This window comes from Choloepus didactylus, chromosome 6 (assembly GCF_015220235.1).
Source record: "Choloepus didactylus isolate mChoDid1 chromosome 6, mChoDid1.pri, whole genome shotgun sequence".
NCBI classification, from domain to species: Eukaryota; Metazoa; Chordata; class Mammalia; order Pilosa; family Megalonychidae; genus Choloepus; species Choloepus didactylus.
Window position 1 is genome coordinate 129,853,352 of NC_051312.1, and position 60,948 is coordinate 129,914,299.

At 37.2% G+C, this 60,948-nt stretch overlaps 2 protein-coding genes across 2 annotated transcripts; one reads left to right on the top strand and one right to left on the bottom strand.

Moving 5' to 3' along the window:
- Positions 1-13,672: 13,672 nt before the first annotated feature.
- On the bottom strand, positions 13,673-55,846 carry ZW10 (zw10 kinetochore protein). The gene is made up of 16 exons (XM_037841492.1): positions 55,650-55,846; positions 53,734-53,868; positions 49,115-49,216; positions 48,841-48,918; positions 48,529-48,688; positions 47,155-47,307; positions 46,545-46,736; positions 29,942-30,105; positions 29,269-29,451; positions 26,970-27,208; positions 24,847-24,918; positions 21,015-21,184; positions 20,037-20,167; positions 19,397-19,528; positions 18,431-18,633; positions 13,673-14,281 (listed from the first exon to the last, which is right to left on the bottom strand). The coding sequence occupies exons 1-16, from the start codon at positions 55,752-55,754 to the stop codon at positions 14,161-14,163; spliced, it is 2,340 nt and encodes a 779-aa protein (XP_037697420.1). The 5' UTR covers positions 55,755-55,846; the 3' UTR covers positions 13,673-14,160.
- Positions 55,847-59,729: 3,883 nt separating this feature from the next.
- On the top strand, positions 59,730-60,416 carry CLDN25 (claudin 25). Its single transcript, XM_037841976.1, has one exon. The coding sequence runs from the start codon at positions 59,730-59,732 to the stop codon at positions 60,414-60,416; it is 687 nt and encodes a 228-aa protein (XP_037697904.1).
- Positions 60,417-60,948: the final 532 nt, after the last annotated feature.

Below are 60,948 nucleotides of genomic sequence, written 5' to 3' on the forward strand. Positions count from 1 at the left end.
AGCTCCTCGCTGGCTGTCGTCTGTTTCCCTCAGGTCCTTGCCACATGGGCCTCTTGCTAGGGCAGTTCACAACATGGCAACTGGCTTCCCTCAGCCAACAAGCGAGAGGACAGTGACAGAATGCAAGCAAGACCAAAGTCACAGCCTTTCATAATCTGATCTCAGAAGTGACATCCCATCACTTTTGCCATATTTTATTGATTAGAATTGAGTCACTAGTTCTGGCCTATGCTCAAGAAGAGGGGATTACACAGGCACATGGATACTAGGAGCTGGGGATCATTGGGAGCCAATTTAGAAGTTTCTACCACATTTAACCTCTGTGAGTTTCTGTTTCCCCACCTATTAAAGGGAAATGATAAAACCTTTCTTTCAGGGTTATGAGAATTAAATGAAATAGGTATTAAAGTACCAGGTACATAGTAGATACTCAATAAATTATATCTGCAATTATTATTAAAAACTCCTCTCCCCTATTTTCCCAGTAACAATATTAAGAGGATGTTCTTCAAGGGCAGAGTATTGTTGGGATGCTCTGGACTTACATTTATGAACCATAGTGATTTCATAGCAATTGCTTTGTCCTAGAAAAGAAGTTCCCTATGGGGTAATGCATACTATACTCTTTGAGGAGACATAAGCACACAGTTAAATGGAAACAATGTTTGTTGCATTAAGGAAATAAAGAAGTGCTCAACAGAAGGCAGTATGGAATGTAAGAAAGAGTTATGTCTGGCGGACTTCATTTGTTGCCTTAATAGTGTCACCAGACTAATAGATTACAGGATTGCCATAGGCATAACAAAGCTGGATTCTGAAAGAGCATGTGCAAACCTCTGAAATTATTTTTGAGAATAAAATGGAGAAACGTGGTTGGATGATTATACTTTTAGATAGAATAACAGTTCAATGTCAACTCATAGGGAAACTTCTAGTAACTAGCCACAACATTTTCAGACTGTCCTCTTCAACATCTTGATAAATGTGAATTAAGAGCAACTCCTCTAATTTGCAAAGAAAACAAAATGTGGAAGAATAATTAGAACTTCTGAGTCTCAACTTCAAAGAAGAACACAAAAACTAAAAGTATGTGCTGAAATTAACAAGATGAAAGGCCACATAGATGCATGTATAGTAATGGATTTGGGTTTTTAAAAATTAAGATCTCTGACATGACAATGATTCATGTAAAAATAAAAAGCCTGGGTGTTTTAGTCAACTGCATGCAGACATAAAGAAAAACATCCGCAAATTAGGGAGGTCATGCCCCCATGATGCCCTGGTTCTCAAAGCTGCAACCAAAATTCAATTCTGGATGATGTCTTTAAGGGGGACTTGACAAGTGAAGGAGCTAAAGAGGATGAATGAAACCTCCTAGGACATCATCATAAGTGCTCAACAGTGATGATTTGAAGGTGTTGAATGATTGTAACCAGGAGGAAAAAAAAAAACACAAACACAAAGAAACTGAGGATGTTTAGCCTGGAAAAGAGGAGACTTGAAGGAGCAATCTAATAGCTATCTTCAAATATCCAAAGGGCTATTACTGGGAAGAAGGAACAGAAGGACATTTGTAGACATCCCAGAAGTCAGAACTAGGATAAATGAGTAGAAGTTACAGAGGAATACATTTTTGTCTTAAAGAGGACTCTTTCACAATTTGATGGTCACAGACCATACGTCTTAGAAATGAAGAGTTCACTGCCTCACAAGACTGCCTATTTGATGGTTGGACTACTCTATCCGAAATGTTGTGGAGGGAAAGCTTACCTTGGGTGAGAAGATACTTTCCAATTCTACAAGGCTATGAATCTCTTCAAGAAATCCCTAAGTCTTGTAGAGCACTGTTTTCAAACTGCATGTTACCAGTCACTATGGTTTATGAAATCAATTTAGTGATTCACAACCAGCATTAAAAACAAAAACAAACAAACAAACAAAAAACCCAAACCAGAAATAGAATGAAAAATATTTGAGTGTATTGCATTAGTAGGGTTAGTATGGTATCACAAAACTTTTGTTTGGGGTATGGATATATACAAACATTATTATGTTTTTTTTTTCATGAGTGTGTGTGTCTATGTGTATGAACTAATTTGTGATGGAAAATGCATTTCTTAAGGGTCTCATAAAAAGCATTTGAAAACCACTGTACTAGACATTGCCTTTCTACTCCCAAGATAATAGCTGCCCTACTGGACTACTCTGTTCAGAGCACTCTGCTGCCAGGATCTCTGTCACCAAGTACTACCCATGGGTCCTCTTCTCTGATTTATCTACTCTTACTCCTTTGGTGATCTCATCCAGTCTCATAGCTTTAAATACCATATCTTGACAACTCCCAAATTGAAATCTTCAGCCCATACTCTGTCCTGAATATCAGACTCATATCCACTTGCTGACTCAACATCCCCTCCTTGGATATCCAATGGACAACCCAAAGTTAACATATCAAAAATTCCTAAGCTATGGCTCTTTTCCTCCAGTTTTGCTCTCCCTACTGACTTCCCCCATTTAATTTGCTACCAAATCCACCTTTTCAGATTAAAATTCTTGGACTCATCCTTGACACCTTTGTCTTTCATATCCCAGAGCCAATTCATCAGGAAATCCTGAGGTAGACTAGCTAGATGTTCACCAAATCTTTTCTCCTTCGTAGGCATACAGTGAGTCATTTCCCAGCCTCCTTTATAGTCAGGTGTGATTATGTGACTGAGTCTAGCAATGGAATATGGTCGCTTTGCCTATTAAAAACCTCCCTTACATGATCCTCCATTCTTTCCCAGTCTGCCTGGTGAATGGATAGGATTCCAAGTCCCAAAAGGAGGGTGGAAACACAAGGTGAAAGGAACTTGGGTCCCCCAGAACCAGTCACCAATTGACTTATGACATGAACAAAAAGTGAACTTTTACTTGCTGAGGCCATCATGAATTCAGGGTTTATCTGATCCAGCAGTTATTGTTACCCTAACTAATAGAAATCCTGTTTAAAGCTAGGCTCTAGCTTTAAAATATATCCAAAATCCAACCACTGCTTACAACTCCACTGCCACCACCCTGATCTAAGCCATCATCTTTCACCTGTAATGTTGCTGAAAATCTCCTAACTATTCTCCCTTCTTCTAAATATGTTCCACTGTTTTCAACAAAGAGTAAGTCAAATTTGGTCTATCACTTCTCTGCTTAAAACCTACCAGTGATTATGTTATGTTAAAAAAGGGAAAGGGCATGCTTATCCTTTAGAGATATATACTTAGGTATTTATGGATTGAATGATGTTCTCTGGCATCTATTTCAAAAATCCAGTGTGTGTCTGGTGGTGGTAGTGGTGGGGAGTGTTGGGTAGGGGATAAAGATGAAGATGAAATAAGACTGGATCACAGGAGATCAATATGCTATTCTACTTTTATATGCTTTTTTTTTTTTTTTTTTTTTAAGCTACTAGTTCCCATTTGACTCAGTAAAAAAACCAAAATCCTCACAACGGCCTATAAGGTTCTACACAATCTTGATTCCTCCTCTCCATTACTTCTCTGGCCTCCTTTCCTACTACTCTCCCCCTTGCTCTTTGTTATTTCTTGAGTTCACCAGGTATTCTCCTCCCACTTTAAGGCTTTGCAATGCCTAGTCTCTCTGCTTAGAGCTGTCTCCAAGATATCCACATAGCTTACCTAGTTTCTCAATGAGGTATACTGTGATTATTTTACTTAGAATTGCAGCTCGACCCTCTTTCCTCTGCTGCTCTGGAGCTCCCAATTGTCATCACTCTGTATTAATTTTTTCCATATATTTATCTTCAAATATACCATATAATTTACTCATTTCATATCTTATTATTTATCTTTCTTTTATCACTAGAATTTACATTACCAGGACAGGGAATTTTTGTTTGGAGTTTATTTTTGTTCAGTAACCAGAACAATGCCTGGCCTCCAGTAAGTGCCCAATAAATGTAAGTGGGATGAATGTACAAAGTTTTAGAACTACTTTTAAGCCTGACACAAGGGAGGGAAGAGGTGTCCTTAGCCTTGGTACTAGTCTTTTCTTAAATAGCTGAAGTAGCTAATACCCATCTACTCCTACCCTACTCTCTTGCACTAAACAAGAAATCTAGGGCACCCAATTTCTGAGGAGGAGTGAAGAACTTATATATAAGCTCATCAGAATTACTGCCCTCCTCCCCAACCTCCAGATTTCATAATTTGGTTTTGGGATATCTGAGGCTATCTCTAGTTATGCCATGTGATAACACAAAATTCTTAACCAAACTCCTCATGACAAAGTAAAAAATTTGTTTAAACAATATGGTAATTGAAAAAAATTCTCAAAATTGGGGCTTTGTCATCCAAGCGTTTTAGGAAACTTTAGGCCTTGGCAAAATACATATTTTTAGGAAGATGTTATCACAAAACAAATGTTCAAGATCACTTCTATGATTAGAAATAATGTGGGCATCAAAACACAATCTAGGACTGGAAGAGAAAGGAGAAGACAGTGCCATGTATTGTGAGGAAGAAATGCAAGCTAAGGTATCCCAATAATTGCTAGCAGCCAGCAACAGAAGGCTATACCACGTAAAGTCTTTGAGGCAAGCCTTCTAGCCTCAAAACCTGAGTTCATCAAGATAGTGGAAGAAGATGCTTCAAGCCTCCATCCCCACACAGAAGCTCTGAACAACCAGCAAGAACCGGCAGGCACATCTTTCTCAAAACTCCAGAAAACAGGTAAAGGACTGCAGTAACAGGGTGAACACCAAGGCAAGAAAAAAAGCCTACTTGTCACATCCTGGCTGGCCCCTCCTCTACCCTCACCGGCTGTGTGTGGAGTCGGCCTGTACTCCGAGTGCAGATCCCTGGTCACAGTTCCAGGGGGAGCAGAGTAACCCTCCTGCACATACCAGGAGCATGTATGTCTGGCCCAATCTGTCTGGTGGTGGCCTGAGGGACTCAGCGACCCAGAAATTGCCTTGCATGTAAAAGGCAACTCAGAGTGCTTTTCTACAGAATGCTCTGTTAGAGCAGTCAAGTGGCTGCCTGGGGCAAGGGATTTCTGGCTGCAGGACATACACTGCAGTGCCGAGGACCATGAGGAAACTGTTTCCAAGGGAAGAGAGGACATTACGAACCATGTAAAGGAGGAATTCCTAGGGTCACATGTGCATGCCTAAGACAAGAGGCATGTAGAGAGGATCAGGGAGGCCCCCATGCCTTGGCCTGGAGCTATTCTCTAAACTTACTGTATAGATAAGCCCTACAGGAGAGCACTTACAAGTGTCAGAAGGTATTTTCTTTTTTCCCTCTTCCTTTTTTTTCCTTATTAGCTCCTGGCATTCAAGGAAAGCTCTGTCATCATATTAGCTGGAGACAAGCTTAGGGAACAGATGCCCCAGAGTCTCAATTCCAGTGATAACATACTAAAATAACAAAATGTCTGGGCCTCAATAAAAGATTACAAAACATACAAAGAAACAGTAAGTGATGACCCAAGCAAAGGAGAATATCACCAGAGATGGAAATTATGAAAAGGAATCAAACAGAGCCGAAGACCAGAGTAATAAAAATTAAAAATTCCCTAGAGGGGTTCAACAGCAGGTTGTAGCTGGCAGAAGAATCAATGAACTTAAAAAGAAGACAACTGAAATCATCCAGTCTGAGTAGCAAAAATAAGAAAGAATGAAGAAAAGTGAACAGAGCCTGAGGAACCTGTGGGATACCAACAGGCATGCCAATATAAACACTCTGGGAGTCCCAGAAGGAGAAGCAAGAGAGAAAGCATCAGAGAAAATATTTGGAGAAATACTGGTTGAAGATTTCCTAAATTTAACCAAGGACATGAAAATTCACATCTGGGATGCTCAGGGAGCTCCAGACAGGATGGACCCAGGTAGACCACCTCACACCAATGTGTGATTGAACTGCTGAATGTCAAAGATGAAGACAGAATTCTGGCGGCTGTGGGAGAGGCGAAAGCATCACATATAGAGGAACGTCAATAAAATTGAGTGATTTCTCATTGGAAACTGTGAAGGCAGGACGGCAGTGGGAAGACATATTTAAAGTGCTGAGGGCAGAAAACTGCCAACTAAGAATTCTATAGCTGGCAAAACTGTCTTTCAAAAATGAGGGAGGGATTACCACATTCCCAGATAAACAAAAGCTGAGGGAGTTCTTCACCACTAAACTGGCCCTATAAGAGATGCCAATGAGCTTGAAAGCAAAGGACAATAGACAATAGATTGAAGCCACATAAAGAAATAAAGATCACAGGTGAGGATACAACATGGGTAGATATAAACTCCAGTACTATTGTATTTTTGTTTGTACCTCCACTTTTTACTTCCTACAGGATCTAAAATGCAAATGCATAAAATGTGATGATAAATCGGTGGTTTTGGACTCAAAAAGTATAAAATGTAATTTGTGACAAGAACTACATAACACTGGGAGGACAGAGTGTAACAGTGACTTTTAAAATAAAATCTTAAAAAACTGTAAACAAGCAGGAAATTGTAAAGTAACCTTAAAATGTAACCTCTAAAACTAAAATCAGGCTATATGGTAGCTCTTACTCTGACAAAGGAGCAGTTTGTAAATGTAAAGTCTGTAAACATATGTAAATGTAAAGTTTGCACCTTTTACAGGTGTCACCAAACTCCTGAAGAAATCAGGAAAACAGGAGATAACAAATTACTGAAGTTCTCCAAACCTGTTACAGGTTAACTAAAATAATTCACGCCCTTTGTCTCTAATGGGTGTAGCCAATTAAAGAATTACTGGGAGATTGCCCCAAACCTCCCAAATAGATGGGCCTTTTGTCTATCAATCTTGTTGCATGTTAATTCAATGATTATTTCTCTTTGTATCTGAAACTGGGTATAAAATAGAATTGGAAAAACACTTCTTCGGGGAGGCAGATTTTGGAAAACTTCCCCTGCTTTCCGCTGGTATAAAATAAACCCTTTTCCTCTTCAGCTGGGTTCAGTGTAACTTCTATTAGCCGTGCTGAGCAACAAACCCCTATCTGGTAAGTGGACTCAAAATTTATAAAATGGAATTTGTGACAAGAACTACATAGCACTGAGAGGACAGAGGGGTATAGGAGCATAGTTTGTGCATTCTTCTGAAGTGAAGTTGGTATCAAAGCAAACAAGATTGTTATAGATTTTTTATTTTTTTTAATTTTTTCTTTTTTTCTTTTGAAATAAATTCAAAGTTACAGGAACAGTTGCAAAAACAATACTAACCCCATACAAAGAATTCCATCATACCCTGACACCCCTTCTGATAGCTCAATCCACCAACTTTAACATACTGTCACATCGCTATTTCTTTCCCTCTCTCCCTCCTTCCCTCCCTCCCTATCATCCATCATCTATTGCTCTGTCTTCTGAACATATGAGAGCTAACTGCACACATCCTTGAACATACACTATAATCCACGTATACACTTCCCATGAACAAGAACATTCTTTTATGCAATCCCATTAAGAGCTGCTACGAAGTATGAGAGATTCAACAATGATACAAAGCTTACAGTCTATATTTCCTTTACCTTATGTCTCAACTGTGTCCCTTTGAGCCACCTGTCCTCTATCCTCCAATCCCATCCAAGTTCATCCTTGGCATTCAATCGTCATTTATTTAGACTTTTTTTTTTTTTCTTCAGTTGTGGAAACATATATACAGCCTAAATCTTCCCATTCCACCCCTTCCCTAGCCTTCCATTAGTGGGATTAATCAAATTTAGAATGTTGTAATGCTCTTTCCCACCATCCATTACTAGAAATTTCCCTTCACCTCAAACAGCAACTCCACACTCATTTCTTAACTCCCCATTGCCCCTTCCCCCATTTCTCTTAACCCAAACTCTACATTTCATCTCTATGGTTATATTCTCTGACAATTTGTTTGCTGTGGGGGTTAAAATTAACCTCTTAAATCCATATCAATCTTGTTTTTTTTTGATACCACCTTCACTTCAATAGGACACATAAACTATGTTCCTATACTCCTCCATTCCCCCACCTTTATATAGTTGTCTAAAATTACATATTTTACACTGAGTTCAAAACCACTGATTTGTCATTAGAGTTCATGTAATTTATATCATGTAGGAAGTAAATAGTGGAGTTACAGTTCAAAAATTATTGACTTCTATTTGTATTCCATTGTGGTTGGAGAATGTGCTTTTGAGTATATTCAAAAATTTTTTTTTTTTTTTTAATTTCTTGAGGCTTGTTTTATGTCCCAGCTTATGGTCCCTTCTGGAGAAAGATCTGTGATAACTAGAGAAAAATGAGTGTCCTGGTGATTTGGGATGTAAGGTACTATATATGTCTGTTAAAATTCTCTATCTCTCTTTCTCCTTTCTTTGTTTCTCTGTTGGTAAGGCTCCCTTTAGAATCTGAAGTAGGGCAGGTCTTTTATTGGCAAAGTCTCTCAGCATTTGTTTGTCTGTGAAAAATTTAAGCTCTCCCTCGAATTTGAAGGAGAGTTTTGCTGGATAAAGTATTCTTGGTTGGAAGTTTTTCTCTCTCAGAATTTTAAATATGTCATGCCACTGCCTTCTTGCCTCCATGGTGGCTGCTGAGTAGTCACTACTTAGTCTTATGTTGTTTCCTTTGTATGTGGTGAATTGCTTTTCTCTTGCTGCTTTCAGAACTTGCTCCTTCTCTTCAGTACTTGAGAGTCTGATCAGAATATATCTTGGAGTGGGTTTATTTGGATTTATTCTATTTGGAGATCACTGGGCATTTATGCTTTGTGTATTTATATTGTGTAGAAGGTTTGGGAAGTTTTCCCCAACAATTTCTTTGAATACTCTTTCTAGATCTTTACCCTTCTCTTCCCGTTCTGGGACACCAATGAGTCTTAAGTTTGGACGTTTTATTTTATCTATCGCATCCCTGAGATCCATTTCGATTTTTTCAATTTTTTTCTCCATTCTTTCTTTTGTTCTTTCATTTTCTGTTCTGTGGACTTCTAGGACACTGAGATGTTGTTCAACTTCCTCTAATCTTGTATTGTGAATATCCAGAGTCTTTTTAAATTGGCCAACAGTTTCTTTTATTTCCATGAGATCTTCTATTTTTTTATTTACTCTTGCAGTGTCTTCTTTATGCTCTTCTAGGGTCTTCTTTATGTCGCTTATATCCTGGGCCATGGTCTTCTTGATGTCCTTTAAATCCTTTGCCATGTTTTCACTCCTCGATTGTAGTTCTTTGATTAATTTTGCTAAGTACTGTGCTTCTTCCGATATTTTGATTTGGGAGTTTGGAGTTGGATTCTCCATATCATCTGGTTTTATCATATGCATTAAGATTTTCTATTGTTTTTGGCCTCTTGGCATTTGCTTTGCTTGATAGGGTTCTTTCAAGTTGTAAAAAAAAAGATACCAATCTAATTTTTCAGAAACACAGTTTCTTGGCATAGTTTCTCTAACTAACCAGCAGATGGCATCTGCAAGTCACCTATATCCCTCAAGTCAGTTCTCCCCAACTCTGTCTCTGTGGTGTGTGGGGAAATGATTCTTGTGGGGTTCAGTTGGAGAACTCAGTTTGGGTGTGTTGCTGGAGCCATCCGCCCTGAATGTGGGGCGCGTGTATGGGTGGCCAGAGAGGAAGGGCAGCTTTAATATTCAAATCCCCTAGGTTCCTGGAGATTCAAGGCTGCCACAAGAGTCCAAGCCTTCATTTCAGTTTTGCCCCAGATTTTCTGTCACTGACCCACATACCACTGGCATTGACATAGCATCCCTGTGTTTTCCAAGCGGGCCTCCCTTCTCAGCTGTAATCTTCCAGGACCTCTGCTGAGGGAAGGCTGTGCACGTTGTCCCTTAAGCTAAGCCCCGGGCTGCCAGGCCGTGCAGGGAGGCTGTCTGCCTGATGCAAAGATTAGCCTATAATTCTTGACTGGTGTAAGTTCTGAATGAAAGGCAGGCAGTAAAGCTGGGCCCCACCCCTTTCCTCTTAGAGAAGATGGATGCCTTAGGGAGAGATGATTAGCATTTCAATGGTCTCTCTCTGCCTGTGCCACACCCTTGTCTGGGTCACAGAACTGGGAACTCAAAATGGCCGAGGCTTTCTCCACTGAGTTGAAAAAGGAACAGAGTTAGTCCGAGGAGAGCCTCCGGCTTTCCAAGGTTAGTCGTCACCCAAAGACTCTGTCTACTTGTTGGAGATTTGCACCTCTTAGTGAGCAGTTCACACTCGCTAATTAAAACCCCAGCTGGAGCTCAGCTGAGCTATATTCACTCGCTGGGAGAAAGCTTCTCTCTGGCACCACGAGGCTTTGTAGCTCGGGCTGTGGGGGAGGGGCCTCCCAATTTGGATCCGCAGTTCTTACTTAGAGATTTTGTGCTGTGATCTCGGGCATTCCTCCCAAATCAGGTTGGTGTATGATGATTGGACATTCACGTCTGTCCTCCTGCAGTTATTCTGGATTGGATACTAGTTGTTTCTGTTTTTTTTTTTAAGTTGTTCCAGGGGGACTACTTAGCTTCCACTCCTCTCTATGCCGCCATCTTAGATCTCCGATTGTTATAGATTTAGGATGTTAAATTTAAGCCCTATGGTAACTACAAAGAAAATATGAGAGAATATGCAAGCTCATATAAACAGATTAAAGTACAGGTTTCCAGGGGTGAAGGTGGGACAGGAAGAAAGGAAAGTTAACTCATAATAGATGTAGGGTTTCTGTTTGGGGAAATGGGAAAGTTTTAGTAATGGTAAGTGTTAAGGGTACTGCTTGGGAGTGATTGAGATGGGAAAGTTTATATTTTATAAATGTTACCACAATTAAAAAAACAAAAACAAAACAAAACAAAAAAAGAAAAAGTAAGAGCAACTAAAGAGACAATGAACAAATACAATACGTGATCCTGGATGAGATCTAGCAAGGGAAGAGAAAAGGCTCAAAGGGACAAAACTGGGACATACGAAAAGACTGGAATATAGACTAAGCTTTATATCAATGTAAATTTCTTGAACTTGGTAACTGCACTTAAGGTGGTTACATAAGTGAATGTCCTTATTCTGAGGAAATGTACATGACAGTATTAATAGTTCAAGGAGCATGATGTATACAACCTACACTCAAGTGTTCAAAAAATTAATTGATAGATTGGCAGAGAGAGAGAGGGAGAGAATGATATAGCAAATGTGGCAAAATGTTAAATTGTTTGGATCTGGGTAACTGAAGGGGGGCATAAGGGGATGTTGGAGTTCTCTGTTATTTTTCTAACTGTCCTATAAGTTTGAAACTATTTCAAAATAAAACTTTTTTTAAAAATCCAATTTAGAAAGACTTTGTGCCATCTTTTTGTCCATGAGATAATTTCCAATAAACTATCCTTTCCTGAATTTACAGCTATCTCCCTTTGCTAAGAAGTTACTCCCATATATATTTTCAATTATCCATGGCACAAACTACATATGGACCTTAGACAAACTCTTTCTTTGGGCCAGTTTTCTTATTTTCACAAAAACACTATAGGGTGTGTGTATATATAAATAGACCCCTCAGTACTTTCGGAGGAGAGACAAAATCCTAGGAAATCAGCTAAACAATAGAATGTAAATGAAATGAAACCCAACAAAAGGTGGGGAATTGTTGTCTGAAGCAATAGCAGAAGTATTTGTAAGCATGGGAATGGGGTTATCCACATCTTTAACAATATTATTAATCAGAAAATACTGTTCAATATACACACAAATGATTGTTCAGTGACATGCTGTGGCTTACAGTACATGTAGGTGCTGTTCAGCATCTGGATTTCCTGGGCTGACCAAAATGAGAATGTAAGCCCAGAGTAAAACGCAGAGGTTACTTGCCTTCCATTCCCACAGACCATGCCTACATGGCTTGCAACGCTTCTAGGCCTGAGTAAAGAGTGCCATCTGGAGGATCTCTATTTCAGAGACAAATCCTCTTGCAAAACTGTGACGACAGGTCACCAACTACTCGGGATCCACATTAAAATAGTAGCCACTATCAAGTCACCTCTAGGATTTAAATTGTTTGCAGACTTGCTTTTTTTTTAACAAAAACTTTTACTTCCTTTTTACTACAATCCTGGGAAATCTATCTTGAATTTCCTTTCTCATTTGTATAGTTCTGGTTGCTATGTGGGAAGAGTTCTCTTCTAGTCGGTCCATAGATCCACTGAATGAGCCAAGCCTCTTAAAGTTCCCTTCCTTCCATAATCTACACACTCTTTTTAAATGAGGGAGGTTTTACTCCATCCTAACTAGGTTGTCAATCAGAACAAGTACCCTCAAGGTCCTCGTTCCAGTTGCCAGACCCAACTCCCACATGGTCAATCAGATGATCCATCCCTAACCAGAATGAGCATCCACTTAATCATTGGCTATCAATTGCCCTGGCCAGGGAAGAAGACAGTCTGCCTGCTCTGTGTGCCATGGTATACAAACTACTCATCAGAGGGAAATAGTCTCAAGGGACTGAGTCTACACAGCATTAGAACAGTAATGCAGTTTTGTTACTAGGGGGAGGGAAGAAGTGGGGATTGTGCTTTTCAGTACAAGAGCTCCCTCCCCCAAACTGCTGTACCTGTCAAACAACAGGCATAGCTTCTATGAACAAAAGAAATCTGCCGTTCTATGTAATAGCCCTGTGATACATTTATTTCAGTTCTGCCCTTAGTTTCCCATTCTGCCAAGAGCTGAGAAAAGAATGTTCCTGAAATTGTGTGAATTTTCAAACAGATTTTCTTCACTTATGAAAATGGCCCCTTCCTCCTCTCTTAAGAAAACTTCTTTGTTCTCAAACCATCAAAGTTGGTTTAGAAAATTATTTTTTCTGAGTTCTCATAGTAAGAAATGGTAAGTACAAATACCTTGTCAGCTGAGTTCTGCTATAAAGGGAAAACCAGTCTTCTTGCTTATTCTTCTATGACCCCTAAACAGCAAAAGAAAAATCGAGCAACGGAATGACTTGATTAAAGGGGCTAAGCCAGAACTAAGACGAGGGTAAAGGCACAAGAACATCTGAAGGCAGCAGGAAAAATAATTTGTTCAATGTGTAAAAGGGTTTGGAAGGTTGAGGACTAAGAAAGCATGTCCACTTTACTTAAAACTTTCTCTGGAGAGCACCTGCCTCAAAAGCACATAAAGATCATACCACTTACCCCTTTTCTTGAGAGGAAACCATGTATTTTAGTATAAAGAGATATAATCCAGAGTTCTAAAGGGGTAGAGGATAACTTTAACATAATATATATCTCCAATGGTTGCAAAGAGTAAAAAAACACAAAAAAGTTAAGCTGAAGGAAGACCTGCATCCGCCAAATAAAGGATCAGGCTATAGAGCTCAGAGTTAGCATCTTATGGCACATACGTTCTAATGGATCATCGGCAATTTACAGCCTTTGCCATTGGACAAGGTACAGAAAGAGTGGAGCTTGAGAAGAGGGAAAAATCCAACCAAGAAAATAGATTTTAGTTGAAATAGTAAAAAGGGTCAAAATGTATACTTAAAGAAATGCATAGGAGTCTTTGAAATTGAGAAATTATCAGGTAGTGTTATGAAGAAGGTAGAAGACAACACGTCAGTGAGTACTCTCTGAGGGTTATATAAGTAAAAACAATGGTATAGCAGATAAGAAAACTACTCTCCTTTTTCAAAGCTTTCAATGTTATTAAAGACACTCATCCTTAAATTTGAAAAGCAGTATTTATTGGGAAGAAATATTACAGGAAGTCTTCTTGATTCCGGCAAGGCCAAATATGGTGCCCCTACTCCCCACGCCCCAAATATCTCCCATTTGCTCACCAATTTTTCACCCTGACTCTTGGAATCTCCTGCATTACTTGGTCTGAGGCCAGGGCCTACCTTTACAAGGTATATAATTCCCAGAGGACTCTGCAAGCAGCATGAAATAATGCTGCCCTACAGTTTGTCTTACTGAGAGAGGGTGGCCAGAAAGTCAACAATTTGAGGTTCTTTGCTCTACATCTTAACATCCAGTTCTTCAACAAAGCATGATACAGACCAGGAGATAAGCTGTTCTTATATCAAGTCAAACTTCCATGATATATTGATTCACCAAAACCAATGGTGATTCCAAGAAGTCTTTAAGGCAGTGACTGTGCCAAGACAGGAATCCACATTGTCAAGACATGGCTTTCTCATTAAGATAGAGTTACTTAATCTTAGCAAGGGCAGCTGCTCTTCTTTCTGTATTCTGGAACAAGGCACGAATTAAAGCTTTCACTTCACTGGACGAGAATGCAGCTGCCAGAGGTCCTTTTCCATCTGCCCACCTGCAATATAAAAGAAACACTTCTATTTCCTATTGTCTCCATAGTATAAGCAACATTTAAAAATTGTTTTTTTTTTTTTTGGTTCCAAATGCTTATTTGTTTTAATTGAAAATATGACATTCTGGATATCTTTCCAAGAGAAAGCTCTTGGACCTATCCCTTAGTATCTTTCATCTCTTCTGCTTATTGAATGCATTAAGTATCAGCAAAAATGGATGAGGCGACCAAGTTAGAAAGATAAGACTACCTTCCCTTATGCTATACTCACCAAACCCTGTATGACCATTATAATCAAACGGTCATGCTTTGGCACTAGAACTACTTTAAAAAGTGACCCACAGGCTTCATCAAAACTTTTGTGATGTTCAACACTTTTGTGATGTTCTAAAATTGACACTGTGAACTACTGGTTATATACTTTGGATGGATTACAGGGTGTGTGAATATATCGCAATCAAATTGCATTTAAAAACAAAAACAAACAAACAAAAACAAATGTACCACACCAATACTAGGGGTCAACAATAGGGCAGGTAAGGAGTATGAGATGTGAGATGTTTGGGGGATTTTTTGTTTTTTGTAGTAATGAAAATGCTCTAAAATTGACTGTGATGATGAATACACAACTATGTGATGATACTGTGAGCCACTGATTATATTCTTTGGATGGATTTTATGGTATGTGAATATACCTCAATAAAATTGTAATTAAAAAAAATTAAATACTTTTGTGAATCAAAGGACAGTATCAAGAAAGTTAAATGAGAACCTACAGAATGGAGGAGAATAATTGTAAACGATATATCTCATAAGAGTTTAAGAGTCAGAATATATAAAGAACTGCTACAACTTAACAACAAAAAAGACAAAGAACCCAATTTAAAAATGGGCAAAAAACTTGAACAAAAAAAGATATACAAATGGCTGATAAAGATATGAAAAGATGCTCAACATCACTGGTCATTAGAGAAATGCATACCAAAACCACAAAATACCATATCACACCCACTAGGATGGTTATTATTTAAAAAAAATAAATAAATAACAAGTGTTGGTGAGGATGTGAAGAAATTGGAACACTTGTACAATGTTGATGGGAATGTAAAATTGAAAAGCCTCACTGGAAAACACTTTGGCTGTTCCTCAAAAACTTAAACACAGAATTACCATATGACCTAGCAATTTCACTCCTAGGTATACACCCAGAAGAAATGAAAGTAGGAACTCAGACAGATATTTGTACACCAATGCAAAACAGTTATTCACAATAGTCAAAAGGTGGCAAAAACCCAAGTATCCACATATGGATAAACAAAATGTGCTATATACACATAATGGAATGTTGTTCAGCTGTAAAAAGGAACGAAGTTCTGATATATGCCATAACATGAATGAAACTTGAATAAATGCAAGTGAAATAAGCCAGACATAAAAGGACAAATATTGTATGACCTCACTTATAAGAAATAACTAGAAATACTTCATCAAATAAAAAAACAATTCCAAACAAAACAAAGCAAAGCAATGGGAAAAATAAATATTCTGAAATAACTTCATCCCTTCCAATATACTCCTGCTGTACCAAAAGAAAATTAGAAAGAAAGAAAGAAAGAAAGAAAGAAAGAAAGAAAGAAAGAAAAAGAACGAACGAACTAGAATATGCAAATTCATAGAGACAGAAAGAAGAATACAAGTTACCAAAGATGAGGGTGGGGGTAGGGAATGGAAGTTAATGCTGAACAGTTACAGAGTTTCTGTTTGGGGTCATGGAAAAGTTTTGGTAATGGATGGTGGTGACAGAAGCACAGCACTGTGAATGTAATTAATACCACTGAATAGTATACTTGAATTAATACCACTGAATAGTATACTTTTGAAAGTGATTAAAACAGGAAATTTTATGCTTTATATATTACTACAAAAACAAAAAAATCATAGAAACATACAACATAAAGAGTGAACCCTAATGTAAACTATGGACTTTTAATACTGGTTCATTAATTTTAACAAATGTACCACACTAATGAAAAATGCTAATAATAAGGGCAACTGTGCAGGGGTAGGGTGGGGGAGAGGATAATGGAATGCTTTAGTTTCTACATAATTTTTCTGTAAACCTACATCTGCTCTAAAAAATAATGTCTATTTAAACAACACAATGAATTGTACACTAAAATGGTTAAAATGAGAATTTTTGCGTTACATATGTGAACGACAGGCAACACACATAACTGACAAAGGATTAGTAAAAAAAATACACAAAGAACTCTCATGAGTCAATAATGAAATCACAAATAAACCAGCAGAATAGCTGCCAAAAAACATGAACACACATTTTACAAAAGAAACATGACCAATGAAAAGATGCTCAACCTTCCTAGAATCTAGGGAAATGCAAATTAAAATGACAATGAACTACCATTTCACACAAACTAGATTAGAAAAAAATTAAAGTCTGATAATACCAAATACTGGTGAGAATGTAAAACAACAAGAAAAATAAACTGTGAAATATCTGTACAATGGAATATGATACAGCAGTGAAAATGAACTGCAGCTACACATATCACCATGAGTGAATTTTAAAAACATAATATTGAACAAAAGAATCAAGTTATAGACGAGTCCATGTGTAGAAAATTAACAAACAGGCAAGTCTAAATTTTATATTGTTTAGGAATACATGTAAATATGGTAAAACTATAAAGAAAGGCAAGGAAATTACACAAAATTCAAGACAGTGGTTACCTCTGGTGGGGTGCATTTTGGAGGGGCACACAAGGGCTTCACAAACACTGGTAATATTTTTCTTAAGCTGAGTAGTAGACACATGGACATTTATTTGATTCTTTTTTCTTTTAACTGTGAATATGTTATATATATCGTATTCTTTCATATGTAGATTTCACAGTTTTAAAATGTTTAAACTACACATGGCCAGAGGTAGTTTTTTTTGGTAGAAAGTTTTCTCAAATAGATATTAGATTGATTATATGTAGTGAAATCTCAGAGGGGAAAAAAATTTTCCTAGGAAGGAAAAAGGAGCTGAGGACATATCATTATTACAGTTTTTTTCCCAACAAGGAATAAATGACCATTCTTGGGCTACCAAGAAGGCCCTTTAACAGCAGAAAGAAAAATTCTTACCTGTTGCCTTCTGTAGTTATTACCTAAAGATATTCTTTCTTATCTACTAAGGACTTGTAAATAACAAATGAATAAAGCAAAATGTTGTCCTAAAAGTAGTTAGAAATTTTGATTTTTTTTTTTTTTTTCCAAGTAGAAATCACATTTGCATACATTTGCATTGTTTTTGAACGGACAATATTTGCTGAGAACAACTCAGACACATCTAGACTGACTGGTCTAATATAATTGAACATCTGCAATAAACCAAATGAAAGCAGTTAGACAAATAACTACAGACCCTAAGGCCCATTCAAAACAAAGTTGACTTTTCTCTAAATATACACTAAATATAATCTACCAGGACAATAATAAAAGCATCTATGGATGTATAACTAACCCACATCTATTTGAGTTTATATTCTGTTGTGTGCAGTACCAAAAGCCTGCTGATACTAATTATAATAAGATACAGCATTTACTGGGCACAGCAACATAAACTGATGATGCTGAGATAAAACATCATCCACTGTGTTTAAGAAAAAATGAGTCCTTTCTAGGTGTATGGTGCTTAATCCCTAAAGCTACTGCTCTCCCCCTGCAGAAGAGTTGCTGGTCAAACAATGGTTTTCATACCGATGAAACACACTTCTCTGTTAACATATGAAAGCCATTCTTAAAAGGCATCCACTGTTGGCTATAATGGGCAACAACTGCCATCCTGGTGTCAGAGGCAGTACTTCTTACAAATTCCAGATCATATGTAAAACATACAAAAAAAAAAAAAAACTGGTCAAGACAAGAATAACATGAAACGAGAAGTCTTTATGTTATCAAATATAAGAAAGTGGTAATGAAATCCACATGATGATAGGCCTTGCAAAAGCCCCTACTGCTATTTTTAAGAAATGCTTTCCTGAGTAACAATAAGAAACAAAAAAAAAACACTGCTTCCAGTGGCACTATTAGTATTCTTTTGCAGCTGTGGAGAGATATACCCCTCTATATAAGGGTCATACGCACCGATCCCCAATTTCTTGTAGACTGGCTTGTAGCATCATCATCAGTTCTTTGAAAGGCATCCATTTTGGCACAAAGACTGGAACCTCTTCTTGATATTTCTTGTTCTTGCTTTCTTCAGATAGAGGTGCAAATATTTGGGGTCCTTCATCCATCACTGTTTTGCATAAGGAATACAATCTATCACCATCTTCAGTAGAGATGTCCTGGTTTTATACATAAGGAACACAACAAGAGAAATGAGCCAGCTTAATGATAGAGAAAGGGCAGATCTTTGGTGGAAGCTGTCCAGGTAGGTCAGCTAAAGCAATGTTTTCGAACCAATTTAGCACACCTTACTAGAAACTAAATTTCATTAGCCCTCAGACAATACTCCTAAAGCTACAATGACACAAAATATATTTAACAAATTGCCAGTAATTTAGTTTGCCTGCATGAAAGAGCCCATTTCTCCAGAAGAATGTGGCACAGCTTGCTGCAAAGCAGGGGATATTATTACAAATATGGGTTTAGGCAATCTATGCTTTAGAGGCACCGGCTGGCAGAGTCCAGGTAATTTTCCTATAGGATTATACAAATAAAAAAAAGTGGTACCTGCACAAGGCTGCATTCACTTTACTAAATTAAATTATTGAGTTCACTTGTAAATTAAATGACTTCATACATTACATTTCAGGACTACTGTCCAATTTCCAAACTCCTCATTCATAATTTACAAAGATGCTAGGCTGAGAAGAAGTACAATCAATCCTACTTTCTTACACAGGTATAAAAGATAGAGATTACCAAGTCTCCACCAACATTAAAATAAAATGGAAAAAAACAACAACATACTGAGTTAGACCTGAAACATGCACAACTTCTACTGTCCATGTAAATTAAAAATGAGATTTGAATCTAAAGTTGTGAAAACACAATCTGGGCCAAGAATAGCATGTGAAGTCAGGTGAGGTATCTAATGACTCTTACCTCTAGTGCCGTGATTCTGTCAATGATTTCAGAAATTGCTGTACTGAGTAAAGTCCCCATAGCTTTGCAATATATATTTACCGGCAGGACATCCTGCCACACAATTCCAAGCCTCTTAAGTTGGTGCAGTACCTGTCAGAAGAATACAGCTATTTACATGGCTTATGAATTACATGCAATTCTTATTTTCCAGATTTAAATTTATTATCTGTGTGTGTATGGGGGAAGAGGCATTATGCAGAGGTAAGATTAAATAGTCAAGAATATATGTTCCTTCAATATTTAACCTTAGTGATATCTCTGCTAGATGAAAGGCAGACTCATCCTTAGGATGGGAAAACTGCTGTAAAAAAGATAATTCACATAAGAGAGAGGGGCACTAAGATGAACTCATGAACTTGCTATGACAGATCTACTATATAACTAGTCACGATGCTGGGTACATGGAAACATAGCTTCCCATTGGCCTGGTGGGACAAGGGATAGGAAAGATCTTAAAAATGACTGTAAAAGGAATCTAGATTTGCCAATGGAGGTGTAGGGAATCAACCTTTAACATATTCTTTGCTGCTTAAAAAAAGGGGGTGGGGAGCATCTAAGGATAGAGTATAAATTCCAGAGCTGGCAAATAGCCTCCCACCTGATGGACTGCTTTGCTTGCTGCAGAATAGTTTTCTTCATCATCCATGTTTGAAAAGTCCCTTGCACTTGATAATCTTTCCAGAAGTTCTCCTTTCTGCGCCCGCATCTGGGCTAAAAAACACTCTGTCCCTATGATGGGAAAACAGTTAAAGAATTCTAAAAGCTTTTCAATTACACGTTGCAAAACCAGGGTGGAAAAGGAGACAAGCATAAAGCATATATCTGTTCTGCCTATTTGGAAACAATTGCTAGATAACATCATAAAGCTGCCCTAAGGTTACTAGAAACAATAATTTCTAACACATTTAGCCAGTCCCTCTGACCCTACCCTCAGGATAATAAATAAGTCTTTCCTAATAGTTTGCCCAGAGTTAGAGTCAGCTAAGAAAATTTACTTATACAGAAGCAGCAGCTACTTTTATTCTGATATATCTATACCACCTAAGGGAAAAGTCAGGGACTTTTGAAAACCTAAGTGAACCATACAGATCCTCTGTTTTTCTTAGGCTATCATTGTAGTAAACATATTTATTTGCCCCACATTTCATTTCTTTTTATTTTTAATAATCCCAAGTAAAGGCAAGGGGTGGCAGGGTGTCAGTCTTGGGTTTTGGCATAAGAACAAGCAGTGACATTAGTGAGTTCCTACCAACAATGCTAACAGAATTATCACAATACAAATCTTATTATGTGTCATTCCACTGACATAATTCTGAATTTACTGCACATCAGCAATGTAGTTTGGAGCTCTAATATTCCATGAAATCATGTCATGAAAAAGTAATGGTTCCATAAGGACTGCATTTGCTTTATAAAATTAAGTAACTGGAATCACTTGCAAATTAAATGCTCTCCCACATTGCAATACAGCTCAGGACCACCACTTAATTTCTAACCTCCTCATTCATAAATTACAAAAACAGAAGGCTGAGAAGCTACATAATCAATGTTTTCCTAAATTAGAAGTATCAGTTACCAAGTCTCCGGAAGCCAGGAACAAGATCTACAAAAGTAGTAGTGCCATCACATAGAATGGGGGCAAGACGTGACTTGAACTGATGCCCAAGGGTCAGCAAATGATGAGCAATATACATACAGTTGTTGTGGTGAATGGCTGCCAACTGGGGCAGTTTTTGAAGGTTCTCCCTAAGCCAGGAGGAGGGTAGGAAAGGAAAAGAAACCACCTGTTATTGAACTTGAGGTTGATGAAAAGTTACTACTCCTCTAATGCATTTCTAGGCTTTAATAATTATATATACTAAATAAATGCTAAATACTAAATAAACACTGGTAAGTATATGGAAATACGGGTTTCTTCTCCTTTCTCAAAATTCGTATTTCATTTATACAGTGAATCATTTACCTATTTTCTAATTCACTAGTTTTCAAAGCTGGTTTCAGATTAGAATCACCTGGAGAACTTTGGAATATACAGATGTTTAGACTTTACCCCAGACAAATTAAATCACAACCTCTGGGAGTGACGCCAGGGTATTAATAGTTTTTAAACTCTTCCCAGATGATTTTAATTTTCATCAAGGAACAAAAATCACTGCTCTAATTCTTTCACACATTAGTCTGCATACCTATCTTGGGAAGAGATTCTGACTTACATTTCTGCTATATATACACTAGCAGATCTTCACTTAACACTTTCTAGTGTGCTGATTCAATGTCAGACTAGGATATATGAAGTGAAAAATGAACAACCTAAGACAGTTGTCCTCATTCCGGTCTACAAATCAGAATCATTTATGAGGCTTTTTAAAAACGCAGATGCCTGGATCTTGCACCAGGCACATAAAGCAAAATCTCTAGGGGTAGGGTCTAGGCAAATATACATATTTTTAAAGTTTCGTAAGTGATTCTAATATACTGCCTGTGCTGGTTTGGACATAATTACGTCCCCCAAAATGCTATATTCTTTAATGCAGTCTTGTGGGGGCAGACGTATTAGTGTTGATTAGGTTGGAATCTTTAAACTGAGTGTTCCTATGGAGATGTTACTCAATCAACTGTGGGCTAGACCTTTGATTAAATTATTTCCATGGAGATATGGACCCCAACCATTCAGAGTGGCTTTTGATTAAATCACTAGAGTCCTGTAATAGAGAGACATTTTGGAGAAGGTCATTGAAAGCTGATGCTTGAACATGCAGACAGAAGGACGTTTGGAGATGCTAAGCTAAGAGATGCTAGCCCAGAGTTTGCTCCAGAGAAACTAAGAGACGACTCCCAGACAGTTAGATGCATAGGAACTGAAGAGGCTAAGAGAGACAGGCCCAGGGACATTTTGGAGAAAGCCATTTTGAAACGCAACCCGGGAACAGCAGATGCCAGTCATGTGCCTTCCCAGATGAGAGGTGTTTCAGATGCCATTGGCCATTCTTCAGTGAAGGTATCTTCTTGTTGATGCCTTAGTTTGGACACTTTTATGGCCTTAGAGCTGTAAATCTGTAACCAAATATAACCCCTTTATAAAAGCCAATCCCTTTCTGGTATTTTGTATAACAGCAGCATTAGCAAACCGGAACACTGCCAAAGCTGAGAACCATAATCCAGGACAGTAGTTCTCAAAGTATGGTCTCCTGACAAGCAATAACAGCATCACCCAGAAGTTTGTTATAAACACAAGCCTCATTCCAGACCTACTGAATCAGAAATTTTAGGCACCAGCCTAAAATTTTAATAAGGCTTCCCAGTGATTAATAAGGATTCCCAGTGATTATGATGCACAGTAATGTTTGTGAACCTTTGGTCCAGAACAAAGTCCCAAGATCACATAAAGAAGAAAGAGAGGCAAATCCAACTCCAACTCCAACTCCACATCAGTGTGAAAAATGTTTCTAAGCCAAGGGAACTCCTAAGCCAATTGCCTCTGAATCACCAAGGGCATGGCTATCAGCTTACCCAAATATGTTTTTCTCTTTTCCTTTATTTTCCTTTACTTAATAGAAAATGAAATTATAATTTTAAACCACAGCAAATTTTAAACCACAGCAAAGAGAAAACAAATAAATATAAACAAATAAATATAAATATAATAAGGTTCACAATAAATAAGCTTTTCTGTAACAAAATTAGCAGGTGGGCCTAGTTAAAATCATCTCAATTGTTCAAAATTCTAAACCAAAAAATACTTCAAATAATAAATTGATTGTTCTTTGTAAGCGGAGTCCCTGGCTAGGAGACAGCTTCCTTGGCATGTCATTAAAACATTTATAAAAAGCACCCAAAGCACTTAGTTAGGATAACAGAGAGAGGATCCAGAGACCTCTCTCTCTGAGAGTTTGCAAAACTTTTCAGAATTATATTAAAAGAAACTTTTAAAATCCAAGACGTCAGGTAAATACAGCCTAAGACAGCTAGGAAGTATAGCCGACCATGCTTGACAGTTAAATAGTAATTTCTTGTGGTATTAAGTCTGCAGAGATATGAATGCCAAGAGAAAACTAGATACAATATGGAATGATGGCCTTTTTGTTTTTTAGCAAAGTAAAGTGAGACAGTTCTGAAAATACCTAGCATCAAAAACGGTAAAAACTTGGCAAATAAATTCATTAACCTCCTTCCTATGTGGGACACGACTCCCAGGCAATGTGGAACATGACTCCCAGAAATGAGCCAGGCCCTAGCAGCAAGGGATTGAAAATGCCTCCTTAACCAAAAGGGGGGAAAAGAAAGGTAACAAAATAAGGTTACAGTGGCTAAGAGATCTCAAATAGAGTCGACAGACTATACTGGAGGTTTTTCTTAATGCAAGCTCCATCCAGCTAGACATCTCAAATGGCCACACGTGTCATGCCCTTACCAACAGCAGTCCCGAAATACCTGGGTCCCTATCTGAAATTCTATAAAAGATTCACTCACTAAGTTTTATCTCTCAGAAACTTAAATCCACCAGAATGTTCCTATGCCAGACAAGTCCTAAAACCCAGATGCAACGCCTCTTTATGAGCAACAATCAGATGCAGCCCCCTCTCACATAATGTCGACACTCCCTTTCAACATGAACAAGTTAGGGTGCTCACTGCCTAGACACCCCTGAAGATCGAGAAAGTGATTAAATGAGAGGAAGGGGTAGCAACGGACAAGATAGGATTTAACAAAGGATTATGAATACTGAAACTATATAAATACATATACACTTTTTTAGATGCTAGGGTAACAGCTAGAAGGAAATGACTGAAATGGTGAAACTGTAAGCTTTAACATTTTTTGAAATTTGCTCTACGGCTATTCATTGAATTGTGCTTTTTAAGTTTTCACCTTTCTGTACATATGCTGTATTTCACAATAAGGAAAGAACTGAAACTGTGGAACTGTAACCCATAACATTTTTTGAAATTACCTATATAACTGCTTGTTGAGCTGTACTTTCAAAGTTAACACCTATCTGTGCATATGTAATATTTTACAATAATGAAAATAATTGAAATTCTGGAACTGTAACCTATAACATTCTTTGAAATTTGCTCTCTAACTACTCATTAAATCGTCCTTTCAAAGTTATCACTATTACGTATATTTGTTGAAGTTCACAATTTTAAAAATGCATATAAAAAACCAGGGTAAAGTTCTTTTGAGTTTTTTAATTTGCTTCACCTATTACATTGTAAGACTACAGCATCCTAATAAATGACCAAAGTCCTTTAAATATGTGCTTTAAAACAGTTTACTGCATTTTATTGTGAATTTTTAATAACCAAAATATTTTTGGTGGGAATATAAAATTACTGATGTTAACCTGACTTACAAACATTTCAGATATATAATTATTATACAAAATGAGATACAGTGGCACTTACCTGTGATATGTTGGTACAACATCATGGAACAAATGGAAGATATTTCTCACTGAGTAGAAAAGTTGCACAGCACTAAAAGAAAAACACAGATTTAACACGGATGCATAAGGATATATTGAAAATGAGAAAAAATTTCAAACTAAGTGCACCTTAAGCAAGAGTCACAAAAAACTACAGTTGCAGAGAACATCTGTCTTGGTCACTGCTGGAAAACACTATTAATCTAGACGGAAATATAGTCGTAACCAGTATTTACTAACTAGACTGCAGTTCTAAAACCTGGATCCATTAACAATTTTAAGAACAGCAGCATTCAACCCAAAGCCTCTTTTCCATTTATCATTTTGTGTTCTGCCAGTACCCAGAGCATCCCTTTAGTAACAAATGGAGCTAAGCCTCAGGCAAATGTCACCTGCTCACTGATGCACTCTGCAAAGGGCAAGGTATCAATAAAGGCACTCATTCAGTTCTTTTGGAATCAGTCTGACTTTCAGCTTTCACCTTTTCTCCTTCTTACCCTGATGCAAGAAGATGAATCAACATTTCTAAGATAGAATCTACCCTTCCAGTTTCCATGCCCTTTAAATCTGGCCTTAGAATACCTAAAGATTATTATTAAAATGCACTTAAAAAGAGTAAATATGAGGTTTGTGTAGCTTACCTCTATATAAGAATATCGAACCATATACCTTGAGTAACTCACAAGAATTCCACAAATACTTAGAAAAAGAAGTCACAGTTACTATGCCCCCAAAACATTGCTACTACTTGATTACTATGATGCCTGATTATATTACTTCATTTTATTTTTGCTATTTATGTTGCTGTTTGAGATCTGATAATGGGGAAGGGTGTTGTACTATACCAGTGTTTCTGTTTTTGTTTGTTCTGTTAATAACTATTTCTTTTAGTGGAAAGAACGCTCATAAGCAACACTGGTGTTCGACGTTCTCAAAAACTTCAAGAAATTATTGCCCTGCATTCCTTAACTTCTCAATCAGAATGGTCTGGCACGTCTCAGGAGGAGGCATAGTGTGGAAAGTCACTTCCATATTAATTTTGCCAAAGAAGTACAGACTTCCTTTTACATGTATTTTCCTTCCTCCTGATAATTAAAACCAGATGGATTTATAAATGTAATGATTCCTTAAAGCCACATAAATATCTTGGTAGAAATGTGTTTTTGAGATCAGAATAAAATTAAGGGGTTTGTTTTCATGTGGAGATAAAAACTAAAATTCTAGAAGCTCACCTGGAAATGCAGTTTGATTAAGTCAAGCCTTAACTGAAATGGTTTTCTACTATGAAGATGAGAAGTGAAAAGGTGCTACACATAGATGCAAACTAAAAGAGGCTTCTGTAAACCTGCTCTACTGTCAACTTGGGTCACAATCTGCCATTTTCTTCTCAATTTAGTCTAGGAGTATGGAAGAAGCTTATTAAACAAAATGAGATTCAGTAAGAGATCTGGAATAGAGTGTGGGGTACCCCAAATACAATCTAGAAAACATCATCTTTAAAGTATAAAGCCAGAACTTTGGTGTGTTCCATTCTTTTCCCTCTACCTTTGGATGCCTAACAAATTGTTACTGCTTTAAAAATAAACATTTGGAATGTAAATTAATTAGAGCCTGGATTTCAAAAAGTTAAAAAGAATATTAGGCTAAAGAGCAAAAGCAGGTTGAAGCAGCAGGTAAGACTATTATCACCACCAACAACAACAATAATAATAAACATTTCAGCATTAATCATTTTTCAGGTAGTATTCCAAGTACCTTACGTGTGCTTTCTCATATAATAGCATTCAATTCAAATAAAAGTAAAAATTAAACAAAAAGTTTTCTGTTAAAAAGTAATTAACAGTTTTAATGTTAAAGAAACCCGTTTGTCCATCCATCCATAGGCTTCTAATTTTTATACCTTGCTCTAACATCTATATTGTTACAAATAAATGTTGGAGATCAAAAAATATTTCTTTGCTGCACTGTGTTTTTCTAGAAAAAAAGATGAACTAATTGGATAAGAATACCCAAAGAATTCCAGCTAATTTTTTTAAACAAATGTCTAGTTCAATATGCATTTAATCAAGTTATTGCCATTTTCAGATGGTTTAGAATGCATACCACTGATCACTACTGGTCGTTGCTTCTAGTAAAGTCTGATAGGCGAGTTCCATTAATCTCTTCACAGATTCACTGATGTGGCATGTCGGCAAAGAAAAGGAATGCTGGTCCAGTGTATTTTCAGGCTCTAGATTCACCACTTCATTGTACTCAGTTTTGGATATTTTTTGTCCTTCTAGCTTCTCATCCTCATCAGGACCAGGTAAGTCTGGCACACTTATCTTAGAATCAGGAGTAATCTGAGGTTCAAACATAGAAAGCACTGTCTTCAGACATATAGTAAGGAATATGTATGTTTCTATGATGATAAAGCCATGGCTCTATAGAACAATTTAAAGACTTGAGTAAATATGGCAGTATTTTAATGATTGCTCAATCTTGGATGACAGCCTGCCGTAAGAAATAAGCAATCCCCTTTACCGTGCACTTCTCCTAAGCACTTTTAATCTTGTTTGAAATAGCAAAGTTATGAAATTGGCCCAAGATTCCAGGTAAATGAAAGGACCCTCAAACCTCAGACTAAACTATTAGATTATTGTAGACCAGCAAAATTTTTGCTTTATAGTCCAGATCATTAAAACAATTATTTCTCAACAAGCACATATGTTGGCTTAGTCTAAGAACTAACTCATTCAGACCAGTAAATTCCTGCCTTAAAAAAAAAAAAGAAACCTTAAATTTAAACAGAAAAAACATTCTCAGACTTAGGAGTAAATATAAGAACACTAGACTGCAAATCTGAACACATCAGTGATGTTTTTTTACCCTAAAAAACTTGTAAGTCATATTCTCTCTGGACCTCTATTTTCTCATTATAGAAGGAAGAACCTGGACTACAATGGTTTCCAAACCTTGCTTCTCAAAGATGCCACAGGGGCCACAAAAAGAAAGATTAAATAAGTGAGACAGCAGGTCCCCCACTCCCACTGCAAGAGGAAGCACATCTGCTCTGTATGTATTGGACCTCTATGGAAAATTTTTGAAAGAAAAAGTTCCAATAAAATGTAATAAAAATGTTTAAGTCACCAGACATGGCTTCCTAATCTGTAAAATGGTATAATACCTAGTTCAGATGACTGATACCAAGATTAAATGAGAATATAAATGCCAGGCATTTGGCAGTCAAAAAGTATAGCTAAGACTATAATGCTGATGAAGAAATATAATTACAGAAATGATTGGAAAAATGCTAATATTTTTCTGAAAAATAACATGCCCTGAATACATACAACTCAAAAAAGTGACTTTGTGAGGAGAGCGAAGGAACCTAAGATCAAAAATGTTATCTGTCAGGTCAAAACGTAAAACAAAACAGAAAAACAACAAAACCACAACTTAGATCTTCCGGGAAAATGTAGGGAGCTGTTTTAGAGAGGACTGAGATGAAGACCATGAAAGGCAATCAAGGTGAAAATGGTTTTCAGAAAAAGAGCTTGTACAATTTAGATCTAAACTGATGAGAGAAAGAACCAAGTTGGAATCTAGAGAAGTGGTTCTTACCCAGGGACAATTTTGCCCTCCAGGGAACATTTGGCAAGGTCAAATATATACATACATAAATTACATAAACATATAATGGAAGTTTAATAACTCACCACAATGAATGCTTCAACTGTCATGTTCTCTTCCACTCTACCATATGTGTTTAAAAATGAGCTACTTCCTAAATACAATGTAATATACAATGTAATACAATGCTATAACTCTGTGTGTCGGTTTGCATATATTATGTCCCCCAGAAAAAAAGTCATATTCTTTAATCCAATCTTGTGGGATACTTGGATTAGGTTGTTTCCATGGAGATATGACTCACCTAACTGTAGGTGATAATTCTGATTAGATTATTTCCATGGAGGTGTGGCCCCACCCATTCAGCATGGGTCTTGATTAGTTTACTAGAGCCTCACAGGAGCTCAGACAGAAGGAGCTCAGTGCTGCAGCTGAGAGAGACATTTTGGAGAGGGCTGTCGAAGGCAGACTTTTGCTAGCCCAGAGTTTGCCTGGGAAAAACTAAGAGAACACCCTCAGATGCTTAGAGAGAAAAGTCCTGGGAGAAAGCCATTTTGAAACCAGAACCCCAGAGCAGACGCCAGTCACGTGCCTTTCCAGCTGATAGAGGTTTTCCAGATGCCATCGGCCATTATTCAGTGAATGTACCCTACTGTTGATGCCTTAGTTTGGACACTTTTATGGCCTCAGGACTGTAACTTTGTAACCAAACAAACCCCCTTATTAAAAGCCAACCCATTTCTGGTATTTTGCATAACAGCAGCATTAGCAAACCAGAGCACCCTGGTACCTTCACAGTGTTGTGAATTTCAGAGGTCATTAAGTTTCTGGCTGCCACAATCACATCCTGGCACTTCTTGTTAGCAAAATGAGAATTGATGTTACGGGCATATTTCAGCAAATCAGTTGTATTTCCTTTTAAAAATCTCATCTCCTTTAAGGCATTTTCAAATTCTTCAGTAGACTGTATGATCTGAGAAAGAAAAGACAATTATTAATGATACACACATATTCTATTTCAATATAAAAATTTCAAATCCAACAAATAGACAAAAAAACAAGGACCAACTGGACATTTTAATTTTCAGAACAGGCCATCAATTACTAGGTATAAAAATATTATACATTTTTCCAGCCTTAAATTTATTAGGAAGAACATCTTCAATAGACATTTCTGACTATACTTGGTAAAGGTGCAAAGATCTTTATAGTTGGTTACAAGTATAAAAGAAAAATTGTTTTTCAAAAGTATGTTACTCATGAAAATATACTTAATCAGAAAACACACCTCCCCAGTCAGAGATAGGAAGCCAGGAAAGAAACGTAGTTATAGGGAATTTGCCTCCACTCCTTAATAATTTTCTTAAAAATGTAACTAATAAATAAAATATCTCCAAGGGAAAACAAAAGACATTAATAATAATCTAGTCTTTTAAAAACTTCTGTGATATCTCTGCTCTTACCTCCTCATACTGCTGTAACTTGCTGCTATTTGTTGGAATAGAATAAACCAAACAGTTTTTAATGAGGCACTCAGACAAGTCCTCCCATATCATGTCACCAAACATCTCGGTCAATGTGATCTTAGATGTTTTTTCATTTTCTAGGTCAGTGACAAGAGGCAAATCTGAATTAAAAAAAAAAAAAGTTTTAAATGAGAATCCATTCACAGTCCTGATATATATTAGCAATCCCCTAGTTTTCTAGAATCCTTTACTTTTAAGATGATGGGAAAGAAAATGGCACAGATAATTCTACAGCCATCTCAACTGACTGCAGGGGACAAAGGAGGGCACACAATTATTTTATTTTCACTGTACATATGATTCATCTGCACTGCATTACTGTGTACAGCAATAAGGTATAAAGCCATCTACATTCGCATCATCTACTGTTAAGCTACTGGTCTGATTATATCACAAGCACTCAGAAGTTCTGCGTTCCAAGTTGAAACTAGTTTAGGATAAAATCCCAGTTCTTTAGTAATGAATAAACATATTTTTTCATCTCTGCATAGGTTCTGATTGTTTATTCTAAGTAACAATAAACCTCTTACAAAAAACTGTTTATCTAGTCTACCAAACAGAATACTTCCATATGTCTTCTACAGTGTATCTTATGGTATTTTATCCAACATATTTGGGGGGGTTATACTTAAAATATACTATTAATCAATTAAATGATAGCTAAGAACTAGCAGCCAATGTAGAGGGAAGAGGAATCATAAAAGAGCCCAGATATTTTGAACCTAGTTCTGATTCACCAGGAAGGATCTTAGGGAACAAGAACCTTAGAAGAAAATAACCATATTAATTCAGAGCCTTGAGATAGCTTACAGGTGTAAAGTCTAGGCCTGTGTTGTCCAGTACAGTAGTCACCAGCCACATGTAGTTACTGAGTACTTGAAGTGTGACTGAGGAACTTAGATTTTTAAATGTTTAATTAATTTACATTTCAGTATATAAGTGGAAGCAGGAGGGGGAATGTGGCTACAAGGAGTAGCACAAGGGAGCCTTGAGGTGATAGAACCATTCTGTATCTTGATTGTGGTAGTGGTTACATGAACCTACACATGTGATAAAACTGCACAGAACTATACATACACATACACACAAATGGGCACACATAAATCTGATGAAATCTGAATAAGCTCTGTGACTTGTACCAATGTTAATTCCCTGGTTTTGATACTGTACTATAGTTATGTAGGATGTTATCATTGGGGAAAACTGGGTGAAGGGTACACAGGACTTCTTGGACATTTTTTTGCAAGTTCAAGTGAATCTATAATTATTTTGAAATAGAAATTTTAAAATCAAAACAGGAAAAAGGAAGCAGTGTAAAATGTTTTCCTTTAAACACAACTTTACTCTTTTGACAGGGCTACATTTCACTTTAACCAATGCACTGCATAAGATATTACTGTTAAAGTGTGCATATCAAACATGTATGCAATTTCTAGTTCACATAAATACACCTCTGATCTAGTTCTATAAACAACTGATTCCATTTAAATGATTTTTTTTTCTATGTACCAATGCAAACCTGTAATATATTTATTTGAAAACTTTACACACACAGTATGAGTTATGGTGATACCTATATAAATGATAGTTGGTAGTTAAGTTGAAATTACTCTTATCTTAATTTTGGAGTAATTAAATTATTTCACTAGTTTAAGAAAATAACTATGGACATATTTTTATATTTAAAACAAACGCATACTACTGATGCAGAATCAAGTAAAAATGCAGAAGCAAACAGTACTACTGGAACTTAAAGAAATGAAGTATGTCACAAAATTTCAAAGGAATGGCAACTGCAATTTGCTGCAACAGAGCAAAACAAAAAAGCTGCTTTTTTTTTTTTAAAGATAATAAAGTAGACATTAAGGGGCAATTTCAGTGACTACACTGTGAATTTGTTAAGTTTCCTCTCAAAAAAATTGACAAATTTTGTCACATGAAATCAATTAAATGTCCAACAAAAAAATGTGATTTTTGAACAGGATCTGACCTTATAACTGGCCAGCTATAAAATCTGAATTCTCACATGAAAAAGAAAACCATTTTTAGATAAAGAGATGGTAAAAGAAATTTCAGCTGTAGAAATTTTATCAGAAAATTATGAGGAAAAGATAAAAAAAAATCTTTTACAATATGTAAAAGATCTTCAGTTAAGCCACCAAAAAACTGTCCACAGAATATAAGATCTTTCTAAGAATACCAAAGCCTCAACTGGTTCAAATCTGAAAAATTGCAAGTGCTTTTCTTTAGCTTTAGATGATACTTCGGGTACATTTGTCTAAAATGACTTCCAAATTTACAAAGAAATATTGTCAATTCATAGACTATAAGATCAAACCTGTTGAAAGATTTTTTATTAGAGGAGTTCATAGGTATTTTTTAAGCTTTTACATTTATCAAAGAATTTCAGCTAGGTATGAAAAAATTGGTTCCTATTACAATAGACGTAGTGCTTCATCTATATTAGGTCAAAACTCCAGATTTAATGGAATTTTAAAACAAGAAACTAATGATTCCCTTATTGCTTCCCTCCATTACATGGTACATATTTACATTGTTTTCTGAAGCAGATGCTATGAAAAGTGACATAGACACAGTTGTTAAAATTGTTCAATATATGAACATGCAAATAAATGAACAATGGTTCCTGGAACTGTTGAAAGAAATAGAAGACAATGAATGTAATGATCTCATGTTCTTTGATGATGCTCATTTGTTAAGGCTGAAAGACTTTTACAAAGGTTGACTTCACTGTTAAGTTCAAGATTTTCTTGAAACAAAATGAGTGCTTGCCAAATATTCAATAATCAAAGATAAAAAATAGCAATACAATTATGTTTTCTTACTAACACTACATTGCATATGAACAAACTAATTGTGAAACTCCAAGAAAAAGAAAAGTTTGAGACCTAGCTAAACAAGTAAGAGAATTTATATTGAAATTAAACCTATTCATAATACAAATTAATAATAATAATTTTACCCATTTTTCTAGCAAGACTCAAATATGCAGAGGCTATTTGTTGTAAACAGCAATGTAAACTACCTGCAAAAAATACCATTTGAAAAATGTTTTGTGATCGTGATAAATTTAGAGCTCTCTTTCAATGTATGCAATACCACCTTGAATTTGATGTTAATAGGGTTAATTTGATACATGAGTTAGTGAATATACTTAATTTAGTCATAGTTTTGAAACTGATATACTTCTGCTTCAAAGTCAAATCAATTCTTCTAAAAGAAATTTGTAAATGTGGATGTAAAAATGATCTTTTGATACTCAATTCAGTTATTGGAAAAGTTTTAAGTATGTTTTGAACATTTGGGTATGAAATCAACTTTCTCAACTATAAATTTTATGAAATGTAAATACAAATCAAAAATTTCTGAGGGAAATTTGTATCCGAATTGAGATGAGCTATAAATGTAAAATACATACCAAATTTCAAAGTGTTTATATTAAAAAAATATATAAAATATCATTAATAATTTTTACGTTGATTAAATATTTAAATAATACATTTATATATCAAGTTAAATAAAATACATTATTAAAAATAATCTCACCTCTTTCATTTTACTTTTTTTTAATGTGGCTACTAGAAAACTTCAAATTACATTATATGACTGGCATTACATATAAATGTACATAAAAGTGTACAATTTCCATTGGACGGTGCTGATCTACACCGTGATACCTAAATGCAGGTAGCACTGCAGCCAAACAGTATGAGCAGCTCGTACAGTACCCTGCTCAACAAAGGTCTGTGAATGGATATATGCACACATACTAGAGAAGGAAAAGCTAGGTGTAGTACATAGGTATAATCACACCACATAAATCAATTTGTATACTTTTTTTTCCCTTAAGTTCTTATCATAAACATTTCACCATACTAGGAAAAATTATTCTTGGGGAGTTACTGCTTAATGGATGCAGTTTCCATTTGGAGTGATGAAAAAGTTTCGGTAATGGATGGTGGTAATAGTACAGCACAGTGAATGTAATTCATATCACTAAATTGTACACCTGAAAGTCATTAAAAAGGGAAATTTGTGTATATGTTACCATAATAAAGAGTTTTAAAAAATTATTCTATTCCCATTTAACTTAGTTTTTTATTAGGAAAGAGTGACGAATTTTGTCAAACATTGATAGCTTTCTTATGTTGAATCATCTTTGCACTCCTAGAATAAAACCTGAACATGATGCATCCTTTAAAAGGTACCATGGGATTTAATTTACTATTATTTTGTTTAAAATGTCTGCATTTATGAGACATGAGTAAAATTATAATGTTTTATGTGTATAAATGCTATCATTATTACGCTTTGGTATTGTTTATGCTAATTAAAAAAATAATTAGGACATTTTTCATATTTTTCTATGGACCAAAAGAGGCTGATTAACAAAGGGATTTTCTGTAATTTAAAGAATAGATAGAATTTAGTCAAAAGCCTTCTGTGCCTGGTGGCGGTCTCTTCAGTGGTAAGTCTTCAACAATCTTTCAAATTTCTTCTACAACTATGTATGTTCAGAGCTTCTGTTTCTTGGTAAATTTTAGGGATTTATACCTTCTAAAAAATCACCCAATGCAAATAGCAAATCATGCTTGTGAAAAGCCCAACACCACTAAGGTGAAGAAAATGTCAATTTTTCCCTTTCCATATCCACAAACACATCTCTCCCCTTGCTGAGGTGATGACTGTTTTGTATTCTTCTTCCCTTACATTCATATAATATATATACACATATATACTCATACAAGTGGTTTCTTTTTTTTTTTTTTCATTTTTATAAAATTAGGCTCGGAGGCGGGGCAAGATGGCAGACTGGTGAGCTGTATGTTTTAGTTACTCCTCCAGGAAAGTAGGTAAAAAGCCAGGAACTGCGTGGACTGGACACCACAGAGCAATCTGTCTTTGGGCATACTTCAAACAACACTCATGAAAACGTGGAACTGCTGAGATCAGCGAAATCTGTAAGTTTTTGCGGCCAGGGGACCCGCGCCCCTCCCTGCCAGGCTCAGTCCCGGGGGAGGAGGGGCTGTCAGCTCCAGGAAGGAGAAGGGAGAATTGCAGTGGCTGCTCTCATCGGAAACTCATTCTACTGATTCAAACTCCAACCATAGATAGACTGAGGCCAGACACTAGAGACTCTGAGAGCAGCCAGCCCAGCAGAGAGGAGACGGGCATAGAAGGAAAACAACACGAGAAGCTCCAAAGTAAAAGCAGAGGATTTTTGGAGTTCTGGTGAACACAGAAAGGGGAAGGGCGGAGATCAGGCCTTGAGGCGCATATGCAAATCCCGAACCAAGGCTGATCTCTCTGCCCAGGGCACCTTTCCTTAATGGCCCTGGTTGCTTTGTCTATTAGCATTTCAATAACCCATTAGATCTCTGAGGAGGGCCGTTTTTTTTTTTTTTTTTTTTTTAAATCCTTTTTGCTTTTTCTAAAACAATTACTCTAAGAAGCTCAATACAGAAAGCTTCAAAGAATTGAAATTTGGGCACGTCAAGTCAAGAGCAGAAATAAGAGAGCTCTGAGACAAAAGGCAATAATCCAGTGGCTGAGAAAATTCACTAAACAACACAACTTCCCAAGAAAAGGGGGGTGTCCGCTCACAGCCACCATCCTGGTGGACAGGAAACACTCCTGCCCATCGCCAGCCCCATAGCCCAAAGCTGCCCCAGACAACCCAGTGTGACGGAAGTGCTTCAAATAACAGGCACACACCACAAAACTGGGCGTGGACATTAGCCTTCCCTGCAACCTCAGCTGAATGTCCCAGAGCTGGGAAGGGGGAGCAGTGTGAATTAACAAAGCCCCATTCAGCCATCATTTGAGCAGACTGGGAGCCTCCCAACACAGCCCAGCAGCCCAGAACTGCCCTGGGGGGACGGCACTCACCTGTGACATAGCACAGTCATCCCTCAACAGAGGACCCGGGGTGCACAGCCTGGAAGAGGGGCCCACTTGCAAGTCTCAGGAGCCATACGCCAATACCAAAGACTTGTGGGTCAGTGGCAGAGACAAACTGTGGCAGGACTGAACTGAAGGATTAGACTATTGCAGTAGCTTTAAAACTCTAGGATCATCAGGGAGATTTGATTGTTAGGGCCACCCCCCCTCCCCGACTGCCCAGAAACACGCCCCACATACAGGGCAGGCAACACCAACTACACACGCAAGCTTGGGACACCAATTGGGCCCCACAAGACTCACTCCCCCACTCACCAAAAAGGCTAAGCAGGGGAGATCTGGCTTGTGGAGAACAGGTGGCTCGTGGACGCCACCTGCTGGTTAGTTAGAGAAAGTGTACTCCACGAAGCTGTAGATCTGATAAATTAGAGATAAGGACTTCAACTGGTCTACAAACCCTAAAAGAACCCTATCAAGGACAGCAAATGCCACGAGGCCAAAAACAACAGAAAATTATAAAGCATATGAAAAAACCAGACGATATGGATAACCCAAGCCCAAGCACCCAAATCAAAAGACCAGAAGAGACACACCTAGAGCAGCTACTCAAAGAACTAAAGATGAACAATGAGACCCTAGTACGGGATATGAAGGAAATCAAGAAGACCCTAGAAGAGCATAAAGAAGACATTGCAAGACTAAATAAAAAAATGGATGATCTTATGGAAATTAAAGAAACTGTTGACCAAATTAAAAAGATTCTGGACACTCATAGTACAAGACTAGAGGAAGTTGAACAACGAATCAGTGACCTGGAAGATGACAGAATGGAAAATGAAAGCATAAAAGAAAGAATGGGGAAAAAAATTGAAAAACTCGAAATGGACCTCAGGGATATGATAGATAATATGAAGCGTCCGAATATAAGACTCATTGGTGTCCCAGAAGGGGAAGAAAAGGGTAAAGGTCTAGGAAGAGTATTCAAAGAAATTGTTGGGGAAAACTTCCCAAATCTTCTAAACAACATAAATACACAAATCATAAATGCTCAGCGAACTCCAAATAGAATAAATCCAAAAAAACCCACTCCGAGACATATACTGATCACACTGTCAAACATAGAAGAGAAGGAGCAAGTTCTGAAAGCAGCAAGAGAAAAGCAATTCACCACATACAAAGGAAACAGCATAAGACTAAGTAGTGACTACTCAGCAGCCACCATGGAGGCGAGAAGGCAATGGCACGATATATTTAAAATTCTGAGAGAGAGGAATTTCCAGCCAAGAATACTTTATCCAGCAAAGCTCTCCTTCAAATTTGAGGGAGAGCTTAAATTTTTCACAGACAAAGAAATGCTGAGAGAATTTGCTAACAAGAGACCTGCCCTACTGGAGATACTAAAGGGAGCCCTACAGACAGAGAAACAAAGACAGGACAGAGAGACTTGGAGAAAGGTTCAGTACTAAAGAGATTCGGTATGGGTACAATAAAGGATATTAATAGAGAGAGGGAAAAATATGGCAAACATAATCCAAAGGATAAGATGGCCGATTCAAGAAATGCCTTCACGGTTTTAACGTTGAATGTAAATGGATTAAACTCCCCAATTAAAAGATATAGATTCGCAGAATGGATCAAAAAAATGAACCATCAATATGTTGCATACAAGAGACTCATCTTAGACACAGGGACACAAAGAAATTGAAAGTGAAAGGATGGAAAAAAATATTTCATGCAAGCTACAGCCAAAAGAAAGCAGGTGTAGCAATATTAATCTCAGATAAAATAGACTTCAAATGCAGGGATGTTTTGAGAGACAAAGAAGGCCACTACATACTAATAAAAGGGGCAATTCAGCAAGAAGAAATAACAATCGTAAATGTCTATGCACCCAATCAAGGTGCCACAAAATACATGAGAGAAACATTGGCAAAACTAAAGGAAGCAATTGATGTTTCCACAATAATTGTGGGAGACTTCAACACATCACTCTCTCCTATAGATAGATCAACCAGACAGAAGACCAATAAGGAAATTGAAAACCTAAACAATCTGATAAATGAATTAGATTTAACAGACATCTACAGGACATTACATCCCAAATCACCAGGATACACATACTTTTCTAGTGCTCACGGAACTTTCTCCAGAATAGATCATATGCTGGGACATAAAACAAGCCTCAATAAATTTAAAAAGATTGAAATTATTCAAAGCACATTCTCTGACCACAATGGAATACAATTAGAAGTCAATAACCATCAGAGACTTAGAAAATTCACAAATACCTGGAGGTTAAACAACACACTCCTAAACAATCAGTGGGTTAAAGAAGAAATAGCAAGAGAAATTGCTAAATATATAGAGACGAATGAAAATGAGAACACAACATACCAAAACCTATGGGATGCAGCAAAAGCAGTGCTAAGGGGGAAATTTATAGCACTAAACGCATATATTAAAAAGGAAGAAAGAGCCAAAATCAAAGAACTAATGGATCAACTGAAGAAGCTAGAAAATGAACAGCAAACCAATCCTAAACCAAGTAGAAGAAAAGAAATAACAAGGATTAAAGCAGAAATAAATGACATAGAGAACAAAAAAACAATAGAAAGGATAAATATCACCAAAAGTTGGTTCTTTGAGAAGATCAACAAGATTGACAAGCCCCTAGCTAGACTGACAAAATCAAAAAGAGAGAAGACCCATATAAACAAAATAATGAATGAAAAAGGTGACATAACTGCAGATCCTGAAGAAATTAAAAAAATTATAAGGGGATATTATGAACAACTGTATGGCAACAAACTGGATAATCTAGAAGAAATGGACAATTTCCTGGAAACATATGAACAACCTAGACTGACCAGAGAAGAAATAGAAGACCTCAACCAACCCATCACAAGCAAAGAGATCCAATCAGTCATCAAAAATCTTCCCACAAATAAATGCCCAGGGCCAGATGGCTTCACAGGGGAATTCTACCAAACTTTCCAGAAAGAACTGACACCAATCTTACTCAAACTCTTTCAAAACATTGAAAAAAATGGAACACTACCTAACTCATTTTATGAAGCTAACATCAATCTAATACCAAAACCAGGCAAAGATGCTACAAAAAAGGAAAACTACCGGCCAATCTCCCTAATGAATATAGATGCAAAAATCCTCAACAAAATACTTGCAAATCGAATCCAAAGACACATTAAAAAAATCATACACCATGACCAAGTGGGGTTCATTCCAGGCATGCAAGGATGGTTCAACATCAGAAAAACAATCAATGTATTACAACACATTAAAAACTCGAAAGGGAAAAATCAATTGATCATCTCAATAGATGCTGAAAAAGCATTTGACAAAATCCAACATCCCTTTTTGATAAAAACACTTCAAAAGGTAGGAATTGAAGGAAACTTCCTCAACATGATAAAGAGCATATATGAAAAACCCACAGCCAGCATAGTACTCAATGGTGAGAGACTGAAAGCCTTCCCTCTAAGATCAGGAACAAGACAAGGATGCCCGCTGTCACCACTGTTATTCAACATTGTGCTGGAAGTGCTAGCCAGGGCAATCCGGCAAGACAAAGAAATAAAAGGCATCCAAATTGGAAAAGAAGAAGTAAAACTGTCATTGTTTGCAGATGATATGATCTTATATCTAGAAAACCCTGAGAAATCAACGATACACCTACTAGAGCTAATAAACAAATTTAGCAAAGTAGCGGGATACAAGATTAATGCACATAAGTCAGTAATGTTTCTATATGCTAGAAATGAACAAACTGAAGAGACACTCAAGAAAAAGATACCATTTTCAATAGCAACTAAAAAAATCAAGTACCTAGGAATCAACTTAACCAAAGATGTAAAAGACCTATACAAAGAAAACTACATAACTCTACTAAAAGAAATAGAAGGGGACCTTAAAAGATGGAAAAATATTCCATGTTCATGGATAGGAAGGCTAAATGTCATTAAGATGTCAATTCTACCCAAACTCATCTACAGATTCAATGCAATCCCAATCAAAATTCCAACAACCTACTTTGCAGACTTGGAAAAGCTAGTTATCAAATTTATTTGGAAAGGGAAGATGCCTCGAATTGCTAAAGACACTCTAAAAAAGAAAAACGAAGTGGGAGGACTTACACTCCCTGACTTTGAAGCTTATTATAAAGCCACAGTTGCCAAGACAGCATGGTACTGGCACAAAGATAGACATATAGATCAATGGAATCGAATTGAGAATTCAGAGATAGACCCTCAGATCTATGGCCGACTGATCTTTGATAAGGCCCCCAAAGTCACCGAACTGAGCCATAATGGTCTTTTCAACAAATGGGGCTGGGAGAGTTGGATATCCATATCCAAAAGAATGAAAGAGGACCCCTACCTCACCCCCTACACAAAAATTAACTCAAAATGGACCAAAGATCTCAATATAAAAGAAAGTACCATAAAACTCCTAGAAGATAATGTAGGAAAACATCTTCAAGACCTTGTATTAGGAGGCCACTTCCTAGACTTTACACCCAAAGCACAAGCAACAAAAGAGAAAATAGATAAATGGGAACTCCTCAAGCTTAGAAGTTTCTGCACCTCAAAGGAATTTCTCAAAAAGGTAAAGAGGCAGCCAACTCAATGGGAAAAAATTTTTGGAAACCATGTATCTGACAAAAGACTGATATCTTGCATATACAAAGAAATCCTACAACTCAATGACAATAGTACAGACAGCCCAATTATAAAATGGGCAAAAGATATGAAAAGACAGTTCTCTGAAGAGGAAATACAAATGACCAAGAAACACATGAAAAAATGTTCAGCTTCACTAGCTATTAGAGAGATGCAAATTAAGACCACAATGAGATACCATCTAACACCGGTTAGAATGGCTGCCATTAAACAAACAGGAAACTACAAATGCTGGAGGGGATGTGGAGAAATTGGAACTCTTATTCATTGTTGGTGGGACTGTATAATGGTTCAGCCACTCTGGAAGTCAGTCTGGCAGTTCCTTAGAAAACTAGATATAGAGCTACCATTCGATCCAGCGATTGCACTCCTCGGTATATACCCGGAAGATCGGAAAGCAGTGACACGAACAGATATCTGCACGCCAATGTTCATAGCAGCATTATTCACAATTGCCAAGAGATGGAAACAACCCAAATGTCCTTCAACAGATGAGTGGATAAATAAAATGTGGTATATACACACGATGGAATACTACGCGGCAGTAAGAAGGAACGATCTGGTGAAACATATGACAACATGGATGAACCTTGAAGACATAATGCTGAGCGAAATAAGCCAGGCACAAAAAGAGAAATATTATATGCTACCACTAATGTGAACTTTGAAAAATGTAAAACAAATGGTTTATAATGTAGAATGTAGGGGAACTAGCAGTAGAGAGCAATTAAGGAAGGGGGAACAATAATCCAGGAAGAACAGATAAGCTATTTAACGTTCTGGGGATGCCCAGAAATGACTATGGTCTGTTAATTTCTGATGGTTGTAGTAGGAACAAGTTCACTGAAATGTTGCTATATTATGTAACTTTCTTGGGGTAAAGTAGGAACATGTTGGAATTTAAGCAGTTATCTTAGGTTAGTTGTCTTTTTCTTACTCCCTTGCTATGGTCTCTTTGAAATGCTCTTTTATTGTATGTTTGTTTTCTTTTTAACTTTTTTTTTCATACAGGTGATTTGAGAAAAGAAGGGAAAGTTAAAAAAAAAAAAAAAAAAAAAGATGTAGTGCCCCTTTGAGGAGCCTGTGGAGAATGCAGGGGTGTTCGCCTACCCCACCTCCATGGTTGCTAACATGACCACAGACATAGGGGACTGGTGGTTTGATGGGTTGAGCCCTCTACCATAAGTTTTACCCTTGGGAAGACAGTTGCTGCAAAGGAGAGGCTAGGCCTCCCTGTATTTGTGCCTAAGAATCTCCTCCTGAATGCCTCTTTGTTGCTCAGATGTGGCCCTCTCTCTCTGGCTAAGCCAACTTGAAAGGTGAAATCACTGCCCTCCCCCCTACATGGGATCAGACACCCAGGGAAGTGAATCTCCCTGGCAACGTGGAATATGACTCCCAGGGAGGAATGTAGACCTGGCACCGTGGGACGGAGAACATCTACTTGACCAAAAGGGGGATGTGAAAGGAAATGAAATAAGCTTCAGTGGCAGAGAGATTCCAAAAGGAGCCGAGAGGTCACTCTGGTGGGCACTCTTATGCACACTTTAGACAACCCTTTTTAGGTTCTAAAGAATTGGGGTAGCTGGTGGTGGATACCTGAAACTATCAAACTACAACCCAGAACCCATGAATCTCGAAGACAGTTGTATAAAAATGTAGCTTATGAGGGGTGACAATGGGATTGGGAAAGCCATAAGGACCAAACACCACTTTGTCTAGTTTATGGATGGATGTGTAGAAAAGTAGGGGAAGGAAACAAACAGACAAAGGTACCCAGTGTTCTTTTTTACTTCAATTGCTCTTTTTCACTCTAATTATTATTCTTGTTATTTTTGTGTGTGTGCTAATGAAGGTGTCAGGGATTGATTTAGGTGATGAATGTACAACTATGTAATGGTACTGTAAACAATCGAAAGTACAATTTGTTTTGTATGACTGCGTGGTATGTGAATATATCTCAATAAAATGATGATTAAAAAAAAAAAAAAAAAAAAAAAAAAATTAGGCTCATGCCATAGATTTTACTCTTATCTTTTTAATCACTTAAACAGATCATGGTCCTCTCTTAGATCAAAATATCTAGCTCTAACTCCATTTTTTTTAAATAGCTGCTTAATATTTCATAGTATGGCTGAATTATAAGTTATCCAACTGTTCCTTAAATGACACATATTCAGGTTGTTTACAGTGTGTATGTATATACATTACTGACACATACAAATATATATATATAGTTGTTATTACTTATGTAAGGAATTAAAAAGCAGGATAAGTAGGTCAAAGTGATGCGTATTTTTTATTTTACCTTTACATTACTTTCTTAAAAAAAAAATCAAAACAAACCTATCTTCTCCAGTAAAATGAAATGTGATGTGACTTTTATCAAATACTAAGTTCTCACTTCTACTTGGCTCTATTCTGGACTCTTTTTCATTCCACTGGTTTTCTTGTGCCAAGAAAAATTATAAAAATTATAAAATCTCCCCACTAGTGTTTTTCAAGTCTTTCTTATCAATCCTTACTAGTGTATTTTTATGCATGCTTTAAATCATTTCAAACCTACCTATATATACATATATAATTTGATTGAAATGTATTAAATTTATACATTATTTTGGAACAAACTGACAATTTTATGAGACTCTCTTTAATCCAGGACAGCCTCCATTTTATTAAGGTCTTACTTTATGCCCTCAATAAGTTTTGTGGTTTTCTTCACATACTCTCCTTTTTGTTAAATTTGTCTTTTAGTATTTTAAAGATTCTGTTATCTTTAAAAATAAGATATTTAAAAAATTTTAATTTATAACTGATTATTGCTGGTTTAGAGAGAAGCTACCAATTTTGAAATTCATGCTCAATTCCATTTTTTTAGTGAGACTGTGGACAAGATTACTGGTTGGAACAACTAAAACTGCTTCCACTGTATTTTCAGGACCTAAGAGCAGAGAGAGCTATTTCCCTCAGTGAGTGTGGACTGGATCTGACTGGCTGGCTGCGCAACCAGCCAGCAGTTACATATGTGTGTTTTCTAGACAACTTAGTAAATTATCTTACTAATTATAAAAGTCTTAGTAGAGTCTTTGGTTTTCTAGGTACACAATTATATTTGCCTTAAAAAGATAATTCCTTTTCTTTATTTTAATATCCATACTTATTTTTTCTTATTGCACCAGCCGTAACCCCCAAAACAATGTCAAATACTAGTAATTACAGTGGGCATTCCTGACTTATAACTGATTTTAATGAAATAAGGTTTTTCATCTTTTAATATAATGTTTGTTGCTGGTTTTTTAGTAGTCTTAATCATTAGCTTAAAAGAAAATTCAGTGATGTATAACTCATTATTATGCAAAGTGGCCCATCATAAAGATATATAATTTACTTAATCATTTCACTATTCTTCAAGTTTTCATTTCTTTCCAGTATTTCAATATTATAACATTATGGCAAACATCCTTATACTTAAGGGCTTTATATATTTAAGAATATTTCTTTGCTGCAGACTCCTAAAAGTTGAAATTTTGGTTTAAATAATAGAAACATGTTAAAGCTTTTTATATATTTTGACAATTCTTTCCAAAAGAATTTTCTTTCTCCTCTTTGAAAAGCTCCTTTGTTGTGGTATGAAGAAAACTCGGAAGAAAAAAATTACTTATTCAAAAGATGAAAAAAAATTGTGTATCCAAAGACAAACAAAAGAGGTGCAAAAGCCTTTATGAAGTTTTAGGAAAACTAAAATCAAAAGCAAGTTGAGGCTTCCAAAGAGAACTAAGGGCTTAAAATATGATTTTCAGATTATATTTAGATCAAGAAGATGAAGGATGTTGATTCATGGATTTCAAAGAGAATGCAGAATTCCTAAACTTTTGTTCTGCTTTCCTCTTTTTTGCCAAAGATCTCTGAACTTTTTTGCCAAAGATCTCTGAACTTTTTTTGCCAAAGATCTCTGAACTTTTTTGCCAAAGATCTCTGAACCAAAGGGGGAAAAATAAATGGTATAAGAGGAACTAAATGCATAAAGAAATTATAGGAGCACCTAGCTACACTAAATGAGCTGTATTCTGAAGATATTATATCCTGGGTACTAAGAAAACTTACAAATACAACAGGTTGAGTACTGATTAACAGGACCAATGACGAACTGGAAAGAGGTTTCTACTGGAGTGCCCCAGAGCACCCTCCGTCTATGGCCTTATCCCAGGAAACAGACTGACTTAATTAAACTATAAGAAGACATGGTTATCAATTACGCATACAACATGAAATAGAAAGGATAGTATATCCACAGCAAAATTTTACCTAATAAAATTTAACAGATTAATGTGAGTTCTAAAATAATCAAGTACAAGATAGGAGAGCAGCAGACTGCACTGAGTATGACATAAGATTTTCATTTACATTAAACTCAATGAGTTAACTGTGTAATAATAGCTTTAGACTATACTAAATGTTCAGGCTATACCTAGACTACTTTGTTCTATTTTGAACACCATACTTCAAGAATAATATAGAAGAAACAGAATATATTCACAAGAGAGCAATGAGAATAAAGGGAACTGAAGACAATGTCATACAAAAAAACCTAAGGATAGTTACATGGGTGACAGGATGTGGGGAAATAATAATAGCTACCATAAAGAATTTGAAAGTCCATCATGTTTAAAAGGAATTAGACTTGTTCTATATGGCTCCACAAATACTAACATCAATAAGCAGTCATTAAAGGGGCAATATACTTTGAACAAACATTTCAAGCATGGTTATTCTGGTAGTAGCTTGTAATATAGATAGCAGAAACAATTTTTAAAAAGTAAACAAAAAAAGTTTCTTAGTACTCAGAGTTGACAAAGGTAGGATGGAGTGTCTCAAGAGGAAATGAGTTCTCTCTCAAGGGCACTCAAATTGGCTATATAACCAACTGATAGGAATGTCCTAGAGGAGATGCAAGCATTTGAGAAATATATGAATCGAATCACCTTTCTGGTTCCTTCCAGTCCTTATATACTTTGTTTACATTTTGATGTAAACAAATACAATTTTATTTATATCTAATAAAAATAAAAGTATATTTCTCCCTTAAGTGGAAGATCTAGCAACAAGAAAAACTACCATGGATTTCTACAGTTTATGCAAGTCTGAACTTTCTTCACTGCTCCTGTCAAAACTATAAAAATAATTCCTCGTATTTACATATAAATTATTAATATATAAATAAACTGTATATGACTGCCAGGAAGGCACACAAACACAGCAGTGTCTCTTTTTTATTTTCTCCATTGCAAGATGCTTGGTTTGACTATTCAATAAGATAACTGAGAAAAACAAAAAGAAGGTAAGACAGGTTGACCAGTCTTAAACAACAGTATTAAAATGAAACACCAGAAGAAACTTTACTTTTAAAAGTTTGACAAACAGAAAAATGATTCATGTAACACAGAAACTAGCTAATGTGAATACATAAAGATCTAACTAGTAAGTTGAATTGGAATATAATTTATTTACTATGTGAAACCTAGTTTGTTTATCTCAGGTTATTGGGTATTTCCCCACTGAAAAATTTACAAAGCACTTGGTTCACTTCTGCTTCATTTCCATTTCTCCTGTAATTAAAGCAAGAGTCCCAAAATGAGATGCTACTAGAAGTCCAATAAGAGAAGTGTATCCTAGAATTTAACTAAAATATTACAAATACAGACTCTGAGGTACTACTGATGACCTCATTTGTCAATATAGAGCAGAGGAGGAATGAAAGTAGAGGAAGAAATAAGAAGATGACTGTTTTGCCCCATGACATAATTTACTCACCTCCTAACCCTCCATTCCATACTCAGATTGTGTACTTTAAAACAAAACTTTTAAAAATAATATTGACTTTTCCAAAATATAAAAGCACTGGCCTTAGGGATACATACCTAGAAGTTGTTTCTGGAGCACTTCCAGTACCAATCTGATCTTTGTAAACACTTCAGATGGTGATGGATAGTCCAAGTCAGTCATCACAGATTCAAAATGAAAGGAGACTGTGCTAGGCTGGCTTTCTATCACAGCATGCAGGGATGGGCAAGAGGCCAAAGGCCTAAGGATATACTTCAGTAGCATCTGTCCTGAAAATCATATGAACACTTGTCAAAAATTACTAGAAGAAACTTCTAAAAAGGAAGCATGTAAAAAAAAAATTTGCATCTTAGTGGCCTACTCACAAAAATACATATACCACGACATTATACACCAACCTATTATGTACTGCAGGTTTTCTCACTGAAATTTCCCTATTGCCCACAGATTCTTACTTAAATTATCTAAAAAGCAAATAATATAAATAACAGAACATAGTTTAAAAAGGGGGGGGGGTGAAGCACTTAATAAAAAAGGTAGTATTGATGACAATTCTATCTGATGAAGCCAAACACTACAATCCTCTGTTAATACCTTCCAGAGAATATTTAGTTATCTCTTTTGTCATCCCTTTAACATTGGGCTTTCTGAAATTGCATATAAACGAAACAAAGAAATATGCCTTACCAAATGATTTAAGTTTGGTGTGTAGCTCCCCAAGAACAGAAAATGCCAAGAGAACAGAACTAATGGGTGGCACAGGGCTCTTCTCTTCTTTCTGAGATTGTTCAGTGCATATATGAAGTTCTGTTTGTAGGCAAGATTCCAAGCTACTGGTATCTAAGAAAAAGGAAAAAAAAATCAGCTGTCTCATCTCAGCAATAAAAGATGTTTCCAATTCTATTCCTCAGAACCTATTCTCCTGAGACTCCTGAATATGTGGTTTTATTACAATATAGCTCTAATGCAACCAAATATTCATTATGACACATGTCCTCGGTGTCACTTTAAAATAGGTAATGACTTTTTTGGTCATGTTCAAGGAATCAAACTAAGAGCAAAGGCAAGATGATGTGCCCAGAATAAATGCATGTTAAATATTACTGCATGAAAGCAAGGAATGAAAAGTGAGGCCCAGTTTCACTTAAGACTTCCTCTTCTATGTTCTTTAATTCCAAGTAATGAGAACAGACTGCCAAACAAGTTTAACAGGTAGGGTGTATTACAACAAAGAACTGAACACACCTGCCACGTTTTCTCTTCCTATTTTCCCCCACCTTCTCTTAATCTTACAGTCTTCTTAGGAACAGAAACTAAAATTTTCTAGATTACTTCCTTCAAAATAGGAAGCCAAATGAATATAGAAAAGTAGGGGTGGGAAAGAATGTGAGGTTTCCCCGTAATAGGCTGAATTTCAACAATGCTGAAAAATAAACCAGGCTTAATGGTATGTGCTTTACATATACCCTCTAAGATTTCACTCAATGCAGGCAAGACATCAAAGGGGGCTCACACCCAGAGGCAGGCAGAAGCGCTAAGGGTCAGGTAGCATAAATCAAATCAAGGCCCAGAGTAATCCTATCTTTTCACCTTGCAAAACAACCCCTCTCCCAAGATTTCATCACCATTTCATTTCCAAGTACTGAAAAGAATTGAGCCAAATCCCTCCACTTCCCAGAGGCCCAATGACCCCATCTTCTTCCCTCAGCAGGAAAGAGAAAGACCAAACAGTATTTCAAACTTTATAGCCAAGATAAATTGTTGGCATTAGGGCTCTCGAGAACGAGTACAACCTACAGTGTGGTGGAAAATAAGTGTGGTTTTAAACTGCTACCAATGACTCTACCACACCCTCTCCATATAAACTACATTGGAACATAAAGGAAGTAAGATGAGGGCACTTTGGAGACCCAGATGAGTTGGTCCTAACAGAAAAATATAAACGTGGAGATTAATAAATGAAACCTTCTCATTTACGAACATAAAATATTTGGAATATATTCAGAAGTCAAACTGGTTCAGGCAGATTAAGCAAAACAGTCCACCTGAGGTCAGCAGCACCTTTTGATGGTGGAAACTTCCATACAATCAGTTTCTGCCACTCTTCTCCAAGGTGATAAAGTATGTTCTGTTTCTGTATTGTGAGCTCCATGCTGAGAGATTTCAACATTTTTAAATCAAAGCATTTTCTGGCTTTTAATAATTTCAAGCATTTCTGTGCCTGGTAATGAAATGAAGTCACTGTTAAACATTCCATCTGGACTCAGGGCAATTACAATATATTTGTGTAATGATAAGGAATACAGGGACACAAAATTTACTAAAAGGAAGAACAGTGCTAATTGCTCATGCTTTAGGGAAAGCGTTTAGTACCTCTTCCAGACACTGAGCAGCAGTGACATACTTCTTCTCTGCTAATGCACAATTATACTCTTCAATAGAAGTAGAAAACTAAAAAGATAAGTATAAGTTATTAGGTATTTTATTTTATACATCCTATTGTTCCAAGTCTTTCTGTGTAGTTCTTTTTAAATGATGAAAAAACAGCATATAGTAATGAAGTACCCACTGAATAACGAAACCAGTTGGAAAAAAGTAGTAACTTCCTCACCACCAAAACACTAAAGTTTGAGTTGAGTTTACTAACCTCTTGTAGCTGTTTAAGCAAACTCAGGACTACTGAGTCTCTTTCTAACTGTTGCTTCAATTCTGTAAATTCAGCAGTTGATACATGAAGATCCCGGCGAACCTAATTCACACATCAAAGACAAATATTTTTAAACTATACCATACCTAAGAAATAAAACATTTACATTTAGTAAACAAGCTATAATTAGGTCAATAGGATTCACATTGAAATTTAAAAGCTGGTTAAAACTGGAATAAGAATCACAGAATGTAGGAAGAGGTCCACCTAAACCAAACCCTTATTCCTATGCAGGAATACCCATTACCCATCAACATACTGTTCTTGTGTCACCATCTATTCTAACTTAAGCATCTATCTTTCATCAGAGAGCTCATCCTCTTGGAATACTAGAAGGGTATCCCCAATGCCAAGTGATAACTCAGCTCTAACTATTAGGAAGTTATTTTTAATGTTGAGTCAGAATCCACTTCCTATACTCTGTCCCACCTTTTCAAGGACTTTGCACCATCAGTTATTTTCTCTCTCCTATATCTTTAACTTCTCCCCAGTTCATTCATTCATAAAATAAATACTGATTAAACACCTGCTAGTGCATGGCTTCTCCCATCAATATTTATATACATTAAAATTTCTCCCACCTTTAAAAAAGCTTGTTCCACTTCAGCAACCACCTTATTTCTCAGCACTTCCCTATCTCCCTCCTGCCCCTCACCAAAAAAAAAAAAACAACCCACACTCACTGTCTTCACTATCTCATCTCTCACTCACTCTAGAACTCACCTGTGACCTGTTTTCTAGCCCCAACATTCCACCAAAACTATTCTTGCCAAAAACACCAATCAACTCTTTGTTGCTAAATCCAAAGATTATATTATCAATATTTAATTGTAACAGTAAAGTGTACTGCTTGCCTTTCCTTCCTTCTTTTCCTTAGTTCTATGACACCATTCTCTACCAGTTTTCCTCCTAGTTCTCTGGCCATTCCTTTTTACTTTCTTTTGGGACCTTCATTTTCCATCTGACCACCCCATACGTACTGATATTCCTTTTTCCCTGTTTGTCTTCTTATTCTGCAACAGTGGTTCTCAATCAGGAGCAATTTTGCCCCACCCACTCCAAGGACTTTTGGCAATGTCTGGAGACACTTTTGGTTGTCATAACTGAGGAACTGCTAAATATCCTAAAATGTAAAGGAAAACCCCTTACAACAAATAATTAACCAGTCAAAAGTATCAACAGTGACAAGGCTGAGAAACCCTGCTCTAAACACTCTTTCTGAGCAATCTCATTCATTCCGACTTCAATTTCTAAGTGCTGCTATCTCACATCCACATCATTCCCCTAACCTACAAACACTGATATGAATGCAGTGGTGTGCAAACTGTCCACAAAATCCATTCTCTCTTTCTTCCATAGTAATGGCACATGGTTCCCTTCTAGACTACATTTTCTAGCCTCCCTTACAGCTAGATTGACCATATGTTTAAGATCTCACCAATGGGTGTGAGTAGAAGTGATGTGCATCATTTTCAAGTATGGGTCTTAAGAAAATAGATGTGCCATCTCCATGCTCTTTCTTCCCCCAGAAAGCCAGTTATAACCAGACCTGGGGAAAGACTAGCTTCAACTCTAGAGCAGTGCTTCTCAAACTTTAACGTATATACATATCACTTGGTGAATGTTGATAAAATGCATATTCTCATTCAGTAGGTCTGGGGTGGGGCCTAAGATCCTCCATGTCTAAGTTACCAGGTATTGCCAATGCTGCTGCTATACAAACGGTTGGGAGACAGTTCTCTAAAAGGTCTCACACATTTCTGCACTGTCTTGCAAGTGAGGCACTGACTGTCTTATGTTCGATTCCTTCCCTCCCCTTTTCCTTCTTTCTAACAATTCTAGCCTTCATTTTAATACAATCCAACTGCCTGGGTAACTCCATTTGGACATCCCACAGGCAACTCAAATTTAAACACTTCATTTTCCCCCACAAAAACCTGCTTCTTCTCCAGGTTCTCTATTTCAACGAATGGCACATCAATAGCCTAATTCCCCAGTTATCCTTGACTTTCACTCCCCACAACAACAAAGACTCTCTTAAATACCACTAGGATTCATCCATTTTTTTCCCATCCCCATTGCCAGTGACTTGAGAGTAGGCGACTATCTTCTCTTGCCTGGATTACTTTAACTGCCTTCCAACACTTGAACTGCCTTCTCATTTCCCAAACTCATTTCCCTCAAGTCCTTTCTTCAAACTCCAAGCAGAACGACATTCCTAAAATTCATATCTGATGTTACTACCTTGCTTAAAATCCTCCATGGCTTCCAAAGTGCCATCAAGATAATGCCCATAACCAAACTCCAACCCAGAAGTCTGGACTCCTGAAAACAATTATATAATAATGTAGATTACAAGGGGTGACAGTGTGATTGTGAAGACCTTGTGGATCACACCCCCTTTATCTAGTGTATGGATGAGTGGAGGAATGGGGATAAAAACTAAAGGACAAATGGGGTGGGATGGGGGGATGATTTGGGTATTCTTTTTTCACTTTTATTTTTTATTCTTGTTCTGGTTCTTTCTGATGTAAGGAAAATGTTCAGAGATAGATTGTGGTGATGAACGCATAACTATGTAATCTTACTGTGGACAGTGGATTGTATATCATGGATGATTGTATGGCGTGTGAATGTATTTCAATAAAACTTAATAAAAAAAAAAAAAAAAAAGATAATGCCCATACTAATTACAAGGTCCTTGCTTAACTTTCTGGTCTTACTTCATGTCCCTTCCCATCACACCCCCTAAATGCCAGTCATATGGAATACTTGCAGCTCCCCCAAAGTGACAACTTTCCATCATGCCCCTGTCTCTGCAATGCTGTCCCCTATGCCTACCTAAAACAACCCCTTCCCCTTTTGCCTAATTGTTGCTTCAGGTCCTGGTTTGGTATTACTTCCTACAAGACGCCATCCTTACTACATCTCCTCTCTCCAACTAGATTACTTCTATTTAGTGTTTTGTCACACCATCTTACTCACCTACATAAGCTGTAACAGTCACCCCTTGAAATAAACTGTCATATTCAGCAACTACTGCAGTTGGCACTCAATAAATATACCAAATGACTGAATAAATCTCTTTGTAACATCCACTTAATGAACCTATTTTCCCTTCCTGGACCATAAATTTGAATCTTTCTCCCATATGACAGGGCTTCATATCTTGAAAGTGTTTCTTCCCAAGGTTAAACACATCAATTCTTTCATTGTTCTTCAAATGGTACAGCATTCAGGCCTGAATCTTCTCATTTGCACAAGCTGTCTCTCAAAATACAACAACCAGAACTGAATAAATGTTACCAGCCATAATCTGGCCAGCATCGGTACAGAGTCCATTATTGTTCTTGTTCCAGACACTTCACTTCTAATAGTACAGTCTAAGATTGCACTATCAGCTCACTGATCAAGCCATCAACTAATTACAAATACACTTTGGGAACAGTATTTGAATTGTTAGGGTAGTAGAGTAACAGATTCATTTTTATTAAACCCTCTAATCAAAATGACTTATCGGCTATTAAATGGATTTTCTATGTAACCAGTGTTTCCCAACTTGTGATTCAAGTTCTATATAGAACTTTTGAAAAACATATTTTTTACCTTCCTTCTCCAGTAACTATCACACAGGGAACAGACTTGGATGTCTTTCTTTGATATTAAGGACCTTGAGAATACCTCAACATTATAATTTTGGATATCAATGAGCCCTGAGTAATAATTTAGAAACAGACAGAGGAGCTACCTAAGACTGAACTCTGTTTAAACCACTGTTATCAGCTTGCTTTGTTTCAACTGCCTATTTTTCCTAAAAGAAAACTGCAGGAGGAAAATCCTAGTAAGATAATATAAGTGAAAATGTTTTTTTAAATTATAAAGAGGATATTTCTGTTTTCAGACTGGCTTCCTTCTTTTTGCGATGACAGTGCTCCAGCAAACCTAGTAATCATTTCGAAAACCCATCAGACTTTACATAAGAAATACAGCAAGCATTAGCTCCCCTAAAGTGGCACTGTATAAGAAGGTTAAGGATTTATGAAAGGAAGTAGAGTAGTTGTGGTGGGCAAACCAAACCAATTTTCCAGAAGAAGGTCAAAATACAAAAATGATTGTACTGTAATTATGACTGTGTTAAGGCCAGCTGCAGATCTAAGAGAATTAATTCTGAACATAAAAAGAGCAAGCATTTTTAACTAGGAGGGGATAAGCAAAAAGGCCAAATGATCCAGTTCTAAGCTTCATCTTTTTTTGTGTTACTATGAAGACAATAAAATCCTGATTATTATTTTTAATTATAAAGTACTATTCATATGGAAGATAATATTACTATAACTAAAAGAAATCTTACCATAAAAAGAGATTGTTTCAACTGTGGTTTTGTAAAATAGTTCTATTTTAAAATCAGAAGTCACCCTAAAATCATCTAGTTCAACCTCCTATATTTACCAATAAGGAAACTGAGATCTTGAAAAACTATACGAGACTGAGCTGTCTTAGGAGTCAGGAAGCTGGACTGCGTCCCTACAGACCTACCTGATACAACAAATTATTCTTACCTCACTCTCTATCCTGGATTTCAGCTGGTCAATGTCCTCAGATAGCTTATCCACCTGAGTAACCAGGTCCTGTGCACTCTGCATGCTAGGAAGGAATTCATTGTACTTCTTGCTGATCATACTGCATACCTCGCCCTGTAATATAAAACAGAAAAATTACAGTGAGATGAGTAGGGAGTCCTGTTAGAAATACATAGCTCATCTTCCTTAAGGCATTTTCCACATTGGGGCCTTCTTGCCAGTTAGCACACTCATTCAGTCTTCCTCCAAGACGAGATGTTTATTTGATAAACACATTTCTCCCACCTTTAAGGTTCTCATAACATATTGTTAGGGCACAAGAAGACACTGATTACCAAACACCAACAATACCCAAGAGTTATACAAATCCTGGAAAAGAGAAAGGTGTAGTCAGAAGGTCTCATATTGAACTATATCAGCTCAGAGTATGGCCACCAATTTTAATTCTATAGTTAATAGAAAAGAAAGCAAATGGACAAATTAAATCCATAACCTATATACCTCAATCAATTTATTAATTTCTATCTTCTTGTCTATAAAATTTTAAGGCCTACTTTTAAAAACCTAAATTGATCTGAGTTTCATCATCATAGAGTTACAAAGTCATCCAGGAGCACAACTGAAAAAGAGATCATCTCTGCCTGAGAGAAAATGGGGAGATCTTTCATGCAGGAGACATCTGAAGTGGAACTTGAAAAATGGGTTGAAATACTACAGGTAAAGATGGAGAAATGGCAGTCCAGGCAAAGGGAAGCAATAAGCAAAATTTGGACACTAGAAAAATAAAATGTTGGGCCTGTTTGGAGCATAGAAAGTAAGTTTCAATTGGCTGGAGACTGAGGATGGAAAAAGTAACAAATGAAAGGAAAGGTAGGTTAGGTCCAGAATATGTGACCTTCAGTGCCATGCTAAGGTATTGTATTAGTTAGGGTTCTCTAGGGAAACAGAACCAACAATAGTCATCTTCTTTCCATTACATTTAAAAATGGTGAAAAATCCTAAAGCCCTGTTAAGGAAGATAGATGGCAGTAACATGAATACTTAAAATTTAGAAAACCACTTTTCTAAAATCAGAAATTGTTAATAAGAGTTATATTTTGTGCCTTTATGGTGTGGTGTTAAGTTTACTCACTACAATCCAGACTTACATGGGTACATATAATTTTAAGTAGAAGCAACTAAGATGTGGGCAAATACTAGCATGATAGTATCAGTACAAAGTGAAACGGTTCGTGGCTATGTGCTTTTTGTTTTTATATCAGTCTCAAAACAGCAGGGTCCATGTAAGTGCCATTCACATTTTTAAAAACACTCAGCATAGCCTTGAAGGCTTGGGGATGGAGTACAGAGTTTAATAAACATACTTATAAATTTTAGTAACAAAAATTTCAGGAAAAGAATGGCATAATCCTCTCAGAGCTATTACAATTCATCAACAAAACAGTAGAAACAGACAAAGAGGAGTGGGTGGAAGAGATAAACACTCATAGATGAGAGCAGAGGATCCTGTGCTCATTTCCATCCCTCTCATATGCTCACCCCCTAGATACCCTGATCTGCTGGACTCTTCTGTCCCATCCCTCTCCAACCCAACCCCATTCCCCAACACTCTCCCAGCCACTGCCTCTTCTTCCCCACTGTCCTAGACCTCCTAGTCTCCACAGACCCCGGTCCTTGGCTGGGCTCCCACTCCAAGCTCCCACCTCAATCTATGCATTTCTCAGTTCTCACTCCTCATTCTCCCCACTCAGCCCCCACAACCGAATCCCCACGGCAGGCCTGACTCTGCTGTACCCACATTCCGTCTGCCCTCTGCCCCCCAGTCCTCCCTCCAGTCTCCTAACACAAGAACGCGACGTCCCTTTCGAGTCGGCCGATGGCTGCCCCGCCCTCACCTTGATCTCCTCCACCCGCCGGGTCAGGCGGCTGATCCGGGTGCCCAGATCCTCCTTCTCCAATCTTCCCGAGTGTGCCAAAACTTCCGTCACGAACGAGGCCATCTCCACGACGAGCACTAAAGCTGAACAGCGTCTCTCTCCAACAGCCAGTTAGCCGCTGCAGTCGCGCCAGCGGTCTGGGCGCGCGGCCTGCCGGAAAAGGGAGTCTCGCGGTGCCCAGACTCTACTCACCGCTGGGGAGAGCCGCCTACAACTCCCAGAAGGCACCGCGCAGACCGGAGGGTGGCACTCTACGGTGTCCCTCAATTGACAAGCTGAGAGATGGGTTTTCCATTTCAGTTTTTTTCAAATAGCTTGTAGTTTCCCGCTTGTTTTTCACTAGGAAGCATGAAATGTTTTTTTTAAAGCTAATAACCGGTCTTAACTGAATCTTTGTCAACTTCAAAATGCTTCTCAATGAAACGATCTAGCTAGCGGATCCACTGAGCCTCATCTGTATCCTTTTTCGTCAAATTGAATATTAATTCACTCATTGCACTGTGACCTATAAGAGCCTATATGAATAATGCCCTCTTGTGTTGTGCGACGAACCGGCATCAACCCATTATAGATAAAAGGCTGCCTATAATTGCACTCCTTTTCTATTACATAGTACGTATTACACCCATGTTCATATATTAAATATATATATATTACATCCACATATATATTACCTATAAACATACATTTACATATATATATACTTGTATTATATCTAAGTATACATTACATATTTATTTATATTATTTATTTTACCTAGATATTAAAAAAAAATTAGTCCTGTGTGGACTAGAACAAGATATTTAGCACTCTTTATAAGAGATAACAAATCAATTTTATCAAAAGATTTTTTAAACTTTCATTATTTAAATGTATCCCATACCCAAAGACATTCATGATATACTATGTATAGTATGATTTCTTTTTTAAAAATAAATAGATGGAGAGATGCATATAAAAGTAATATACATAGACCTAATTATGTCTCTGGGTGGTGTTTATTTTCTTCTCTTTCCCAAGCTGTATTTTCTATTTTTCTGCAATAAACATGTATTGCTCTGAGAATAATTAAAATGTTATCTTTTTTTTTTAGAAAAAAATGGCATCATGTAAAATTCGATCCCAAGTATAAGCGTACCCTAAGATCCCTGCCAATTTTAGGGATTTGTGGGACAATCTGCTTATCCTAGTGAGGCAGGGCAGTTTCCTGTAGCAGAGTAAAGAAAGGGAAACTGAGGTTAAGAAAGCCATAACATTCTAGGAAGTGCCTCTCCCTAGAAAATCAAATAAACTTCTGTTTGTAGATCTGTCAGCCTCACTTTGAATTCTAAATGCCACTAATAATAAATGCCCAATGAGAAAGATGGCCAGCAGATGAAATTCCAAAACCTTGTACTACATATTTATTGAGCACCTATTACATGGCAGACCTGTGCTAGGTCTGGGGATCCAATAGTCACAGGAAAATATGATAATTTCTATTCTGGAGGTAAACGAGGGATGGATCCAGATTCTGTTAGACCTAAAGCTTAAAAGTTGCACGGGGTGGTGGAAGTACTCTTTAAGAAAAAGAATATAAAATAACAAACACAAAATGAGGTACAGACTTGGAAGAGATTTGTGCAAATGAAGGACCCTGAAGCTTAATGTGCCTGTAAGGAAGGTACAAGGGGCAGAGGAATTATTGGAGGAGGAGCACCAAGTCTCTGACTGAAATCAGGAACGCTTCAACAGTAAGGAGAAAACTGAACTGGAAATCATAGGAGGAGCCATTTTGCAGCTGAGCTTTTAGTATTTTCCTTCCGTAAAACTATCCATACATTCCACAAACACAACTGCATAAATTCCCAGGATGTCTCTCCCTGGGTAGGGAGATGGCTGGATAAGGTGTAGACTGTTCCTCAAGGCTCAGGGAAAAGACAAGGAAGAGCCAGATTTAGGCTGAGGAAGAATGGGAAAGAGCACACAGAATGAGTCAGATTACTGTGCATAGACAGTCAATGCCTACAGGAAGGAATGAATACTTGAATAAATAAAAATGAGTTTATAAATGAATGGGTTCTGCTTTCCTTCACTCACTAAACTGACCTCCCTCACAATTCACACTTATGGTTTATATGTCTCTCAATTCACAGATTTTCACAAATCATCAGGAAAGGGATCCGAAGAAAAGGCAAAGAAATAAGGAGCAATGGGGGCATACCTGTATTCAGGAAGCAAAGTTTCAAACACACAAATCTGTATGGGTATAGTATAAGCAGATAGCATTTTCAAGAATGCATAATATTTGCTGTTGTATTGATTCATACATGTGGTGGTTGTAAAAGCAGCAGACAAAGTCTATAATTTAAAAGAGTATCCCATTTGCATCAAAATAATATGAAGAGGGATGGGGAATGGGTGGGGGGATATGGCTGAATCAAAAGTGGTATGAGTGGATACTTTTTGAGGCTGCCCAATGGGACCTGAGATTTCTTTACACCATTTGCCCTGCTTTTGTATATGTTTGCAGTTTTCTATAATAACAAGTAAAAGGGAAAAAGAGCATTCCAGATGACTCTGCTTGCCTCCTCCACCCTAACACCATTTGTAATCATTGGTATACCAGGCTGCTTAGATGCTCAGATGTAACTCAGATAAAGTCAAGATACTTCTTTCTCTTCTTAAATGCTTCCTCCCTGCTGAATGGCCCACAGCTCTGCTTTGACATCATAGGATACAACAGGCTATGCAGTAGATTAAAATATTAATGAAAAGCTGAACATATGGGTCAAATATTAGTATAATAAATCCAGGTCTTCTATGTTTTGCAATAAAGACTAATCCTCATCCACATGCAGTGTCACCAGGGTGCAGGAACAGGAAGGAGGAATCACCAGAACACAAAATGTCAAAGCTAAGTCCCCTGGCTCGGGTCTCAGATCTGTTGCTGACCAGCTGGGGGACTTTGGCAAGTTACCCAACATGTACCTTATGATGGTGGTATGAAAATTAAATAGGGATACCACCAAAATCTGGCATTTAGCAGCACTCAGTAAATGCATGCTATTTCCTTTCCTGTCAGAACCCAGGTTCTGGCAGCAGCCTTAAGCTGGAGTGGAAGCTGGTATGATTACTGTCTATTTATAGCTGCTGTCCTAGCAGCCACAGGGGCCTGGGAAGAAAGCACCTGGGTCCTTGAGTTAGGGAATTTTTTATTTTTTTTAAGAAAAATAGCATTTGTGGTTTTTTTCTGCCTACAAAAATACTAAATGATATTTTAGGAAAAATATAAATATAAAATACCCAGATAAGCACAAACAAAGGAAATTAAAACTACCCATAATCCTACCACCAGAAACAACCATGGTAAACATTTTGTTGTACATACCATACTTGTATGTATGAAAATGAAATTGTACTCTATATACTGGATAATGTTTGGTCACCTGCTTTTCTCATTTAAGACTACATCAGAAACATTTCTCATCCATTAAAATTTCTTCTACATCACTTTAAAATGGCTGCCTAATAATATGAACCAAAATTTAGCAATGACTAACAATATTTCAAAGGACATTTTCATAAATCTTTGTGTATATTCACAATAAATTAGGGTAAATACCTGGAGGAAGGGTGCCGAGTCAAAGTATGCATATACTTAAAAGTATGAAACCTGTAATCTTATTGTCCCCCAGAAAGATTATATCAATGAAAATTCCCGATGATATCATCTTTGGCAGTCTCAGAGCTGGAGAGTGCTTTTAAGTTTACGTGTATTAATTTATTCATCAGACATATATTGATTGATGACTTACTATATGTTTTTTTTTTACCTCTCATGGGACCCTCCCCCAGAATCCACACCCACATCCAATCCTGGGCACACTCCCTAAACCCAAACAGTGTCAAGTTCCTGGCACCTGCCTCAGCTGCTGCTTGGAAAACTGAAACAGGAACCCTCTCCAATTGTGAAAGCCTCCCCCAAGAACTCCCTGCTCACCCGCCACCAAGCCACCCAGTCCTCCTTTGCTTTCTGTCTCTGTGGCGGAATCAACGATGGCCTGGAGTTTGTGTGGGAAGGTCCAGCTCGGGGGACTGCTCCTCTCCCTCCTCGGATGGGTCTGTTCATGGGTCACCACCATCCTGCCCCAGTGGAAGACTCTCAATCTGGAACTGAATGAAATGGAGACCTGGATCATGGGGCTTTGGGAGGTCTGCGTGAATCAGGAAGAAGTTGCCACTGTGTGCAAGGCTTTTGAGTCCTTCTTGGCTCTGCCCAAGGAGTTCCAGGTATCCAGGATCCTCATGATAATCTCCCACGGTCTGGGACTATTGGGACTTCTGCTCTCTGGCTTTGGGTCTGAATGCTTTCAGTTTCACAGGATCAGATGGGTATTCAAGAGGTGGCTTTGCCTTCTAGGAGGGACTTTAGAGGCATTAGCTTCAGCCACTACCCTCTTTCCAGTCTCCTGGGTGGCCCACACCACAATCCAAGACTTCTGGGATGACAGCATCCCTGAGATTGTGCCTCGGTGGGAGTTTGGAGATGCCCTCTTCCTTGGCTGGGCTGCCGGCATTTTCCTGGCCCTTGGTGGGCTACTCCTCATCTTCTCGACCTGCCTGGGAAAAGAAGATGTGAACTTTTCTGGGATAGCTGGTCCCATAGTCCTACTGCCCCATGCTCCAGCAGAGTCAGATGGCTCCTTCCACCTAACACCAAGACCCAGGGACCCAATAATCTAGGTCTGGCCTCTGCCAAGGAATCTCTGGAATAAGGAAGGCCAATAGAATCCTTTTCCTGCTTACCGTTCATCACTATATTTGTTTGCCTCATTTTGGGGGTGGTGATCACTCTTCCATTTGTTAGGGTTTGACTGTCTTGGGCTCTGTTGATATGGTGATCCTAAATTCAGAATGAAAAATCAGGTCACAGTGTCTAACAAAGATGTTTTTCTGATATTTTATCTATGTATAAATGCTTCCTAACTTCAATTATATACTTGATCCTTTCATTACTAAAAACATATTTGACAAAATTGCATTTGTCTTAGAAAGTGTAGTGTGAATAGCTGCTGCATGTATAGACAGAAGAACTGGAGGAGATGCTTTGACAAGTGGAAATGAATTATTGGTCCAGAACAGCACCTTATCCAAGTTGAGGCAAGGAACACTCTTTGCATCCATTTTCCATCTCACATGCACAATTTGAAAAAGAGCTTCACAATATACATTTATTGTTTTGTAGATTCTTAACATACTAAAGGGGAGACACATT

What these genes read in the sequence shown, in the direction of transcription:
- CLDN25 (XM_037841976.1), top strand. Translation starts at nt 59,730, where the DNA reads ATGGCCTGGAGTTTGTGTGGGAAGGTCCAGCTCGGGGGACTGCTCCTC.
- ZW10 (XM_037841492.1), bottom strand. Translation starts at nt 55,754, where the DNA reads ATGGCCTCGTTCGTGACGGAAGTTTTGGCACACTCGGGAAGATTGGAG. An exon ending in GAAGTTTCCACCATCAAAAG is followed by an intron (nt 47,308 to 48,528) that starts GTGCTGCTGACC and finishes CCTTTTTCTTAG; the next exon opens with ATACCAGTAGCTTGGAATCT. An exon ending in GTTGTACCAACATATCACAG is followed by an intron (nt 21,185 to 24,846) that starts GTAAGTGCCACT and finishes CTCCTGGCTTAG; the next exon opens with GGAGAACCTTCAAAAACTGC.